The 72,089-nt window shown below is 40.6% G+C and overlaps 2 protein-coding genes and 2 long non-coding RNA genes across 8 annotated transcripts; 2 read left to right on the forward strand and 2 right to left on the reverse strand.

Annotated features, from left to right (window-relative positions):
• Window positions 1–451: 451 nt before the first annotated feature.
• On the forward strand, window positions 452–7,217 carry LOC114567339 (uncharacterized). The gene is made up of 3 exons (XR_003694150.1): window positions 452–489; window positions 5,266–5,431; window positions 6,702–7,217. It is a non-coding gene; the product is annotated as an uncharacterized LOC114567339 (long non-coding RNA).
• An 8,570-nt stretch (window positions 7,218–15,787) lies between these two features.
• Window positions 15,788–20,082, forward strand: LOC114567333 (uncharacterized). The gene is made up of 7 exons (XM_028596402.1): window positions 15,788–16,004; window positions 16,509–16,598; window positions 17,939–18,183; window positions 18,470–18,660; window positions 18,759–18,852; window positions 18,933–19,120; window positions 19,890–20,082. Exons 4-7 carry the CDS (start codon window positions 18,519–18,521, stop codon window positions 20,075–20,077), a joined length of 612 nt encoding a protein of 203 aa, XP_028452203.1. The 5' UTR covers window positions 15,788–16,004; window positions 16,509–16,598; window positions 17,939–18,183; window positions 18,470–18,518; the 3' UTR covers window positions 20,078–20,082.
• Window positions 20,083–23,761: 3,679 nt separating this feature from the next.
• Window positions 23,762–56,067, reverse strand: LOC114566376 (uncharacterized). 5 transcript variants are annotated; one of them, XM_028594778.1, is made up of 9 exons: window positions 53,735–53,825; window positions 53,311–53,407; window positions 48,526–48,544; window positions 48,396–48,443; window positions 48,183–48,295; window positions 47,784–47,829; window positions 47,598–47,689; window positions 47,406–47,516; window positions 46,739–46,873 (listed from the first exon to the last, which is right to left on the reverse strand). In XM_028594778.1, the coding sequence occupies exons 1-9, from the start codon at window positions 53,739–53,741 to the stop codon at window positions 46,864–46,866; spliced, it is 543 nt and encodes a 180-aa protein (XP_028450579.1). In that variant the 5' UTR covers window positions 53,742–53,825; the 3' UTR covers window positions 46,739–46,863. The 5 variants fall into 5 exon arrangements, with proteins under 5 accessions (XP_028450576.1, XP_028450577.1, XP_028450578.1 ...); XM_028594775.1 differs by lacking the exons at window positions 46,739–46,873; window positions 47,406–47,516; window positions 47,598–47,689; ... (2 more) ...; window positions 48,396–48,443; window positions 48,526–48,544 and adding exons at window positions 23,762–25,009; window positions 37,994–38,103; window positions 38,207–38,360; ... (1 more) ...; window positions 54,026–54,313; window positions 55,826–56,067 and having other exon boundaries at window positions 53,735–53,895; XM_028594776.1 differs by lacking the exons at window positions 46,739–46,873; window positions 47,406–47,516; window positions 47,598–47,689; ... (2 more) ...; window positions 48,396–48,443; window positions 48,526–48,544 and adding exons at window positions 32,397–34,181; window positions 37,994–38,103; window positions 38,207–38,360; ... (1 more) ...; window positions 54,026–54,313; window positions 55,826–56,066 and having other exon boundaries at window positions 53,735–53,895.
• LOC114566377 (uncharacterized) lies at window positions 45,652–46,674 on the reverse strand. The gene is made up of 3 exons (XR_003694055.1): window positions 46,598–46,674; window positions 46,236–46,423; window positions 45,652–45,964 (listed from the first exon to the last, which is right to left on the reverse strand). It is a non-coding gene; the product is annotated as an uncharacterized LOC114566377 (long non-coding RNA).
• Window positions 56,068–72,089: the final 16,022 nt, after the last annotated feature.

Here is a 72,089-nt window from a genome sequence, read left to right on the forward strand (position 1 = left end):
AAATAATGATATTACAGCACCATCTCCATAATGTTGCAGATTACAGGACTTTACTGTTAATCGCAGTGCATCTCGGGATAATAAAGAAAAAAAGCGGCAATTACTCTTTGAATTTGAACATATTTATTTTTCTGACCAGTCTATTTTAAGACATGCAGCACATTTCGCTGTTGCTACTCTTTCCAAATTATGCTTTAAGGGAAAATATATGTGATTAGCAGCTAATAATTAGTGAGAAAATATTTAGCATATAACAGGACTATATCTTACGGCAAAGAGTGTCTATTATTTGTGTGTGTGTGTGTGTGTGTGTGTGTGTGTGTGTGTGTGTGAGGAGGGGGAAGGACACAAGAGATCCGTGACACTTTTTCTCACGGTGACTTTTTCTCATGGACTCGGTTGGTGATGCGCAGTCTCTGAGAAGGAAAGCGCATGGACAGTAGCAGCTCCAGCAAGAGGACGCGATTCAGCGGATTTTTCAACATTTATGTAAGTTTCAAAATCTTTTTGTTTGCCTTGAAATGTTATTAGTATAGTTTTATCGATTTATTTTTTGTCATAAATGGCAGCAGATCATGGTTCAAAAACCCCAATGAATAAGCTAGGCAGAGATGGAGTGACCCTGCCCGGAGGAAGCCCGGGGCCCCCGTCTGGAGCCAGGCCCAGACGGCGGGGCTCGTCGGGCGAGCGCCTGGTGGCGGGTTTGCCACGGAGCCCGGCCGGGCACAGCCCGAACAAGCTACGTGGCTCCCATCTCTCCAGCCCATGGGCCCACCACCTGTGGGAGGAACCGTTGGGGTCGGGTGCGATGCCACATGGGTGGCAGTGAAGGTCAGGGGCCTCGACGGACCAGACCCGGGCAGCAGACGCTGGCTCTGGGGACGTGGAACGTCACCTCTCTGTGGGGGAAGGAGCCGGAACTGGTGCGGGAGGTGGAGCGCTACCGGTTAGATTTGGTGGGGCTTACCTCTACGCACAGTCTTGGTTCTGGAACCATACTCCTGGATAGGGGTTGGACTCTTTTCTTCTCCGGAGTTGCCCAGGGTGTGAGGCGCCGGGCGGGTGTGGGGATACTCACAAGCCACAACAAGAGAGGGTCGCCTCCCTACGCCTGCGGGTTGTGGGGGGGAAAACTCTGACTGTTGTTTGTGCATATGCACCAAACAGGAGTTTGGAGTATTCAGCCTTCTTGGAGACCTTGACTGGAGTCCTGCATGGGGCTCCAGTGGGGGACTCCATTGTTCTGCTGGGGGACTTAAACGCGCACGTGGGCAATGATGGAGACACCTGGAGAGGCGTGATTGGGAGGAACGGCCTCCCTGATCTAAACCAGAGTGGTTGTTTGTTGTTGGACTTCTGTGCTAGTCATGGATTGTCTATAACGAACACCATGTTCGAACATAGGGATGCTCATAAGTGTACCTGGTACCAGAGCACCCTAGGCCGAAGGTCAATGATCAATTTCATAATCGTTTCATCTGATCTGAGGCCGTATGTTTTGGACACTCGGGTGAAGAGAGGGGCAGAGCTGTCAACCGATCACCATCTGGTGGTGAGTTGGGTCAGAGGGTGGGGGAAGACTCTGGACAGACCTGGTAAGCCCAAACGTGTAGTGCGGGTAAATTGGGAACGTCTGGAGGAGGCCCCTGTCCGACAGACTTTCAACTCACACCTCCGGTGGAGCTTTTCGTGCATCCCTGTGGAGGCTGGGGGCATTGAACCCGAGTGGACAATGTTCAAAGTTTCCATTGCTGAAGCTGCGGCGAGGAGCTGTGGTCTTAGGGTCTTAGGTGCTTCAAGGGGCGGTAACCCACAAACACCGTGGTGGACACCGGTGGTCAGGGAAGCCGTCCGACTGAAGGAGTCTTTCCGGGATATGTTATCCCAGAGGACTCCGGAGGCGGTTGCAGGGTACCGAAGGGCCTGAAGGGCTGCAGCCTCTGCCGTGAAAGAGGCAAAGCAGCGGGTGTGGGAGAAGAAGCGGGGAACCATCCAAGCTGTGTACAGTAAGGATGGGACACTGTTGACCTCAACTGAAGAGGTAATAGGGCGGTGGAAGGAGCACTTTGAGGAACTCCTGAATCCGACTAATACGCCCTCTATGTTAGAGGCAGAGCTGGAGGATAATGGGGGATTGTCGTCGATTTCCCAGGCGGAAGTCACTGATGTAGTCAAACAACTACACAGTGGCAAAGCCCCGGGGATTGATGAGATCCGTCCAGAAATGCTCAAGGCTCTGGGTGTGGAGGGGCTGTCCTGGTTGACACGCCTCTTCAACATTGCGTGGAAGTCTGGGACGGTGCCAAAGGAGTGGCAGACTGGGGTGGTGGTTCCCCTTTTTAAAAAGGGGGACCAGAGGGTGTGTGCCAATTATAGGGGTATCACACTTCTCAGCCTCCCTGGTAAAGTCTACTCCAAGGTGCTGGAAAGGAGGGTTCGGCCGATAGTCGAACCTCGGGTTGAGGAGGAACAATGCGGATTCCGTCCTGGTCGTGGAACAACGGACCAGCTCTTCACTCTCGCAAGGATCCAGGAGGGAGCCTGGGAGTATGCCCAACCGGTCTACATGTGTTTTGTGGATTTGGAGAAGGCGTATGACCGGGTCCCCAGGGAGATACTGTGGGAGGTGCTGCGGGAGTATGGGGTGAGGGGGTCTCTACTCATCCAATCTCTGTATGACCAAAGTGAGAGCTGTGTCCGGGTTCTCGGTAGTAAGTCGGACTCGTTTCAGGTGAGGGTTGGCCTCCGCCAGGGCTGCGCTTTGTCACCAATCCTGTTTGTAATATTTATGGACAGGATATCGAGGCGTAGTCGGGGTGGGGAGGGGTTGCAGTTTGGTGGGCTGGGGATCTCATCGCTGCTCTTTGCAGATGATGTGGTCCTGATGGCATCATCAGCCTGCGACCTTCAGCACTCACTGGATCGGTTCGCAACCGAGTGTGAAGCGGTTGAGATGAGGATCAGCACCTCTAAATCTGAGGCCATGGTTCTCAGCAGGAAACCGATGGAATGCCTTCTCCAGGTAGGGAATGAGTCCTTACCCCAAGTGAAGGAGTTCAAGTACCTTGGGGTTTTGTTCGCGAGTGAGGGGACAATGGAGCGGGAGATTGGTCGGAGAATGGCTGGCGTCTCCCTTAGAGATAGGGTGAGAAGCTCAGTCATCCGTGAGGAGCTCGGAGGAGAGCCGCTGCTCCTTTGCGTCGAAAGGAGCCAGTTGAGGTGTTTCGGGCATCTGGTAAGGATGCCCCCTGGGCGCCTCCCTAGGGAGGTGTTCCAGGCACGTCCAGCTGGGAGGAGGCCTCGGGGAAGACCCAGGACTAGGTGGAGGGATTATATCTCCAACCTGGCCTGGGAACGCCTCGGGATTGCCCTGCTGGAGCTGCTCCCCCCGCGACCCGACACCGGATAAGCGGACGAAGATGGATGGATGGATGGATGGCACCAGATCACTCAGTAACATTAACGTTAAGCTAGCTAGCTAGCTAGTAAAGTTAAGCATCAGTTGATGTTGTTAGCTAATGTTAGCTGACAGGTCACGGTCACTAACATTACCACTAACACAATTAGTTAGCTAGCTACCGTTAGAAGTACAGACATTTTGGAGCGCGTTCTTTAAAAATAAAACAGAAAAATCCTCAACCTTGCTGAATCTCATATTTGCTCTTTTTTTCTTCTTAAACTGAAGTTACTGTAACCTTACAGGCTTTTTTGTGGTCTCATATTTACTTGTGTTTTCTCCTAAAACTATAACTTTAGCTAGATAACAGACTTTTGTGCAAAAGAAGCGAGCGTTATAATATTGACCTAGCTATTTTCAAACAGTTGCATTGTCAATTTTGTGGCTTCTTATTTGTATTTTTTTTTTACTTTACATTGTTTTTAATGAACATTGTTTAGTCCTATTTGCTTGGGTTTACTTCTAAAACTATAACTTTAGATAATTGGACTTTTTTGTGCAAACGAAGATATAATATTGACGTGTTAGCTATCTATCTATTTTCAAACGGTTTTATTGTCAGTTGTGTGGCTTCATAAGTGTATTTTTCAAGAACACTTTTGGCGGACTTTTTTTTTTTGTTAACAAACATTTGAAACGGTTCTATTGTAAACTGGGTGGCTTCATATTTGCTCCTTTTCCCATCTAAAACTAACTTTAGTTAACAGACCTTTTTCTTCTTTTTTTAGCTAATGAACATTTCAAAATGTTCCTTTGTCAGCTTTGTGGTCATGACTGTGACACAAAATTTGCATTTGTTCGACATATGAAAATTCACAGAAATGTCCCTAACCTATCCTTTAGATGTGCCCTACCTAATTGTAAGCGTACATTCAGAAACATAACTGTTTTCAAAACTCTGTATATAGAGATCACCCAGATAAAAATAAGAGGCCATCTGGTAACGTTAATGCTACAAGTCATTTTGTCGGCCATGAAACAATACTGTCTTGTCATATGGATTTTTGCATCGTCAAGTGTGACAATATTTCAAATTTGTTCTCTCATTTAAAGAGCCATATTAAAGAAGGCAAGTCAGTTTCTTGTCCACATACAAACTGTGATAAAATATTCTCTGTGGTGTCTACATTTTCATGTTATAATGTTAATGTTACTGTTGACGTTCAAACAGGCCTGCGTGTGTGTTTTGAGAAATATCTTTATACGGCAAGGCTATATTATATTAAGTGTGATATTGGATGTGAAAAGAAGGAAATGGTTCTAAAATTGTACTTTAGATGTGTGTGAATTTCCCACACCAGGAGTAAATTATAGTTCTATTGTATAGCGATCGATTATCTCTTCAAAAAATGTTCTATTAAAGACAAGATAGAAAATACATATTTGTGTGTTCTGTAAAGTGGTTAGAAAAAATGAAATCGGAATTGGCTAAAATCTGTATCGGCTGGCCTAACTCAGAGAAAATCGGAAAGCAGAATCGGCCTAGAAAGTTGTAATCAGTGCATCTCTAATTTAGATAGCCACATCAATAAAAAACAGGGTTTTCTGCAGTGCATTATAGTAAAGGCTGTCATCACCTAACAAACCATGGGCTATAGGGGAAAATACACTGACGGAAAGTCATCAGGGTTAGTATTTGTTGGGTAAAGCCACAATGCCATAGATAAAACTAATATTTTGTTTACCCATACGTATGAAGACATACAATCAAATTGTGTGGATATGTAAATAAATTCAGATCAAATTAATTTATGTACAGTGAAATCATATTGTTGCCATTTCTATTAACTATTCATATTTTTTTTCAGGTCCAACTTCGCTGACTGATCAGCGGTGGTTTGTGAGCGTGGAGGGCCAGGTTGTCAGTGAGGGAGTGTCCTTTGTGCTGGGGCTTGCTGTTCTAATGTCAACTTTCTACAACTTTAACCTGCAATACCAGGACAATGCTGCATGCTCATTGGAGTTCATTCAGAGGTAGGAGATTTCCCACACATATTACACACCTGGATGGACTTTTTATTGATTAAGTGCTCCGAGATTAGAATTTCAGTAGCTAAAGCTGATGTACTACAAGCATATACATTTACTAAAATGTAAAAAATAATAAAAATACTTAGGGGTTTGACATCTTTCCGCGACACTAAATCTGGATTGGGTGAAACCAGACCAAAACCATAGGTCTGCTTGTGCGCAGCTCATTTGGTGTACAATGTGCTGCACACAATAGGCTGCTTTACCGTAAGTACCTATCGTCACCCGTCACGCTGTAGCGGCAGCCCTGTAACTATATGCACAACCGGCGCAACGTCATAGGAAGTCTCTGAACAGATTCACGCCCACTTTTAGGGGAAAATGATCCCGCGTTCCCCATAGACGACAACAGCGTAACGGAAATGTAAATCACTCCAAACTTTTACTTTAAACAAACCGTTTTGAATTAATAACTATGCTGAAAGGTTGCGGAGTAGTTTGTTGTACCAACAACACATCCAAAAACTCTGGTCTTCGATTTGTCCTCTTGCCATGTCCTAAAGTAGATCCTGATAGATTTGGCTTTGGCTCCAGGCTATAGACCGGACAGGCTCCAGGCTATGGGCCAGACCAGCGGCGATCAAACTTAGTTTATTAAGGTATCGTGAATGCTCAGGTTCAGGCAAGGTCACAATATAAACATTAGACGTGTATAAAACAAACCATCTGTTTAACAAGAAATAAATCCACACACATTTGTCAAAATTATGATCCAAACACACGTCAAATTGCATTGACTTCTATGGGACCGTCCGTTTTCTATCCCCCAAAAGGGGGCGCGGCCTTGAGTTTTAGCGAAGTACCCGTATGTGCCGGTTGTGCGTATACCGTCAAGCAGCATTGTTACATTTTGTGACATTTCAAAATAAAATATTTTTCCTCATTAAAGTTTTCTAAAATAATACTATAAAAACACAGCTCTTATGTTCATGAAATGTTCTCCACAAATACAGGATGAAAAAAGTCAACTTATAATATAATAATTGTATTAAGCTTTAAAATATTTTTTTCCTTTGGAATGTGTACTTATACATTGGTATAAATAATACACTGTTTTTAAACTTGTTTAGTAGCTGAATACTACTTACTATAATACTAAAAAAATACAAATTAAGCTGTAGCTCCTTTAACACTGAAAGTCTATATGTTCTCACACAAAATTAACCGTTTCTTCACTAACCTAAAGCATTTGTGTTGTTACGTTGTCATTTAGAATCTGCATGGGGATTAATCCTGAGAGAGGATCAAAGGCATACAGTGGACAGGCACCCAGCAGAAAAACTGGAAAGATGGTCCAGAAGAAACCATCAACAGTGAACCCGCATGTCTGCACCCTAATCAGGAAGCTCAACGACTTCAAGTGGGACTTTGTTTGATCTTTTCTCATAGTATTATATTGTTTAAGCGCAGATACCATTTGTCGATCATCAATGAACAATATATGCCGATAAAGGGCCAATACTTATTTTGTGTTGTTTAGTTTAGTTATATACAGCAGTTTCCCTGTTTGTAGTGTATTGGGATTGTGACTGGCATAATAGTGTGTGACTCCATGGAGCTCAACAGTGACTTCTCACTTTTTTACGGTGGTTCGGGAACTTCTTTTTCCCCAGTTCAAGTGTTTCATTGACGTTTCAAAAATTGCTGATATATAGAGTTTATAGAGTTTTAACCCTGGAACTGAGCCAACCAGCTACAAGATGAGTTACTAGTTTTGGTGATTATAAAACATTTGATTCGGCACAAAAAACATTTTTAAAACAATACTTGGTTGCAATACTGTGTAGAGAAACTATCATAGATGTTCAATGGTAGAGGCTTGCTCTAGCAATTTGCAATTTTGTGGATACGGTAAACATGTCTATGGTAACAGCGAGTTGGACTAATCAGAGACATTGCTGTTATGCTTAGGATTGTGGGTAGTGTAATTTTTCTCCATAGGATCGCAAATAAAACATGTTTTTCTTAATGCAAGTTTGATTTCATATGGACCTCTTGCTTTTACAACCTTGTAGCTCGGGGTCAGTCTGCCTCAGATGATTTAGATCGAAAATGATAGACACATTTTCCATTGCACGTAGACGAGTGCCTTTGTTTTTTTCTTGTGGTGCGTATGTTCAACGTCACAAACACACCGCAAAATGGGTGTTAACTTTTTCTGCTACGGCTTTGATACAGTTCACAAAACTGCAAACTCTGATGTACGTATACTCACATGATATTTACAGTATAAATAAAGAGTTAATTAGATTTTGAATCTTGCCTTTTTTTCATTGTTATTTAGGACTGATTATTTTTCTGCAGTCTTCCCTAAGGTAGAGTTTAAAGCTGCAATATTCTGAGATTTTTATAATAGGATTTCTTTATGCTGCCAACACAAGTGTATAAATGTAAAACAAATTCAATAATATGTTTATTTACAGTAATTTAAAAAAACATGAACATATTTTTAGATTTACAGTGTAATATTGGCAAAGCAGCTGCCAGTAAAATACAGTAAATTAAAATAATACAGTAAGAAACTGTATGTCTATTTACAGTAAAGCACCTTAAATTTAAAATACAGTATGCCTACTGTAAATAAACAGTAGTTTACTGGTGAAGCTGCTGCCAGTATATTACTGTAAATTTAAATACAGTTAGTAACTGTATACTTGTTTACAGTTAAGTACTGTAGTTTTAAAATACAGTATGCTTACTGTAAATAAACAGTAGTTTACTGGCAAAGCTGCTGCCAGTATATTACTGTAAATTCATGTAATGAGGGTGCTAGTGAGTGTGTTCCAAGATTTAAGTTATTTTGCTGTATTTGTGAAAAAAGAGGTGATTTCACAGATTTCTTTTTCCCCACCTGGTCCACTAGACCAATTGACTAATTAAAGAAACATGACTTATTTTTCCGTGTAAATATGTTTGGATAGTTAATCCTACACTGTGTGGCACTAACATTGATTAAAAAAAAATGAAGTCATGTTATTTGAAATTTATTTTAGAGTTCCATCCCTTACTGATGGGCATAGCAACAGTCACTATGGGAGTGGAGTTTAGCAAACAGTCAAAGTGTGACATCACTTCCTGTTGGAACACTCTTTATCTAACATCTTCCCTTTATCTAAGATTCCATGTGACATCATTTTCTGATGAAACATTTGTGCTTTGATCTAAGATTCCATGTACATATGCTGCATTCCAGACACGACTTCAAGTCACAACTCACGAGTTGGTAGCATTCCAGGCAAAGTCACCACAAACCCTTCTAGCTAGCGGCTACCTTACGTTGACATTAGCTATCTAGTTTACTTTACGTTGCCTATTTATTTCTACTTATCACTGTTTATAAACTGCGTCTGTACAGCCTCAACGGGGGTCACCATTGTTGTTTATGTGTGTGTGACGTCAAAAACTGTAACTGGGAGTACAACGATCTGGTACGAGTTCACGGGTAGTAAGTTACGGGTTTGACTGCCGTTCCAGGGCACTTTCACTGGTAGAAGGTTGTGAAAACACAAGTTACAGGTTGCCTAGAACGCAGCAATAATTTCTTACATGGACAACAGACACCGAGCAGAGGAGCATTTTGATCTTTACTGATTCAATTTCAGATTTGTTAACGAATAGTTTGTCCAATCATTCGTCCTATCACCTCAAGAATCAGTTAGTTATCACCAGAACTCACGGCACACACTCAGTGTTTAGTAGCTACATCTGTCTTCAACAAGAATAGTTTTTACTTACAAAACTAAATATAATGGATATCTTAGAAAGGCACATTGGGAAAATCAAGGCAGAATTTCAGAAGCTCGATAGCGACAAACAGTTTTATAAGAAAAGCACTGAGCAACTCTTGAAGAATAGCTCTCAATTAAACATTATCACCAATGACAAAGATTTGCTGATTTGCAGGAGCCATCAAGTTCTAAAACTAGAGATTGAAACCCTAAAGAAAACCATTGAGGAAGAACAAAACAAGAATGCTCTCCTCCAGGCAGAAAAACAGGATCTCAAAGAGAACTTGCCGTTGAAAAACGTCACGGAAGAGATCCAAAGATTGAAGAAAATAATTCTTGATGAGCTTGAGAAGAATACTGTCCTCCAGGTAGAAAAACAAGATCTCAAAGTGAACTTGCACGTCACGGAGGAAGACATCAAAAACAACGATGCAGGACTTGTTTTTAAATGCAATCAAGCTCTCAGAGAAGAGATCAAAAGAATAATTGAAACAATATTTGAGGATGAACGTTACAGGCATGCTGTCCTGGCAGAAAAAGAAAATATGAAAGAGCATGTCCAGGTGATAAACGGTCCCATGGAAGCTCTCTGGGAAGAGAATCAAAGCTTAAAGAAAATAATTGAGGATGAGCGTAAGAACAACGCTGTCATCCGGTAGAAAAACGACGACCTGAATGTAAACTATGGTAATCTTCAGCGAGCACTGGGTTACCTCAGGTTTGAATACCGCTATCTCCAGGAAAAAAACAAAGACCAGCCAGAAAACAAGGACGCTCTCCTGGTAGGAAGCGAGGTCATGGACCACATCAACCTTGAGGTAGAACTTGGCCATGTTCTGTGCAATAATAAGCAGCTTACGGTAGAAAAAGAGGATCTCAAGGTACAACTCTATGATATGGCGTTAAATCGCGAGAACTCTGTGCATGAATGCCATCTCCTCCGGGCCCAAAACGGGTATCTCCAGGCAACAATCGAGAAACTCCAGGAAGACATACTCCAGAGCACCAACAAGGCCCTACAGTCAAAGATCAAGAAACTGGAGGCAACAAATAAAGACCTCCAGAAAGACAGGGACATGCTCCAAGGAGACAACAATACCCTACAGTCAAAAATCAAGAAACTGGAGGCAACAAATAAAGACATCCAGGAAGACAGGGACATGCTCCAAAGAGACAACAATACCCTACAGGCAAACATTAAGGAACTGGAGGCAACAGACAAAGACATCTATGAAAAAAAGGCCATACGCCAAAAAAACAACAATGACGTAGAGTCCAAAATCACGGAAGCAAACATGGAACCCCAAGAAAATGATGGACTCCTGATGAATGAAAACCTACTCCAGGAAAACGTAAAAGGAAAAACCAAAGCCTTCGAAGAGAAGGGAATAAAAAGGGTAAAAGACCTTCCCAGGCAGGTCTGTTATGGAGAAATCAAACCGAAAAATACTTCTGCTTGGAAGACATGTAAGAGTATCTTAAAGCATGAATTTAAAAAGAACTCCAAAAGCAAAGGCACCTCCAAAAGTAATGACATTGACTTGAAGCAGGGGGAGTCCGATGATGAGTTAAGTGGTAAAATGATCACCCCTAGCTCCAAAATGATCTCCAAAAGCAGAGGCAATCTCCAAATTAATGACATCAGACATGAACAGTTAGATGATGAGATAAATGTTAAAATTATCACCCATAGATCTAGAAAGAACTCCAAAATCAGAGGCAATCCCCAAAGTAATGACATCGGACATGAACAGTTAGATGATGAATTAAATGTTAAAATGATCACCCATAGATCTAAAAAGAACTCCAAAAGCAGAGGCAATTCCCAAAGTAGTGACATTGACCTGAAGCAGGGGGAGTCCGTTGATGAGTTAAATGTTAAAATGATCACCCATAGATCCAAAACGAACTCAAAAAGCAGAGGCAATCCCAAAAGTAATGACATTGAACATGAACAGTCTGATAAGTTAAATGGTAAAATGATCACCTATAGCTCCAAAAAGATCTCCAAAAGCAAAGGCGTTCCCCAAAGTAATGACATTGAACATGAACTGTCAGATGATGAGTTTAATGGTATAATTAGCACCCATAGATCCAAAAAGATCCCAAAAATCAAATGCGAGGCTCACAGTGATGGCATCAACATGAAGCAGGGGAAGTCAGATGATAAGTTGGCGACTACCTGTGACAACGAACATCAACCAGATTGTTCTGGTTAGGGTTTGAAGGCCAAACGCAAACATAAACACTGATATTAGTTCATACTTAGACATTCTGGCGTGCTGCCAGAAAATGTATTATATTTGACTTCATTAACCATTATCAGTCAAAACGTTAAAGTTCATAGGTCTACTTAAATAAATTGAATAAATAAAAGGTGTTTAATGATATGGTATGTGATATACCATATAATGCTACATCAAAGACGTCTCCATTTAAATAACCCCAGTAGAAGAACAGCTACAGAACTAGCTACATAAAATGATCTTTCTCTGCTGAGTTTGCATATTTTAGCCTCGGAATCTCCCCAGGTTTGTGTGGGTTTACTCCGGGTGCTCCGGTTTCCTCCCACCATGCGTGGTCACGGAAAGCTTGTATCATGTGGACGCGCCGACAGTGTTGTTGTCATTACTTAGAATTCCTCATGTGGGCGACAGAAACTACGCAATATAGCTTTAAAACCATGTCAAATGAGTAGGCTAATGTGTTAAGTGGCTATACGTTTTCTTAATGAGAATCAGAAGATTTATTGTGATTGTGCAAAATGAACAATGACATTTTTAGCAGCAGTTCACCCAGTATTATAAATCTAAATCTAAAAGTAAATTATTAAAAGAAGAAATAAATTTGAAAGAAATATACAAAATGTATATACACAGAGAATTTGAAAGAAATATATACACAACAATAGAAAGAAATATACACACTAAAAGTACTGGTTATTGGTTATTGCACATGGTCCATATGTGAAGGTGTGATTGTGATTGCGGGGGGGGGAAGGGGGGTGAGGGTGAGGGTGGGCGTGTGTGTGTGTGGGGGGGGGATTGTTCTGGTTAGGGTTTGAAGGCCAAACGCAAACATAAACGCTGATATTGGTTCATACTTAGACCTTCTGGCGTGCTGCCAGAAAATGTATTATATTTGACTTCATTAACCATTATCAGTCAAAACGTTAAAGTTCATAGGTCTACTTAAATAAATTGAATAAATAAAAGGTGTTTAATGATATGGTATGTGATATACCATATAATGCTACATCAAAGAAGTCTCCATCTAAATAACCCCAGTAGAAGAACAGCTACAGAACTAGCTACATAAAATGATCTTTCTCTGCTGAGTTTGCATATTTTAGCCTCGGAATCTCCCCAGGTTTGTGTGGGTTTACTCCGGGTGCTCCGGTTTCCTCCGACCATGCGTGGTCACGGAAGGCTTGTATCATGTGGACGCGCCGACAGTGTTGTTGTCATTACTTAGAATTCCTCATGTGGGCGACAGAAACTACGCAATATAGCTTTAAAACCATGTCAAATGAGTAGGCTAATGTGTTAAGTGGCTATACGTTTTCTTAATGAGAATCAGAAGATTTATTGTGATTGTGCAAAATGAACAATGACATTTTTAGCAGCAGTTCACCCAGTATTATAAATCTAAATCTAAAAGTAAATTATTAAAAAAATAAATAAATTTGAAAGAAATATACAAAATGTATATACACACAGAATTTGAAAGAAATATATACACAACAATAGAAAGAAATATACACACTAAAAGTACTGGTTATTGGTTATTCCACATGGTCCGTATGTGAAGGTGTGATTGTGATTATGGGGGAGGGGGGGGAAGGGAGTGAGTGTGGGGGTGGGTGTGGGGGTGGTGGTGTGTGTGTGTGTGTGTGTGGGGGGGGATTGTTCTGGTTAGGGTTTGAAGGCCAAACGCAAACATAAACGCTGATATTGGTTCATACTTAGACCTTCTGGCGTGCTGCCAGAAAATGTATTATATTAGTAGATCAGTATTTTCAGTAGAATTTTTAAAGATTTTACTCATGTTTCACATTTTGAATATGAGAACAATGTAAACATTTGAATAAATGTTTTCCTGATAGATAAATAAGATAAAATCTAAATATGCTAGTAAAAATTACATTTACAAGAGGAGGGAAAAAAGGCAAAAACAACCACATAAATTAAACCACAACACATCAACACGGACAAGACAGTTGTCCTGCACCATTTGTTGTTGAATAATGAAGCGAGGCCATTTGGTTCATTAATAAGTTATGCTATGATATAAAATAACCTTGGGCCAAGCATGGGCTCCAAAGATAACATACAGGAACTCGAGGTTGAACTTGATTGTGCTTTTACTACAGTAAACATAAGAGGTGTATCTAACTGATAATCCCAAATTGAGTTGATAATTGTGAATTGAGTTTCCATTTTTCACATCAGTACCTTTTGTGTGTGTGTGTGTGTGTGTGTGTGTGTGTCTCCTTTTATGCTTGTATAACGATTAAAGTGTTGAAAATGTATATAAATTCTGAGAAAGAAAGTGAAGTAAATCAAAGACTCTAGCTCTAGTCAAAGACCACCATTGTCGAGTCCAAGACCAGGACTAGTTGACGTCCCAAGTCCATTGCGGTTTGAGTCCTAGTGTGGGAAATAAAGTTTTTTTAGACTGTTAAAACTTATGTTAGTCTGAGGGATTTTAACTGAGAGACAGAAGATCAAAGTGCACTATTATCAAAGGGTCATGTTTTCCATAGTCTTGCATTGCCCGACCTTCCTGCACAGCGCTGTGGAGAAGGGTCTGGCTAGTCCACACAGTATACCGGATGGGAGAAAAATGTGCTCTGGTTTATTGGCATTTCTTTAAACCAATCACAATCGTCTTGGCTAGCGCTAAACGCCGGACGGAGCTACGGTGCCTCTGCAAAATAGCCTCGGGAAGGAACTTGTTTTGGAACATGTGTACGTTCTAAGGTTGTTTTAGTCGTGCAACAGTAAACTCCGATTGGACAGATAGTCTAGCTAGCTGTCTGGATTTACCCTGCTGGGATCTGAGGACCATAGTCCTCAGAAATCCACCGGAGTTTAGCATTCCAACACAAAGTAGGAGGAAGGTAACGGACACACGGCAGAAAAGAGTAAAATCTGGCGGAATTTCCCGAGGCAACCAAACAATCCCATAAGTGGAACGTCGTGGACTGTTTGTATGTTTTCCATACATAGTCAGGGTCAAGGGGGGGCAGTATCTTTTAACACAACAAAGGGATGTGTGAAGTACATTAACATGACTTGTGATTTCAGGAAGAACTCAGGAAATGTACGTTGAGGACAGCGGACTATTGTCCTTTTGGTGGCTTAAAGATTGTATATTAACACAGATACTCTGGAGGGACGGGAGAAAACATTGGCGTATTCTCCCGCGCGCACGTAGCAAAGGTTTAGATTCAACACCCCGAGCGACTCTACACTTTTTCAGAGAACAAGAAGGAGAATTTCTACTACACTAGTCAAGACAGTGTCCAAGTGAGAGGCAGTGGAGGTAGCTACTAATTACACTTTCTCTTTATAGGCAGTAGCGTGCTGGACCTTCAGATGACTGCCACACCACAGAGACAGGAGAAAGAACCCTGTAGGGCTGTCCTCGACTAAAGAAATTCTTAGTCGACTAACAATTATAATGATTTTGTCGACTAATCGATTAGTTGATGAAATCGACAGAGCTGTGCGCTTTGAGAGGTGGTTAAGACTAGAAAAGCACAATATAAATGTAGTTAATTAACCATCTGTAAAACTGAGTTTCTCCACAATTAATCCTACATAAGCACCACTATAAATCTTGTGTTTACCAGAAATGTGCTCATAAGTTTCTTGGAAATGAGTGATTAAGCATGAATAAGCATAAAAAAATGACTGATCAACTAAAGAAATGTTAGTCGAATAAGACCAAAACTACCGATTAGTCGACTAATCGACTAAGATGTGGCAGCCCTAGAAGAAACTACACACGGAACTGCTGCGTGATGATTATCACCAAAACCTGGCTGAACCCCCTCCCTCATCCCGGACGCCGCTGTGCAGCTAGCAGGCCGAGCTAGCTACCGGCAGGATCAAGACAAGGTAGGCGACAGTACAAACTTTGAATTTAAACGGTTTCTTCGCAATGTCTGAGTTGAAAACGCATCTTGTTGTCACGTAGGGGCCTGTTCATGTTGCACAGACATTTGAATTGTATTTTGTGTCTGCTAACAGGCACAAAGGCACTCTTTAGAACAGTGGTTCCCAACCTTTTTTTCCTTGTCGCCCCCCCTATACAGTACAGTACTCAGAGACATCTAGCTATCAAAATCCGTGTACCTTCCGTTCATTCGTTTTTCGTAGTGAAACCAAAGAGAAAAAAACGAGAAACCACTTGTTTTTTCGTTTTCCGTTTTTAAAACAAAAATGGAAAAAACGGATAGGTTTCTCGTTTTTTTTATTTTCCGATTCTCCACCTAAATGAAAAATATAAATTTTGGATAAGGGGACCTGACAAAAATTCAAATACAAATAAGAAATACGCCAATTCCCTGAAATGTCTGTGATTGGTGATGATGATGATGATGTAGCTCGCTACAGTTATTTTCTCCCCAGAAACAATCAAATCTCGTTGTTGATTGGGTCCTTAAATTATGTCGTCAACATTTCGGATAACGGTCATTTGAGCTGTCAAGTCTGATGTAAGATACCTGAAGAAGAGGGCAGCATCAATTTCCCACTCTAGCTACTCCTCTGTTTGATAAGGTAAGTGCCCTATTAGAAGCAAAATGGAAATTAAACTGATAAATTACAGTAGCTAGTTGAGTTTACGTGAATCTAATTTGACCAATTCATTTAGCTACGTTGAAAGTAGAAAATACATTAAGTGATAGAAGTAGCTAGCTAGACTAGCTAGCTTTCAGTTGACACCGAACTGTAGCGATGATGGCTTGTAGTGTAGTTAAGTAAAAGTTGATGTGAAGACTGTTTTTTTTCATAAACTTGCTATATTACAGCAGCTGGATTGTCCTCAGGCGCGCTCTAACGCCAAACCATCAGTCACAGGTTAAGCTACTAATTTCTATACTTAAATTATGGTGCGCTTGTATTTGAGATGGATGCGGTTACTGGGGCACACTCATCACAGGAGCGCTCAATTAGTCATAAGAGTAAATTTGCAGCCAAAAGTTTTGTCCTCAACAGCTAAAATGTTTGTAATCTACAGCTGTGTGGGCTACTTTATTTTATAAAATGTATGTCTTTATGCAGATGTCGGCGTTTGTCCTTTTCAACGGCAGCAAGAGGGTCACTCTAAGACCAGAAGACATGATGACTTTGAAATTAAGCGTCATTTTTCAGGTATATATTTAAAAATGGCATTAATGTGCGTCAGGTAAGTGAATATACAATTGCTTATTTTTTGCTTTTTTATACCTTACCTTACCTTATTCAGCAGTGAAACACAATTTACATTGTTAAAGTGACTGATCTTCCGTTTTTTGAACCTCTTACTGTATTGAATGAGTGTTAGTCATTAAGGCGAGACACGGCAGGCAAAAACATTTGATGAGATTTTGGGCTATTTGTCTTCTATAACATGTTGTCTTTCAGACTTGTGGTGAAAAAGTCCAAAATACACATTTAGATCTTTATTTTACTACACTTCGTCTGTTCGGTAGATTTCTCCTAAATTCAACAAAAGTTGGCGTTCTAAATCATCGCGCTGCTCCGCGATCGCTGTCTGCACCCTGTCATCACATATACTGTTGGAAACAGATATTTTGGAAAGCTCTCTCTCTCTCTCTCTCTCCTCTACAACGCTGTCGGATCCAAATATGGTAATTTCCTTTTTATCAGCAACCAATCGTGAAAGTAAAAGGGGGCTTTAACTCTAAAAGCGCAATCTCGTTGGCTGATGCCAATTTCTGACAATGTGATTCGTTCAGAATCGTCACGTGACGTGCTCTGACATTTCCGCTGTAGCTCAAAATATCGAAAGAATTGCGTCGAAAACGGTCGAAAATCACCTCACAGAACACGAAAGCAGTTGTCATTAGCAAGAAGACACAGGGGATTACACACTAAGACAGCAGATGATGAAATGCCTTCACATAGTACGTTGATGTGTAACCTGTCCTTCGGAAAACAGGAGTGTTCAGACAGCGAAGGCAGTCTCTCTCTCTCTCTCTCTCTCTCTCTCTCTCTCTCTCTCTCTCTCTCTCTCTCTCTCTCTCTCTCTCTCTCTAAGCAGTTTACATAAATTCATAGCCTACATGTCATATATTAAGTATATAAGTGTCACTGATCTCGATACAAGACACTATATTACAAAAAAAACAGTTACAGTTTTTGTGTAATAAACAAAATAAAATTTTACCCTATTCACCTGTAGTGTCTCACCTTAAGGTAAATTATGAATTATGTCTAAAACACACTTTTAGATTTGTGAAAGCTTTATTGTATTTGTGAAAATGCAATAAAGGGAAATTTTACTGTCGTTTGCATATGTAGACCACATTAGACCCAATGTAAATTAATAAAAGTGTAAATTTCCCCTTAACTGCCGAATCAGAAGCTGCAAATCGGATGCCAACTTCAGCGTTGTGTGTCTGTGTGTGTGTGTGTGTGTTTGTGTGTGTGTGTGTCTGTGTGTGTGTGTGTGTGTGTGACGGATCTTTATCTCTCCCTCAAACATACAGGTCAAAAACGAGAGTATATATCTCACAGATGATGCCAATGTAGCAATATTTCCAGAAGAAAATGGGACCTTCTTTTGCTTGGACCTCTAAGATCGGGGGCACTATGAAGTGCATGGAGACCGCACTCAACAGGACTCAACTCCTGCCGTAGACCCTCCTGCCCCATCTGCCCACTTTTCTTTCCAGCGCCCACATGCTGCCAGTGCTGCCTCCTCGAGTAGGCCAGTGACCAAGGCGTTCCAAAGGTGATCAAAGAAAACTTATTATTTTTCACTAACCTATTTAAATGTATCAAACCCACAGTTAAACCAAAAACTATTAGACCCTCCCATGAAAAGTATTTTTTTGTTTGTTAAAGTAAAACTCACACACTGTGAAAGATTTTAAAATAAATCAAGCCAACCAGAACAATTCCAATAGGTCAACTGTAGTAAGATGTTTCTAAACAGTTAAAATAGAGAGGTAGCCTACAGAAAATAGCCATACAGTATGATATTTTTGTTGTTGTTAAAAGCTATCATCTATGTTCAGGAATGTCTTCATTGGTGAAATTCTGGAGGGGAAGTTGGAGACCAGTAAAATGGTGAAGGTCCGCTTTGGCGAATTTGAGGCATGTGTGCCATCCATTCTGGCCAAGGTCAGGGAGGCCCTTGGAGAGCAAGAACCCATGATTCTGACGGACAACCAAGGAAACAAGATCCTTGATACAGAGGGCACCAGGGGTGAATATGAATCCATTCAAATAATTTACCTACACCTACAATTGTTTTTGAAGATGTTAATTCCTATCACGTTATGGTATTTGTCATTGTCGTTGCAGGATCATCATTCTGGAAACAAAACTCCAGGAAGGAGTTTGCCGTGCTGGAGAATCAGTTGGGTCATCTACAGGCCAACAAGAGGAAGAGGCTGAGGTAACTGGACCATACTGATCATTTTATGTGTGTAGCGAAAGGCCCCAAAGAAGGCAACAAAAACTAAAACTGTGTTTCAGTCGGCGCGACGATACTGCCTCTGTGGTTGCCGAGATAGAGGAGGTGGTTGAGGCAGCCCAGGAGTTGAAGGAGGTGACGAAGGTCATCAAGGAATTGAGTGGGGCGTCTGCGCGGTCAACTATCCTGGTGCTGGCCGAACCAGAGGTGACAACCATAAGGGCGGCATTTGGTTGTCTCATCTGCAATGGTTGGTGAAGTTTTTGTGCCTTTCTCACTCATTAAATTAATTGCAGTGTCAGGGAATGAGATATATGATTCAAATGTTGGACTCCCAACAATCAGTATACAGTTCCACTTGGAAGATTGTGAACACCTTGGAATTATTTGGTTTTCTGGAAAAATGAGTCCCTAAATGTGATCTTATTTTCTTCTAACTCACCAGTATGACCAAACACAATGTGCTGAAGCCAAGGTTATAATAATATTCCCTGGCACACATCACTTAACACATTTAGCACTTACTGCAGCGTCTTGTGTAGACTGTTTACATATTTGTGCCCATATGTACATTTTATGTACCGGTGTTATTGTTGAATACATATTTCTAAAATTGTATGATGTTTTTATTGAGTAATTATTACACAATACTTTTTCTGACCTTTTGGAATCTTGCCCCTGACAAATAACCCACATTACAAAAAAGACTAAAACTAATAAAAACTAAACTAAAACTAAGCATTTATGAATGTTATGGGAGGTTACTCAACAAAGAGATTAAAGACAAGAAACTCTTTTTGCGTGATTAGTTTGAGCATGTTGCATTTGTCAATACTTGTGACTTTGAGGAAGATCAGATTATATTTCATGACCAATTTATGCAGAAAACCAAATAAATCAGGGGTTCACAACTTCTGAGTGCTACTGTACCACCCCACAAATAGCACACAACATTTTGAGTGTATGCTAAAAGTAACCTAGCCAAAAAAATTAAACTAATTATTCAATGTATTTCACAGGTCTTGCTGTTAGACCAGTGTTCGCCACATGCTGCAGGAGCATTATAGGGTGCCAAAGGTGCGTTCATGTGTGGACAAGAGAACGACCTTCATGTCTAAAGTGTCGGGCAGATGATGTGGAGAGCTGCAGCCATGAGGTAGCAGGGCTGACAGAGGCATTGGCCCTATTTGAAAAACTGTTTCAATAAATTCATTCCTGTTCTTGTCAAATTTGCTTTTTTTTTGTCTAATTTGCATTAAATGTAATGTTTTCACAAAAGCATTCTGCTTCTCTTTGATTTGGTGAAAAATTAAGTTTAAGATAACAATTGCAATATGGAGAGTATGATTATAAAATGTTAGGAATATGTAGTATAAAAGAAGATATGTCATAGTATTGCATTAAAACCAGCAGGGATGCTGACATTAAGCACACACACGGGACAAATAACAGGTTCTATGTACTTAATTGTGGCGAGACATAAGGTAATTGAAACCGATCCGCTTAGGTTAAACAAAACATGCATTTATTAATTTCATGCAAACCTATTTGTTGCATTGATGAGGCACAACAGTGCGTCTTGAAAAAGACTGGGGTCATTGTTGACCGCTCTGTCAAAGAGGACTGTTATGTCTGGATAATCTTGCAAGAACACCTGCTCTGCCTGCTGTCGGTCTTCTTCTGAGGAGAAGGGGTCCGTCCCAAAGGCTGACACCCAAGTCAGAGAGGCTCCTAACTCGTCCTCATACATTCTTGCAGCCTCTGCATCACTGGGTAGGAGCTCCATTGAAATCCTTTGTGGACAACCACCAGCTGCAAGCATGTTTGGTATTCCTCTGCCTAAAAGAATTTTCAGTTTCATGTGGGTAAAGAATCTTCAGTTTTACACACAATCAAGTGCTCCAAATCAATAGTGATTGCAAGTGTCATACCTGGTATTCTGTGAGCATTCCAGGACTGCACTGCTCTCTCAAGTCCAATTTGGCTCACTTGACACGTGAGGTTGGAGACACAGTATTTGGTGTTGTTGTCCTGCATGTCAAGACTGTCCATGTCAACTAGGTCGACCAGGGCTCTTTTTAATGGGTAGTTCACCCTGGTGTTCACTTCGGGCCAAATTCTTTCCACACGGAGATTTTGTTTAAACACAAGTGAAGCTGTGAGCCTGTGAGAGTATTATGATGTCTTTTTTCCCCCTTTTCTTATAAGAAAAATACCTTTGATGATGTTGTTTGTTTGTATGGTAGCCTATTGGTGTTGAATCGGTGCTGGGACAGTTTCTCTTGAACGTAAAGAGACAAGAAGAATTCCCTTCCGTGGTCCACTCTGATTTGGTCCCACATACCATTGCTGGCAACAGCTGCTCTGTAATATAAGAACATTCACATTGAAATAACCGATGGAGCCTTTCCATGCACATATTAATCCACACATTCAAATTTTAACACATATACAAAAATTTTGTTCAACTTAAACGTGTTTATTGTCATGTGAAATTAGCGCAATTTAAAGTAGCTTCCTATGTAGTGAACTACTGTGGTATCTGGCCATATAAGGTTAAAGTCTGTATAAAGCTCAAATATGCTGAGAAATCATGAGCACTGTGTTAGGGATGTAAGTTCAATGATTTTCCTCTCAGCAGAGTGATGTGTTGAAGATGATGTCCTATTTGATTCTGTGATTTGGTGGCTGAGTGAGATTAATGATTTTATGAGTAGTGTTGGAGCCCCCCAAAAAGAGACTCTGACCTCAAAAGAGACTCAGACCTTTACTTGCCAACTCACAACTGTTTACTTTATCTAACATGTTACCTAAACGTACCCCTTATAAACCATGTTCTTGCTGCAGCAAGTCAGAGTGCATATTGGCTTTGTCTCTCCGGATTCTGTGGGACTCTTCATTGATGCTGATTTCTTGGATGTGAATAAACTTTTATAATCAAGAAACAGTGTCGGCGGATTCCTCTCCACACAGCAACGCAGCATCGCTACACCACACTACTTTTGCTGTGTTTGTGTAACTTGCCTTGCTACATTTGACTGGGTGGTAGCTTTTGTTAAGTGAAGCTTTATTTATGGCAGAGTAATAGCTCACTACAATTTCCAGTAGCTTGCCTACCACTGCATTTACCTGTACACTTCATCGTAAATGACCAGGTTGTTCTTCACTGGCATTGTAACATTGGCTACAATTTTGCTGCTGAAGCCATCGACAGCCAAGACATGAGTTACACCAAACATCCCCAACTTCTCATTCTGGTCCATGTGAAGCTTATGGCCCATGTATTCAGCATGATAAGGAATAGGGTTTAGATTGCGTGCTCCCTAAAACAAAGAACATGCACATTTTACTAAAATAGGCCTAATCATGAAAATACTTTGCAAGCACATGGCATGTCTGGTTCTGTGCAATTTGCATATACTTAGTATTGATCAAATATAGCATAGGATATCATATGAATTACAGTTGATAATGACCTTTTGTTAAAACTGTTTTGTCAATGACTTTTTGTCTATATTAATCTTACCTGACAACGCAAGATATTGTATGGCTGATGCACCTCCCTAAGTATTCTCCCAACACGTCCTTCGCCTGCGTTGATGCCCAGAGTTGACAGGTATCCGGTCATAAATTTTCGGCCATAAGACGGGCCTGTGAGGGTTGGGGTAGGAGAGTTAGGGTATATTAAGGCTTCACAATGATTGTGTGCATGTGTGTGACAGGGACAAGGAGGGTAGTTCCATCTTATTTTTATGTAATTTATAGTATACACAGTAATTCATTATTTGGGGAAAACATGTTTTATTTTTTTAACAACTATTAAGTTACAGGATTTACTTTAAAGCTAAATCACTTAATGGGATGAGGCCAAAGAGACATCTTACATGTTTCAGCAATAAACTCAGATTTCTCAGATCACAGCAGAAAACATCTGACGCACAACAGCCTAGAGCTGGGAGTCTTCATGTCTCCCTTTGCATTGAGTGAACCAGCTGTGTCAACTAACATCAGAGTTTGAGTAAAAGACAAAGCCAACGTGTTTACAACTTATCACCAGAAGCATTGGAGTTTGTCGAGATCAGCTGGGAGGAATCCAAGCTGATTGTAGATGACTAGCTGCTAAGGTAAACAAATCTGGTAGCTTGCTGTCCCGTTACGGTTTGGGAAGTGTCTGACCATTTTGGGATCCTACCCATTGACATTTATGGATCCTACGCTATCGGTTGCCAGGGGCAACAGTTTCAGAGCAACACATTGCACACGGCTCATCACGGCGTTTAAACGGAGAAATTACAAGAAAATTAAGAAGAAATGATTATTATTCTAAGTGTGTGACAACATTATGGGATGGATCCCTACAGAGACAGACCTTTAGTTAAAGAGTAAGATCCTTTTAGTTTAACATGAAACAGCCCCGAAATCACCATCACCAAACTCCACCAGACTCCATGTAAATAATCAGGACTTTTATCATCGTAAAACACACTTCATTCAAAATTGACAGAAATATACTGGCTCTATACACGCTATCCTTGCTAGCCCACTGTCACTGGTAATGTTGGTTTAGCTGCTAACAGTTGTGATAACTAGCTACACTAAATAGTTAAAATACAAACGTACCTGGTTAATGGCAGATAACACCTCGCATCCCAAGCTCTCGTCTGAGACGAAGTTTCTCCTTCGCAGATTGTGATCTGAACAAAACCTTCTCACCGTCATTAATGAGCACCTTGGAGCACCAACTCGCTGTAGTGCAGTGACAATTTCAGAGTGGGTTTTCCCACTTTCAAAAAGTTCAATGATGAACTCTGTATATGCCTGAAGAGCCATTTTACCGGTCCTTCCATTCAGTTTGATAAAGATAAAGGTCTTCTCGCTCCTGCTGTCATTATTAAACACAAGGTTGTTTGTCTCCTTATGGCGTGGGAGGACGTGGAAATAAAAGCCGAGGGTTGAATTTTAATGCGGTGCTTTTTTATTTTGGGCATGTGCATAACTTAGACACTTAAGGACCAAGATGGCTGAAGACGAGAGACTCTTCCAGGGTTTGTATGTTTTTGTTGTCTGGTAATGAAGGGTGACACGAGGCTGGTGCAATTTTAAAGATGCCACGCAAGCAATTTTAAAAAACACTTTAAACACTCCTTTTAAAAAAACAGGATTGGTTAAAAAGCCATTTAAAAAAGGACCCGGATATTAAAAGCAGGTTTAAAGAACCACTGGACAGGATGGTTGGCAGGAGTATAAAACTCAATTCAATTTAAAAGAATAAAAGTTTTTTTTAAAGACATTAAAGGAGCCACTGGAAAGGAAGGTCAGCAGGAGTTCCATTAATTTAAAATGGTTCCCCCCCTCATCCACCCCAGTCCGTGCATGGACAAATTAAAAGAAATACCCCAGTGTTACAGTATGACAATGAATTTTAAATAAAGACAAATAATTAAATAATACAGTGTTAATTTATTCACATTAGAAATATTTTGGAATTATAACAACAACCATACAAAGCCGTCATAAAAAAAGTGCTTAGGATTAGGGTCAGCTTTTGATAAAAGCCAATAGATAATGTAATGGCGCAATAGAGAAATGGATGGAGATGTACATTTCTTACTTGCAAGGCAGGGTCTGATTTGGTAATATCCCTTACATGTCATAAAAGCAATAACTCAGCAGAATGAAACTTGTTTCGTATCTCTCCGAAGGCTGCTATTGTCCAGCTACAGTATGAACACAGCAATAACACATTATCTGTGCTTGGAGGCGTTCCTCATAATTGAGATTATTTCCTGAATCCAGCACAAAGCGAGAATCGTTAAGATATGTTTTATTAATGAGCGTGTAAAAGTTAAAGCCACACAAAGTCCCTGGGTGCACAAAAAAAAAATGGAAATTGAATTTGTGTTTGCAGTGAACTTGTACTTGTGAAGCCACACTGAAAAAAATTACCATCAGTGTGTGAACACTGCAGTAAATGCTTTATCCAAATGAATTATTAAAAGGCAGATCCAGGTGACGCAGTTTGCTGGTTACACTGCAATACAGAAGCAGCCTTAGTAACCAAACATCCATCATCTTTTTCCAGGACTGTAGTAGTGCAGAACTGGAGGTCCTGTTGATTTTACAGCACTTCTGCATTGTGCTGAAACGGCAAATAATGACAGGGAGGTTTTATCAAAGTCTTTTTTTTTTTTTTTTTGAAGTGTGACCAACAACTGGGATGTTAAAGGGAAGATAGTGAAGCAACAGCAGAAGAGGCTGAAGAACCTCAATCATTAATGACCTTTGCGCAAAGCAGTGACAACACTTCTATTACATATTCTTTACATTTAAACCCTGTCCACATTACATGTATTATTGAATATGTTTTAGTCTATAATTCAAATTAGGATGCATCTTACTCAAATGCAAGGCATGTGAGATATGATCGAAATAGTCCAACTTTGGGATATGTCTTAAATTTCCCCAGGACTAATCAAAAAATGCACCTAGCGTGGCATGATGTTTGGAAGCCGTTTGCAGCTATTGGCCATATTCGGACACCTCCGGTCAGACGCCGTTTCTAGTCTTTCTTTGCGGTGCTTTTCCTAAGCGGCATGATTTCCACCTATTATGACATCTATTGTGTTGTACATTACTATTTTTTTGGATTTTATTGTTATTGCTTTTATTGAGCCGGAACATGTAAACAATGAATTTCACCACACATTGTACTGAGTATGATTGTGTATGTGACAAATAAAATTTGACTACTGGATGGATTACCATAACATTTGGTACGGACATTCATGGTCCCCAGATCATTGTTGATCATCGTTGGTTTCAACAGGAATCAAAACTGAGAGAGGTAAAGTTCCCAAACTGTTAGTTGAACATGCACCCACATAAAAGTTCCAAGATTTAAGTTATTTTGCTGTATTTGTGAAAAAAGAGGTGATTTCACAGATTTTCTTTTCCCCACCTGGTCCACTAGACCAATTGACTAATTAAAGAAACATGACTTATTTTTCCGTGTAAATATGTTTGGATAGTTAATCCTACACTGTGTGGGACTAACATTGATTTAAAAAAAATGAAGTCATGTTATTTGAAATTTATTTTAGAGTTCCATCCCTTACTGATGGGCATAGCAACAGTCACTATGGGGGCGGAGTTTAGCAAACAGTCAAAGTGTGACATCACTTCCTGTTGGAACACTCTTTATCCAAGATCTTTCCTTTATCTAAGATTCCATGTGACATCATTTTCTGATGAAATATTTGTGCTTTGATCTAAGATTCCATGTACATATGCTGCATTCCAGACACGACTTCAAGTCACAACTCACAAGTTGGTAGCATTCCAGGCAAAGTCACCAAAAACCCTTCTAGCTAGCGGCTACCTTACGTTGACATTAGCTATTTAGTTTACTTTACGTTGCCTATTTATTTCTATTTATCACGGTTTATAAACTGCGTCTGTTCAGCCTCAACGGGGGGTCACCATTGTTGTTTATGTGTGTGTGACGTCAAAAACTGTAACTGGGAGTACAACGATCTGGTACGAGTTCACGGGTAGTAAGTTACGGGTTTGACTGCCGTTCCAGGGCACTTTCACTGGTAGAAGGTTGTGAAAACACAAGTTACAGGTTGCCTAGAACGCAGCAATAATTTCTTACATGGACAACAGACACCGAGCAGAGGAGCATTTTGATCTTTACTGATTCAATTTCAGATTTCTTAACGAATAGTTTGTCCAATCATTCGTCCTATCACCTCAAGAATCAGTTAGTTATCACCAGAACTCACGGCACACACTCAGTGTTTAGTAGCTACATCTGTCTTCAACAAGAATAGTTTTTACTTAAAAAACTAAATATAATGGATATCTTAGAAAGGCACATTGGGAAAATCAAGGCAGAATTTCAGAAGCTCGATAGCGACAAACAGTTTTATAAGAAAAGCAGTGAGCAACTCTTGAAGAATAGCTCTCAATTAAACATTATCACCAATGACAAAGATTTGCTGATTTGCAGGAGCCATCAAGTTCTAAAACTAGAGATTGAAACCCTAAAGAAAACCATTGAGGAAGAACAAAACAAGAATGCTCTCCTCCAGGCAGAAAAACAGGATCTCAAAGAGAACTTGCCATTGAACAACGTCACGGAAGAGATCCAAAGATTGAAGAAAATAATTCTTGATGAGCTTGAGAAGAATACTGTCCTCCAGGTAGAAAAACAAGATCTCAAAGTGAACTTGCACGTCACGGAGGAAGACATCAAAAACAACGATGCAGGACTCGTTTTTAAATGTAATCAAGCTCTCAGAGAAGAGATCAAAAGAATAATCGAAACAATATTTGAGGATGAACGTTACAGGCATGCTGTCCTGGCAGAAAAAGAAAATATGAAAGAGCATGTCCAGGTGATAAACGGTCCCATGGAAGCTTTCTGGGAAGAGAATCAAAGCTTAAAGAAAATAATTGAGGATGAGCGTAAGAACAACGCTGTCATCCGGGTAGAAAACGACGACCTGAATGTAAACTATGGTAATCTTCAGCGAGCACTGGGTTACCTCAGGTTTGAATACCGCTATCTCCAGGAAAAAAACAAAGACCAGCCAGAAAACAAGGACGCTCTCCTGGTAGGAAGCGAGGTCATGGACCACATCAACCTTGAGGTAGAACTCGGCCATGTTCTGTGCAATAATAAGCAGCTTACGGTAGAAAAAGAGGATCTCAAGGTACAACTCTATGATATGGCGTTGAACCGCGAGAACTCGGTGCATGAATGCCATCTCCTCCGGACCCAAAACGGGTATCTCCAGGCAACAATCAAGAAACTCCAGGAAGACATACTCCAGAGCACCAACAAGGCCCTACAGTCAAAGATCAAGAAACTGGAGGCAACAAATAAAGACATCCAGAAAGACAGGGACATGCTCCAAGGAGACAACAATACCCTACAGTCAAAAATCAAGAAACTGGAGGCAACAAATAAAGACATCCAGGAAGACAGGGACATGCTCCAAAGAGACAACAATACCCTACAGGCAAAAATTAAGGAACTGAAGGCAACAGACAAAGACATCTATGAAGAAAAGGCCATACGCCAAAAAAACAACAATGACGTAGAGTCCAAAATCACGGAAGCAAACATGGAACCCCAAGAAAATGATGGACTCCTGATGAATGAAAACCTACTCCAGGAAAACGTAAAAGGAAAAACCAAAGCCTTCGAAGAGAAGGGAATAAAAAGGGTAAAAGACCTTCCCAGGCAGGTCTGTTATGGAGAAATCAAACCGAAAAATACTTCTGCTTGGAAGACATGTAAGAGTATCTTAAAGCATGAATTTAAAAAGAACTCCAAAAGCAAAGGCACCTCCAAAAGTAATGACATTGACTTGAAGCAGGGGGAGTCCGATGATGAGTTAAATGGTAAAATGATCACCCCTAGCTCCAAAAAGATCTCCAAAAGCAGAGGCAATCTCCAAATTAATGACATCAGACATGAACAGTTAGATGATGAGATAAATGTTAAAATTATCACCCATAGATCTAGAAAGAACTCCAAAAGCAGAGGCAATCCCCAAAGTAATGACATTGGACATGATCAGTTAGATGATGAATTAAATGTTAAAATGATCACCCATAGATCTAAAAAGAAAGCAGGGGAAGTCAGATGATAAGTTGGCGACTACCTGTGACAACGAACATCAACCAGATTGTTCTGGTTCGGGTTTGAAGGCCGAACGCAAACATAAACACTGATATTAGTTCATACTTAGACATTCTGGCGTGCTGCCAGAAAATGTATTATATTTGACTTCATTAACCATTATCAGTCAAAACGTTAAAGTTCATAGGTCTACTTAAATAAATTGAATAAATAAAAGGTGTTTAATTATATGGTATGTGATATACCATATAATGCTACATCAAAGACGTCTCCATCTAAATAACCCCAGTAGAAGAACAGCTACAGAACTAGCTACATAAAATGATCTTTCTCTGCTGAGTTTGCATATTTTAGCCTCGGAATCTCCCCAGGTTTGTGTGGGTTTACACCGGGTGCTCCGGTTTCCTCCCACCATGCGTGGTCACGGAAGGCTTGTATCATGTGGACGCGCCGACAGTATTGTTGTCATTACTTAGAATTCCTCATGTGGGCGACAGAAACTACGCAATATAGCTTTAAAACCATGTCAAATGAGTAGGCTAATGTGTTAAGTGGCTATACGTTTTCTTAATGAGAATCAGAAGATTTATTGTGATTGTGCAAAATGAACAATGACATTTTAGCAGCAGTTCACCCAGTATTATAAATCTAAATCTAAAAGTAAATTATTAAAAAAATGGGTGAGGGTGGGGGTGTGTGTGTGTGTGTGGAGGGGGGGGGGATTGTTCTGGTTAGGGTTTGAAGGCCAAACGCAAACATAAACGCTGATATTGGTTCATACTTAGACCTTCTAGCGTGCTGCCAGAAAATGTATTATATTTGACTTCATTAACCATTATCAGTCAAAACGTTAAAGTTCATAGGTCTACTTAAATAAATTGAATAAATAAAAGGTGTTTAATGATATGGTATGTGATATACCATATAATGCTACATCAAAGAAGTCTCCATCTAAATAACCCCAGTAGAAGAACAGCTAAAAAGAAAATATGAAAGAGCATGTCCAGGTGATAAGACTCGTTTTTAAATGCAATCAAGCTCTCAGAGAAGAGATCAAAAGAATAATCGAAACAATATTTGAGGATGAACGTTACAGGCATGCTGTCCTGGCAGAAAAAGAAAATATGAAAGAGCATGTCCAGGTGATAAACGGTCCCATGGAAGCTCTCTGGGAAGAGAATCAAAGCTTAAAGAAAATAATTGAGGATGAGCGTAAGAACAACGCTGTCATCCGGGTAAAAAACGACGACCTGAATGTAAACTATGGTAATCTTCAGCGAGCACTGGGTTACCTCAGGTTTGAATACCGCTATCTCCAGGAAAAAAACAAAGACCAGCCAGAAAACAAGGACGCTCTCCTGGTAGGAAGCGAGGTCATGGACCACATCAACCTTGAGGTAGAACTCGGCCATGTTCTGTGCGATAATAACGGTAGAAAAAGAGGATCTCAAGGTACAACTCTATGATATGGCGTTAAACCGCGAGAACTCTGTGCATGAATGCCATCTCCTCCGGGCCCAAAACGGGTATCTCCAGGCAACAATCGAGAAACTCCAGGAAGACATACTCCAGAGCACCAACAAGGCCCTACAGTCAAAGATCAAGAAACTGGAGGCAACAAATAAAGACATCCAGAAAGACAGGGACATGCTCCAAGGAGACAACAATACCCTACAGTCAAAAATCAAGAAACTGGAGGCAACAAATAAAGACATCCAGGAAGACAGGGACATGCTCCAAAGAGACAACAATACCCTACAGGCAAACATTAAGGAACTGGAGGCAACAGACAAAGACATCTATGAAGAAAAGGCCATACTCCAAAAAAACAACAATGACCTAGAGTCCAAAATCACGGAAGCAAACATGGAACCCCAAGAAAATGATGGACTACTGATGAATGAAAACCTACTCCAGGAAAACGTAAAAGCAAAAACCAAAGCCTTCGAAGAGAAGGGAATAAAAAGGGTAAAAGACCTTCCCAGGCAGGTCTGTTATGGGGAAATCAAACCGAAAAATACTTCTGCTTGGAAGACATGTAAGAGTATCTTAAAGCATGAATTTAAAAAGAACACCAAAAGCAAAGGCACCTCCAAAAGTAATGACATTGACTTGAAGCAGGGGGAGTCCGATGATGAGTTAAATGGTAAAATGATCACCCCTAGCTCCAAAATGATCTCCAAAAGCAGAGGCAATCTCCAAATTAATGACATCAGACATGAACAGTTAGATGATGAGATAAATGTTAAAATGATCACCCATAGATCTAAAAAGAACTCCAAAAGCAGAGGCAATTCCCAAAGTAGTGACATTGACCTGAAGCAGGGGGAGTCCATTGATGAGTTAAATGTTAAAATGATCACCCATAGATCCAAAACGAACTCAAAAAGCAGAGGCAATCTCAAAAGTAATGACATTGAACATGAACAGTCTGATAAGTTAAATGGTAAAATGATCACCAATAGCTCCAAAAAGATCTCCAAAAGCAAAGGCGGTCCCCAAAGTAATGACATCGAACATGAACTGTCAGATGATGAGTTTAATGGTATAATTAGCACCCATAGATCCAAAAAGATCCCAAAAATCAAAGGCGAGGCTCACAGTGATGGCATCAACATGAAGCAGGGGAAGTCAGATGATAAGTTGGCGACTACCTGTGACAACGAACATCAACCAGATTGTTCTGGTTAGGGTTTGAAGGCCAAACGCAAACATAAACACTGATATTAGTTCATACTTAGACATTCTGGCGTGCTGCCAGAAAATGTATTACATTTGACTTCATTAACCATTATCAGTCAAAACGTTAAAGTTCATAGGTCTACTTAAATAAATAAAAGGTGTTTAACCCCTTGATGCCTGAATTTATTTACAATTATATAAAAAAATGTAATATGTGTGTTTCTGGCTCCAAGCTGATGCTAAATTAAATTGAGATTGTTAATTTGTCCATAGCATATAGAATAGATATAAATTTAGGTATGATGCAAATTAGCGACAACAGGCATTTATGGTAAAATCTTTTACAAAATGGTCAAATTAATAAAACACATTTTCCCATCTCAGATAGGTAGATTTTATTCAGCAAGAAAGAAAAATACTACTCCTACTACTCCCTAACATTGAAAGTAGTTTTTATACATTCCATGTTAAATTCTGTTTAACTCTTTCCTTGTTTCTCCAGTGCATAAGTGAACAAGAAAACACACTATAATAAGAATGACACTCTGTCAGTTTAACTCTGTCCTTGTTTCTTTAGCGCATAGTGAACAAGAAAACACACTATAATAAGAATAACACTCTGTCAGTTTAACTCTGTCCTTGTTTCTCCAGTGCATAGTGAACAAGAAAACACACTATAATAAGAATAAAACTCTGTCAGTTTAACTCTGTCCTTGTTTCTCCAGTGCATAGTGTACAAAAAAACACACTATAATAAGAATAAAACTCTTTCAGTTTAACTCAGTCCTTGTTTCTCCAGTGCATAGTGAACAAGAAAACACACTATAATAAGAATAACACTCTTTCAGTTTAACTCAGTCCTTGTTTCTCCAGTGCATAGTGAACAAAAGAACACACTATAATATGTAAATTAACAGGTCTGGAGAGAGGGTGGATTGCCTAATGTGCTTATTGTGAGATTGATTTGTTTAGCAGATACATGAAACAGTTAGTGTGCATGAGTCACTTGGGCAGGGTTTCTCAAACTTTACTGGCCTGCTTTTAGATTTCAAAGTTCTCAGGATACAAACAATTACTGAACTTTTCATCTGTCATGTGAAACTGGGTCATGTGTAAAGTGACCATGTCACTTGAAGTGTCTTTGCGTGAAACAGTCTTACTTGTGGAATTCACGAAAGCAGCCCTTGTTTTTGTTGAGGCACAGGTGAATGGTGCACTTTGCACATTTAATTACAGTCTGGCCCTTGCAATGTGGGAGTTTGCAGCGTTGTCGCTCACTTTCAACCACTGGCCAGTGACCCACACCATCTGAACGGACTTCCTGTGTTGGCATAACCGTAGCTGGACCTTGATGTTTCTTCTTCTCAAGCTCCCTTTCAACATCCATTGAAGGCCGCCCCCTCTTCTTCTTTGACAGATCCTTCCCTTGCATGCAGAGTGCCTGTGCAATAGATGTTCTGAAAGCAAGCAAATCCTTCTGCTTCTTTCTTGGGACTGTCAGTGACTCGCAATCCCGCCGATACAACAACCAGCTGTTGACAATGACCATGTCCACAAAGTGAAAAAATAGTCTATGGTAGTACTTTTTTGACCTTATGTGGATGCGGTAATATGCAATCAGTGCATCAAGAGCATCAACGCCGCCCATGAACTTGGTGTACAGGCTGATGATACTTGGGCATTCCACAGTCACTTTCTGTTTCAGATTTTTACCCCATCTTTCAATGTTGGAAACAGGCTGTGCACTGGCAAAAGTGCTTGCAACGATCACCCCTCTGTTGTCAAACCATTTGACTGCTCTTATTTCCACATTGTCAACAACAACCTGTTGCTCTTCAAGTGTGCCTCTTCCCTTCTTCTTCATTTCTGCGTCTGCACTGAAACTGCACCCTCGCAGGCGACACTGCCGTACAGTCCCAAGAGCTGGTATCCCATTGTTTGAAAGAGCAACAAACAAATCCAAGGAGGAAAACCAGTTGTCAAAGTACACCAGATGATTGACAGCACCATGGATAACTTGTGCAAGCTTTAGCACAATGTTTCCACTTGCCCCAATGTCTGGTAGTCCTGGTACAGGCTCAATTTTCCCTGTAAAGATGTCAAATGAATGCACCAGGCCTGTTGTGTCACAAAGCACAAAGATCTTGTATCCCCATTTGTATGGCTTATTGGGGATATATTGCTTGAGACTCGATTTTCCTTTGAATGGCACCATTTGTTCATCAATCGATAACATTTGGTCTTGAGGGAGAGCCTGAAATTTGGGGAGGAGTGAATCAATAAGAGGCCTGACTTTGAAAAGTTTATCACTGTTGTTGGGTGCCATGTTGTCATTGAAATGAAGGAAATGTTTTATTTCTTCCCATCTGTCTCGGGACATCACATCAGCAACATGCGGTACTCGACATGCACTGGACCAGTACATTCTTGACCTTGGTAAATGGAAAACACTCATGTACACTACAGTGCCAATAAACTGCTCCAGTTCATTCTTATCCAATTTGAGAGCACCATTTGGATTTTGTTGTGTGCAATAAAGATTGCTTTGTTCCACAATAGTATCCAAAAGATCAGAATCAACAAAGTCTCTGAAGTATTGAATGGGCAGTCTGATTGCATCAGCATCTGGAAGAGCACCTTGCCAAACTGGAATGTCTTTTGCAGACTTATTTTGCTTCACTGTCTTCCATACTACCTTTTGTCTTTTTGTAGTGGTAGCTGATTTCCCTCTTCCCCGCAGTAGCACTGGTGGTAGGATGTACATCATGATTTCCTTCGGAGTCTTCATCATTGTTGCTGTTGTCAGTACTCTCACCATCGCTGCTTTCATCGTTGCTTTCATCAACTGGTGTAGGAGTGTAGTCTTCATCACTATCCCCACTGTCACTGAGACAGCTGTCATCACTTTCGGCTGATGGAATCCTGATTTTAAGTCCACCTGGTCGCTTCCCATAGAACGTTGTTGTATTCATTATATCTGTGTTAAAGGACAGGAATTGCTTTTATATCCTGGGTGAGGGGGGGGGGTGTGTGTGTGTGTGTGTGGGGGGGGGGGGGGGGATTGTTCTGGTTAGGGTTTGAAGGCCAAACGCAAACATAAACGCTGATATTGGTTCATACTTAGACCTTCTGGCGTGCTGCCAGAAAATGTATTATATTTGACTTCATTAACCATTATCAGTCAAAACGTTAAAGTTCATAGGTCTACTTAAATAAATTGAATAAATAAAAGGTGTTTAATGATATGGTATGTGATATACCATATAATGCTACATCAAAGAAGTCTCCATCTAAATAACCCCAGTAGAAGAACAGCTACACTCTAAGAAGTGATGTGTGAAAAATTGAGATAGAGCTCTTCAGTGCTAAAATTTGACATAATGTCAAGAGGCCTAACATCTGCAACATCATCTACATTGATCATTTCAAAGTCTTTTGTTTTTTGCACAACATATGCATAGAAATGCTCGTCAAAGTACTTAACTTCAAGTACTCTAATGAGGAAGAAGAATACCCCTCCCTGTGGTAAAACATGAATGATCTCTCCAAATAAGTGCTCCCCGTGATGCTGTGTCTTTAATGGCAGAACCGATTCAGTCCTGTACGTGTGGCCATTTACAGTCAGCGAATGTGTAACATAAATGATGCTACTCATTGTAAAATCAGTGTGCAGGGCTGATTTAAGTCCCTCCAGTATAACAGCAGCTTTCTTTAAAGCACCAATGTTCACAGGAAAGGCATTGTCTACATTGTATTTTTTACAAAACGGGTCACCAAGCTTGAAATTGTACATTTGTTGAACCTAGGGCTGGGCGATATGGACCAAAAGTCATATCCCGATATATTTTGGCTGAATATCGATATACGATATATATCCCGATATTTTTTTCCGCAAAGTGAGAGCAAATGTTCAGTCAAAGCCAAAATCAAATATGACCTGTCACAAGTAGTTTCATAGAAACAGTTGCAAAATCAAATAAATAATAAACCGGTTTCTTCACCTGGTTCATGATTAAATGCTCAGCTGTTCAAATAACAATAAAATGTAAACCTAAATACTGTATAACAGGAGTACCTTTATTGAAATCAAAGCTCCATATTTGTGATTCGTTCCAAAGGTCAATTAAGCTTTTGATATTAATATAATCTACTTTGTTCAAAATGTAATGCCTCATGCCTGTAAGCCTAGGTTTATAGTCCCATTCTTCCACTTGATACTGCTTCCACTTGAGTAAACTAAAAGATGAACTATCGACTACAAAACAAAGAAACTAATTAATGTGTTAATACAAAGAATATTTATTATGATCGGTTCACAGATCTGAGTCCAAACGGAAACTTCACCCTTCTGAACTAAGAGTTTCTGCTTCAAGGTGAAGTTTAAAACAGACTGAAATGTCCAGGCTCATTCCTCCACTATTTATTTCTGTATGTATTTATGCGTTACATGTCATTTTAACGGGCACTGAGCTCCAGATCCTGCAGCCGCAGACGGTCTCTGTTGCCCCGCTGTAGCTTCTCTCCGTCCGCCTGCCGCCGGCAAACTTAGTGGAACTTTCCACCGATATCGACATACAGGTCGTCCTGGACTACGTGTAAGATCCTACCGATCACCACTCTGTCTTTGGCTGGTCCGATCTGGATCAGCGGGGACCGGCGCAGCAGCGAGGCAAAGCTGTGTTTTTCCCGGGGGAAGAGACGCTGCGGCCGGCCACGGAGCTCTCCGCCTCCCGCTGCCGCCGGAGCTCAGATTGCTGGTCGAAGGCGGCATACATAAATCATAAAACACATTGTCACCTGTTAAATGTTATTCATTGCTGTTTGTTCTTTTCATTTCCTCTATCGAACATAATTAAGCAGTACAAAAGTCCGGCATCTTTAGCGTTGATCTGAATGCTTCGGACCCCTGTTCCAAGATGGCGGCGGTTTTGACGTATGTTTAGAACCTCAAGGCGACATCTGTGTATATATCTATGGGAGCAAGGATCACATTTGAACTATATCGATATATGCGATATGGTCTAATTCCATATCTCATTTAAAAATATATCGATATATTTTTTATATCGATATATCGCCCAGCCCTAGTTGAACCTGATGTTTATAAGCAAGAGTTTTGGCAATATTTTTGAAATTGCATACCACATGCGCTTGCCTTTTCATTGGATTATGCTTTGACTCAAATCTCATACACCACAAGTGAGAAAGAGGTCCAAACAAACACAGCATTCTTGGATAGTGTATCATAAAATGGTGCTTCGGAATTAGATTTCGGCAAAACAACTTCTTGTAAAGCGTATGGTGATCTACGATGAGCTGTTTAAGAAACACAGCAAGCCCAACACTGACAACAGGTGCAAAGATAATGCTGCAGATTTCCCTCAACAAAATGAACAGATGCCAAAACTGGTCTTCCTTATTAATGAAATCTCCCACTAAAAATGGTAAAACTTGCAAGAGACACCACATTTGGGAGGCAGTTTGCCTGACAGCATTTTCAGAAGATCTCAAATTGATAATGGCACTTGGTTTGTTTTTCTCATTCATGTAACCATAGTCAAAACCAGCAATCCTTTGATTAAGTTGCTCTAATGCGAAAAGCTTCTCTTCATAAATGAAGTGGCGCAACAACAGCTTCACTTCCAAAGGAGCCACACCCTCCAGAACATCATGCATTATGTCATATATGTACTGTTTTGATTCAATTTAATGCTTTTAAGAACTCAAGATATTCAATAACCAAATTTGAATAATCCATTTTTTCTTATTTAAGCATAGCAGGTAAGTATAAAGTAAGTACGTATGTGGTCCTGTGCAGCGGTAGATTTTATGTAGGAATATGGTTATTAGAGTGAGTTAGGCTAATCTAAATTTTGCTAACAGGTAAGTGCAAGTATAAAGTCTGTATTAGGTTCAGTGGTAGGTTTAAAGATTTTACATTAAAGAAAAGATTACCCCTGCACACTTAACTCCAAGCCACATACGTTTTATGACATTGTTGTCAATAAACTTAAATGGCTTTTTCCACACTGCTTACTGATAGCCTTGCACCTACATAATGTGCATATAACTCTCCTTAAAGGAACACGGCAACTCATTGGGACTTCACCGTAACCCCCGGAGTTAGACGAGTCGATACATACCCTTCTCATCTCCGTGCGTGCTGTAATGCTGTCTGACGTCCCCAGTGGCATCAGGCCAGAACATAACATGCAGGTAACTGGTTCCACCTAGCCTACTGCTCCAAATAAGTGACAAAATAACGCCAACATGTTCCTATTTACATGTTGTGATTTGTAGAGTCACAGCATGTACAAAAAACAACGTAACATGAGACACAGTCGTCTTCTAACCCTAAACAAACCGGAACTATGTTCATTCTGCTGCTTGGGCGGAGTGATTTGCTTTGCACCAAGCAGCAGAATGAACATAGTTCCCGGTTTGTTTAGGGTTAAAAGACGACTGTGTCTCATGTTACGTTATGTGAGCAGTAGGCTAGGTGGAACCAGTTACCTGCATGTTATGTTCTGGCCTGATGCCGCTGGGGACGTCCGACAGCGTTACAGCACGCACGGAGATGAGAAGGGTCTGTATGGACTTGGGTTACGGTGAATAAGATAAAGTCCCAATAAGTTGGTGTGTTCCTTTAAACAAATTTAAATCAGAAATGTGGACTATAATGACTTTTAAGGCCTAATATTCATAAAATTGAATTTAAGACAATTTAAGGACGTGCAGACACCCTGTCGAGGATTATCAACATTAACTCAAGATTCCCATCAAACATACCGGCACAAAATCAACGAGTTGTGTAATCGCAGACTTGACGCTACAGCGGCTTGCTGCAATTGGTGGAAGGAGATGAGTAAGGACGACCAACATAATGTAGCACTTCTCATCTGCAAACAAGAATCGGGGTGGGTGTGGTTGGGGAAGAAGAGAGGTAAACATAAGCATATTAAATAATTTTGTGGAAAAATTGAAGAAATGTAATAAAAATACCATCAGTTTGGTCTTCCATTCCTTCAACAAGAGATGCAACATCACCCTTCTCCCTGGCGGCAACAGCTTTCAGCTTCGGCATGATGCTGGCCTCCCACCGCCTTAGGAACAGGTCCCCCTTTCCTTGATGCATTTTACCAAACTCTGTATCAAGCTGGGTGGTTGCAGTGGACAGAGACACATAATATATAAGCCTCTTCAATTTATAATTACTTGTTTATAATTGCTTTTAATCTACATGTACACATAAGTTTGATTGCTGCATTCCGGTTTAAGCAAGGGGTACAAAAAGACACCTACCAGTGTTGGTATATCCAAGAAGCGTGGATACTCTTGCAAGATTTCCTCCATGGTGGGTGAATGTTTGGATATCCACGATCTGCGCCAGGTGAATGTTTTCTGCATCGCTGATTTGATTGAGGACATGTTTTCTGCAGAAGGCCTCAGCCTTTTCATCAGTTTGATGAACTCTCTGACTTCGCTGCCGTCCCCTTCATCCTGCACAGAACTTGACATCTCTTCAACATCTCGGCACCTCTTGTGTCTACTGTAACGCCGCTGGCCTTCCTCTAGCTTCCGGCGGATATTGCGAAGTCTCATCTCCAAAAACCCAGAGTGTGATGCTGGATCGAAGAAATGCTCCTGAGATTTAAGAGGGGAAAAAGACATATCAAATAATTTTCGGACCGGAATGGAAATTTCAAAACAGAAAATACTGGCTTTAGCATTGTTGTCAGAAAAGAAAGTATTTCAACTTAGCATGTTTCTTTAATGATTTAACCCATTTGTCCCGGATGCTGCGCACCAAAACATTACATCTACCGCCGGTTACTGCGTTGCGCAACTCTGAACCTCCTGCCGGCTGCTGCGTGGCGCAGCATTTGGTATTCGTCATCCTTTTCATTGGTTCAAATACACATGAGGTGGGTCTTGTTGATTTTTTTAAAGACCACGTGACCACCCAAATGTATTGTGGTTGGCTGAAAGTCACGTCAGTCAATCATACATACACGTGCATTTGTTTTTGAGCGAGCGAGTTTGTTTTTGAGCGAGCGGGAAAATGGCTACGGCAGAGGAGGATTTTGACAGCGAGGGCAGTGACATTGAGTTGGAAGATAGTGAGGAGTTTGAGAGGGAGGAGGATGGTGTTAATGAAAACATGCAAGATGATCCGTTGGATAGAGCACAGGAGTGGGATGTGTGGGACACAGAAGGAGAGGAGGAGGATAACTTTCACGGATTCCACGTAGACTGGAGAACCGAGGATTATCAGCCGCGCAAGGCGAAGCAGTTCACCCGCAAACCGGGGGTGAAACAGACGATCCCCGTGGACGCTAGCCCCCTGGATGTCTTTTCGCGTATTTTCACCGATGATCTTTGGGACATGTTGGTGACTGAAACTAATCGGTACGCTGAACAGACGCGCAGTCAGACCCCCACCAATTCGAAGTGGAACCCTGTCTCCAAAACGGAGATGAAGACATTTGTCGGGCTGTGTCTCTCGCCCGGTATTTTGAAGCTGCCAGCACGCAGGGATTTCTGGAGGCAGACTAAATGGCTGTACCAGACCAACGTCCCCAAGGCCATGGCAAGGGACCGTTTCGACATGATCTGGAGGTAATGATTTGTGTGGTGTTATACTGAGTTTGTCACAGTTCAGTGTTGATCTTTGGTGTGTGTGTGTGTGTGTGTGTGTGTGTGTGTGTGTGTGTGTGTGTGTGTGTGCATATGCTCGATACAGGTTTTGTATGCATTTTATTCTGTATAACTGAACATTTTATGTCACTCTTGTACGAAGCACATTGTGTTACATTAATTATAAATAAAGTTTGATTGAGTTTTGATTTCTTGTGCTCTCTTTCTTCCTGGTTGATAATGATAATAAATAAATACAATAATGTTATATATATATATATATATATATATATATATATATATATATATACTTATAAATACAATAATGGCATTATGAATAAATAACAAATACTATAAATATACACAAATAACTTAGTACATATAAATAAATACAATACTGGCATAATGAATAAATAGCATAATAAATAATATAATTATGGCTAATGAATAAATAAATATAAATACTATAAATATACATCAATAGCAATACAAATAAATGAATAAATACAATGATGGCAATAAATGTTAGGCTTAAATTAATCTTATCATATGCATTTTAAGATATCTCCATCTCCAAGATAATACTGATCCTGTCGTGGACAAAACGGACAAGCTCTGGAAGATCCGGCAGTGGATGGACCTCCTCCTGGTTAGATTCCAGGCACTCTATGAAGTCAATGGCTTCGTGACCGTAGATGAGTCCATGGTGAAGTACAAGGGACGCCTGGGCTTCCGGCAGTACCTCCCCATGAAGCCGGTGAAGTGGGGTATAAAGGTGTGGGTCATGGCCGAGAGCAAAAGCGGGCTACGTCACCAATTTTTTCAGGTGTATACGGGGGCCATTCAGGGTAAGGCAGAGAAAGATCTGGCTCACCGGATAGTGTCAGACCTGGTGACCCCTTATTACGGGTCCAACCTTTCGGTATATATGGACAACTTTTACACCAGTGTGAAGTTGATGGTGGACCTCAAGGTCAGGGGGGTGCAAGCGTGTGGAACGGTGCGTGCCAACAGGAAGGACCTCCCCAAAAATGAGCAGCTGACAAAGAAGGCTGAGTTGAACAAACATCAGTTTAATGTGGCGCAGCGGGATGACTTGACCTTCTGCGTCTGGCAAGACACCAAGGCAGTGATGGTCCTCTCAAACTACCACGACCCGACAGCTCATGGGTTAGTGAGGAGGAAGTCCAACGGTCCAACGGTCAACGCCAGACGGAGGTTCGGGTGCCAGCATGTCTTGCTGACTATCAACAACACATGAAGGGAGTTGATCTTCTGGACCAGATGGTGGGCTACTACCAGATCCATCATCGATCTACGAAGTGGTGGAGGAGGCTCTTCTTTTACCTCATTACGGTGGCGTGCTACAATGCCTTTGTGGCTGCCAGGTCTGCGGGAGGAGCCGAGTGGAAGTATAGGAGGGGCGGCTACAAGGATTGGCTGGAGGATCTGACCCAGGAGCTGATCGTCCCTGTCACTGCAAGAAGTGCTCCCAATGTTCTCCCCACCAGCCCAACTGGAGCTTCTGCTGAGCATGACCTAGTTCAGCTCAACAATAAGAGGAAGACCTGCAGGGAGTGTTCACTGAAGCACTGCAACACCAACGTGCGTCCTGGATCAACGCTGATGGGGTGCAAGCAGTGTAACCTTCCTCTGCACCGCGAGTGCTTCATGCACCATGTCCTTCTCCATAAATAATTTGATCTGACTGTGTCTGTCTGTGTGTCTGTCTGTCTGTCTGTCTGTCTGTCTGTCTGTCTGTGTGTGTGTGTGTGTGTGTGTGTGTGTGTGTGTGTGTGTGTGTGTGTGTGTGTGTGTGTGTGTGTGTGTGTGTGTGTGTGTGTGTGTGTGTGTGTGTGTATGTGAGTCAGTGTGTGAGAGTCAGTCAATCAGTGTGTCTGTCAGAAAACAGGACTTTCACCCCGGAGACCGGGGATCGCGTCCCACGTGTTGCAGTTCCTTTGTCGGCGTGTGACGGTTCCTTTCCCCGTTCTTTTTTTTTCCTAACCCCAACCGTCTCGTTATTGTGGCGTTTCATTTCCCCGTTGTTGTGTGCCCCAGTATGGAGCTAGATTTGTGTCTTTATTACATGAGAGAAAGTAAATGATCTGAGAGAAAAAAAAACTACTGATAGCAAAAAAGCATTTTATGAGAGAAAAACAAAAAATACTGATAGCAAAAAAGCATTTTATGAGAGAAAAACAAATATTTGAGAGAAAAAGTTTTCATACCAATAGCAAAAAATAATAATATATGAGACTAAAAAAAGTTTTGAGAGAAAGTATTTTTTCATACAACATAAAAAAATATAAAAAAATCTCTCTCAAAATACTTTTTCAAACTCTCAAATATATATTTTTTGCTATCAGTGTGAAAACATTTTCTCTCAAAAAAAAATGTGTTTCTCTCAAAACGTTTTTCTTCTCGTTCTCAAGACCTAAGTCTTTGCTCTCGATGCAATGTCTTGCTCTCGTGTCAGGATTTTGCTCTCGCTGTGAAAATAATGTCATGGGCGGGGCCACGTTCCTATTGGCCAGTCGGGTGAGCACCGTCTTGTCTTGGGAGTCGAACTGAATCATTACACCATTGTCGATTCAACGGCCATGGATTAGTGATGATCATGCACAATTTATCTGGAGGGTGGCGGTAGTGCGCTAAGTTAGTCCGCATCCGCTGTTAAACAAGCAACTGAAGAAGAGTAGAAGAACGGCCATAGATGCGCTTGCCTTAGTTGAGTGTGGAGACTCCAATGTTTGGGTAAGATGATGACACACACAACTCAATGGGTAGCTGGCTGGGCAAGTTCAGCATCACTGAAGATTAAATCACGTTAAATAGGCTATCCTAAATATAAGCTAGTTTGCCATTACTGATGTGTTTGTCAGATTGACATGGACAAAGAATAGCACTCATATTCATGAATGTGTATTATATTATTAGCATGCTAATCGCTAGTACAGCTAATCGCTAATTAGCCATCATGCTAGGTAAACTTGCAAACTCACCTGGTCTTTACTATTTGTTAAATCAAATGCCAATTGAATATGTTGATTTAGATAGTTTCACTCCTTATTTAATGAGTAGTGAGCTAGCTCGTTTCTACCTTTGCACTTGCTAGCCTCAAAGCACCTGAAGAGTAACTGCTTGTTCATCATATACAACCTCAGTTTTACTCCATGGACACAGAATAAACTATTTTGTTTTAAGGGCAATATGATACTGTCTACTTCATAGACTTCAAAGACAATGCAATCAATTCATTAGAAACACCTGTGGGTCCTCAAAATGGCAGTTCTGGGATTAAATGGTACCCATAAATACAGGAAATGTACATGTTTGTGTAAAATAAAAAGTTACTGTCATTGTAATGTGCATTCTTGCTTCTTTTTATTTCCACCATGGAAAATCACTGCAGTGACCGCACACAACCTCCGGTAAGTAATTGCAAAGTTTATTTCAGTGCTGTTGCCACACAATATGTTTTTGAGGTGTCCTTACATGCAGAATCCCTTTCAGTCTTATGGCCATGAAACCGAGAATGTGCAACACCTTCCTAAAGTTCAGGTACGAGGCCCTCTTTACCCAAATGTTGAATTATCTGTAGCCTATCTGCACTTCATCTCCTGGTTGATTTTTTTTTTTTCTTCTATTTTCCCTCTTACAGGTATCAATTAGGTTGCAGCTATTAATAAGGGCCAGGGATAGACTGGCTGCTGTAATCAGTCGGGAGCCCATTGATTTCGAATATCTTCACTTCATCACCTGTCAGGAACTGCAGTTTTTACGGGCAGGGGCAGCTTATATGGATATTCCTCAATGTGTTATAGTTGGCTTTGAGCAGCTCAATGAGGTGATCAAGGCTCTGCTTTCCAACAGTCCTGTCACCCCTTTAGTTGACAATGTAGCTGTAGTCGAGTGGAATGGAAGTGTGGGGCAACCTAGATTGAGTATCGGTAGGGGGATGTTATTGAAAGTCTTTTAAGCACCAACCTACCTTTGACCACTCTGGCTAATGCTCATGGCATTTCAAGATCCACCCTGTGTAGGAGGATGAGAGAGTATGGTCTCTCAGTCAGACGCAGCTACTCTGACATTCCCGATTTTGTCTTTGACAGGAAGGCAAGTATGACAGTAAATTCATGATGCATCAAACGTTATATACTCGAATATGGCCAGATTCCACAGGGGAGTTGTGAATTTGCATAGCATGGTCTTAACCTTTACATACTGTTCAGGGTCCAATTTGACCAATTTTAACATTGAGAGCTGTACAAACACATATCTGCTCGGTGGACTTTTAGAGCCAGACTCCATGTAAATAAGAGAGACTTTGACCTGTATTCATAACAAAAAATTCAAAAATCACCATTAAAGCATGTTACTGTATTATTTATATTCTAGCAGAGTTAATTAATCAACTATTAATTAATGACTGATGGGGAATTTGATGTGAATTGGGGCAGAGAAAGAACATGATCAGTATGTGAGGGTTAATCTATTGTGTTTTTCGTTGTCTTGTTTTTTTAAGACACCCACAATGCTTTTTTTTAAAACTTTGATTCTCCAATGTTAACTAACGAGAAAAAATTCACCATCACATCATCAAAACATCACACCATGAGGATTTTTTGGAAATCTATGTATTCTTGGTGATTTACAGTTCAATGTATTAGCATCCAGATATGCTTCTGTTCGATTGGGAAGTCTTTTATTATTCCTAGACTTATGGTCTTTTGATAGATTTTAAAGATCATTATAGTTGTCCTCAGAAATTCATGTAAAAGGACATTTTCTGTTTTCAAGGACTATAAACCACAATGTTACTACACATTTTTGCCTTTGTCTGTAAAACCATACTTCTCTTACCATACATATCTCTTAATAGGGAAAATGGATAAATATGTATATAATAAACTGTTTGGACCACTGGCCATCCTTGTGTTTTCTGGAGGGAAGGAGTCCATCATTCTGACTAAAGAATACAATATATGACAATACTTTCTTTCAGATTTATTCCTTATGCTTGCGTTACTACTTTCCATGTTCACCATTTACCATGCATAATGGATATATCCTAATTTTCCACAGATAAGCGTTAAGGTTTTTTCAGTAATTTTTGCCAACGGCATGTGTGATGCGAAATAAATCTTTAATTTCTATATTCAGCTTTTCTGAATATACTGAAATGAACTAGTCTATTAAATGATTAACACAATACTTTTATATACATTTACGTAAACTAATTCTAAACTGTACCTCAGAAACCCTGACTGAGACGTCCGTTGTGAGCAGGTGGGTCAATGGAGAATTAAGTTAATACATGGGGTAATAGGCTATTTGCACCAGTTAATCAATTGAAACTGCATTCCCCTCAAGTTTTGATTGAGTAGGCTATTTGTATTGGCTATTGATAAAAGGTAATACATGATTTCTAGGTGTGGTGCCATTCAATTACATGGATTTGTGTGCTATTGCAATAACTAAACAGACACAATAATTCCTGATTGACGCGTCAAGGTCAACCTGCTAACTTGTCCTGCCATCTTGTAGCGGTTCAGTTACTGCAATAGTACATACACGTCCATACAGCATAAGAGCTCAGCCCTATTCTAAATAGAAAAAGTAATGCTTTTTAGCTTTATTTGTTGTCGACAGTGCAAATGCTGGATGGTTGGTAAATATTATTCTTCATACATTGTGTCCATAATAGGCTATGTGCAATATTATAGTAATAACAATAAAAGTAATAATGCACACAGTGGGTAAGATCACCAACTATCAGTTTATTACCAGAATTTGTCACAAAAAAAAACACTTGTGGGCTGGAGCCTCCTTGCACAGCTGATTGACATGCTAGTGCGGAGAAAGAGATCCTTACAAAAGATCATACAGTTGATTCAACATGTCCTAGAAACAGTTAACACAAACTGAACATTCTGACAATTTTTCATATTATGGCCACCATTACCCTATCACTATAGAGCAGGCATTGGAGGTCTCTTACACGGAGACTGCTTTATCCCATTGTTGCTTGTGTAAGGAGTTGCTGTGTGGATATGGCCCTTAGGTCCTCTTGTAGTTGTTGGAACCCCACATCACCGTCATCACCAACTTTGCTGCATCCTTGGAGATGGATGGAAGATGAAGAGAGAGACAAAGGGTGACAAGAATTTAGGTGATGTTAGCGGCCACATCTTCAATCAGTAATGCCAGCAAAACTGTCCTGTTAGGTAATGATAGCTCCTGTATGATTGATTTAATTTAAGTGTCATGCTTCAAAAAGCCCAGCTGATGTAGGCTTACAACAAACTTTAAATCCAAAGAAGTCAAATTGTGTTAAATAATACGACAGAAACAAATGCTACGTTTTGTAAACCGCTTATCCAGCACTTACAAAAGGAATGAGACCAATTGAAGAGCATGCATATAGATATCCCGCCCAAGAGAAGAGGACTCTGCAGTGGAGTTAATATCTTGTAAGGCCGCAATAGCCTCAGCTGACAAGGGGCATGCAGTTTCTGGTACTATGACTCCATGTTCTGGATCAGCACCACAAGCTTCCTGGTCATGCAAGTGTTCGATCTGTAATAGAAAATGAATGAAAAGTCAAACAAAATACTATTATAACAATTTTCTTCTAATGTACTGTGAGATTGAATATTCATACTATGTTAGGTCGTAGTTATCTAGATCCTTTATGTACATATAACCCACTTTAAAACTAATGTATTGCATGCTGCAATGTTTGGGACAAACCTCAGACAGATCTGGCTCTTGCACCGGTACTTGCATCCTCCCAATTCTCCAAAGCTGATTAGGGGTCAGGTTTGCTTTGGTCCTCAAGGGTGACAATTCCATGTCTCTACAAAGTTTTGAAGGTCTGCTTGTAGGCGTGGAATGAAAACGTACCCAAGACAGAAGAGGTGAACAACATTTGAGAGGTCTACAAACCCCTCTTCCTCCAAGGTGTGAAGCATGTTGTAGTACTGAGATGTTACAGCGTTTCACACATCTCTCCATAGTCATTCCACTCTGCAAATTTGTTACATGGTAAAGTGGTCAATTGCACTGAGAAAAAAAATACTAGTATTTACAAAATTATATTAGCCTGGCTACAAAAGTTAGAATCCAATTGACTGACGGTTGGTCTAGTGTAAGGAAAGTGTCTTTTCCACTCTGAAGTTTAATAAACAGCGGCATCAATTGTAATGATTAGTCAATCGATGCCAAGGGCAGAAGTAATGCTTTTGTCAAAACGGTAGTCTGGACTAGTATCAGCTTTGGTGCCTGTGGCTTCTTGTCTATTCCGCTAGATATCAGTCTACTTCAGGTAATACCTCTCAAACGATATCTGTAGAGCAGTTCTTCATGCCTGAAAAAAAAACAGACAAGGCTCCCCCTAGGATGTATATGTAATACCCCGTAGTTTGGGGACTTGCAATCAGGTTACTATCAGGTGTCAAACATAATCAAGCTAATTGTTGGGATGGATGTAGCTCACTGTAGGTAGGATACAATGTGAACCCTGGATTGAGAGGAAAGTAATAACATAGACCATCTTCACCTTTGGTTGTGCACACTTTTCCCAGCTATAAAGCTGCCACGACCTGTTCCTCGCACAGTGAACATGGATCTTGCTATCTCCACATTTTCTACGCCTTGGTCACCGCGTACTCTGAATGACAGAGAGCATTGTGAGATTAATTTGAAAGCAATACTATTTGAAACTGGAAGGAGGGAGAAGGTCCTTACTTACCTTGATGGCCATCCACGTTTCTGCACACTCTCCATGAAAAACCTCAAACCAGTCTCTGCCTTATTATTCCCAGCCGCATTGAGGTACAAAACCTGATTGAGGATAGGAATTAAAAATGTTAGATTCCAAGCAAAACTAAAAATGTAAACCAGTAGTTCAATTTAAAAATTGTAAAGCCAACTGTACCTTCCGGGAAAAGCCATCGATGATTCCAAACACCACTATGTTGTACCTTAAAATTATCAGATTGGATATTATCTCTGGAACAGGCAACCATTGATAAGAAATGTGCAATTTGCTTATATCCACTGTAACATATTATTTGAACATCACCCCATCCAACCCATCATTAACCTAACTACAATGTTTTCTCCATCCATAGACCAATGTGTGGCGCAGCACCAAAGAATCAACATAAAGGGCCACAAATTGATTCCGCTTTTTCTTTCCCCAACACTATTTTTTAAATATAAATATTATTCCATTCATTCCTCTTGGTGAGTAATTCTCAACATGAAACTTAAAAGACAGGTCTTCCTCCAACATAAAAAAATGTTTTTAGTTGTCTTCTCTTAAAGAACTTACTGCAGTTCCTGACAGGTGATGAAGTGAAGATATTCGAAATCAATGGGCTCCCGACTGATTACAGCAGCCAGTCTATCCCTGGCCCTTATTAATAGCTGCAACCTAATTGATACCTGTAAGAGGGAAAATAGAAAAAAAAAAAAAAATCAACCAGGAGATGAAGTGCAGATAGGCTACAGATAATTCAACATTTGGGTAAAGAGGGCCTCGTACCTGAACTTTAGGAAGGTGTTGCACATTCTCGGTTTCATGGCCATAAGACTGAAAGGGATTCTGCATGTAAGGACACCTCAAAAACATATTGTGTGGCAACAGCACTGAAATAAACTTTGCAATTACTTACCGGAGGTTGTGTGCGGTCACTGCAGTGATTTTCCATGGTGGAAATAAAAAGAAGCAAGAATGCACATTACAATGACAGTAACTTTTTATTTTACACAAACATGTACATTTCCTGTATTTATGGGTACCATTTAGTCCCAGAACTGCCATTTTGAGGACCCACAGGTGTTTCTAATGAATTGATTGCATTGTCTTTGAAGTCTATGAAGTAGACAGTATCATATTGCCCTTAAAACAAAATAGTTTATTCTGTGTCCATGGAGTAAAACTGAGGTTGTATATGATGAACAAGCAGTTACTCTTCAGGTGCTTTGAGGCTAGCAAGTGCAAAGGTAGAAACGAGCTAGCTCACTACTCATTAAATAAGGAGTGAAACTATCTAAATCAACATATTCAATTGGCATTTGATTTAACAAATAGTAAAGACCAGGTGAGTTTGCAAGTTTACCTAGCATGATGGCTAATTAGCGATTAGCTGTACTAGCGATTAGCATGCTAATAATATAATACACATTCATGAATATGAGTGCTATTCTTTGTCCATGTCAATCTGACAAACACATCAGTAATGGCAAACTAGCTTATATTTAGGATAGCCTATTTAACGTGATTTAATCTTCAGTGATGCTGAACTTGCCCAGCCAGCTACCCATTGAGTTGTGTGTGTCATCATCTTACCCAAACATTGGAGTCTCCACACTCAACTAAGGCAAGCGCATCTATGGCCGTTCTTCTACTCTTCTTCAGTTGCTTGTTTAACAGCGGATGCGGACTAACTTAGCGCACTACCGCCACCCTCCAGATAAATTGTGCATGATCATCACTAATCCATGGCCGTTGAATCGACAATGGTGTAATGATTCAGTTCGACTCCCAAGACAAGACGGTGCTCACCCGACTGGCCAATAGGAACGTGGCCCGCCCATGACATTATTTTCACAGCGAGAGCAAAATCTGACACGAGAGCAAGACATTGCATCGAGAGCAAAGACTTAGGTCTTGAGAACGAGAAGAAAAACGTTTTGAGAGAAACACATTTTTTTTTTTGAGAGATAATGTTTTCACACTGATAGCAAAAAAATATATATTTGAGAGTTTGAAAAAAATATTTTTTGAGAGAATTTTTTATATTTTTTATGTTGTATGAAAAAATACTTTCTCTCAAAACTTTTTTTAGTCTCATATATTATTATTTTTTGCTATTGGTATGAAAACTTTTTCTCTCAAATATTTGTTTTTCTCTCATAAAATGCTTTTTTGCTATCAGTATTTTTTGTTTTTCTCTCATAAAATGCTTTTTTGCTATCAGTAGTTTTTTTTTCTCTCAGATCATTTACTTTCTCTCATGTAATAAAGACACAAATCTAGCTCCATACCCCAGCGGCCGGGGATCGTCTGTCTGTGAAGATAATGCTGTTCAACAAGCCAAAGAGGAGAGATGTGAGCCATGGAGCTCAGAGACTGAGACTGTTCCCAGTTCCACCTCAGGACTTTTAACCCTCTCTCTCATAACAAGATGCCTTGTTCAGTGTGTTGGCATGTTATTTTTATATATTTTATATAATCGATTTCTATTTTTTTTCTTCCCCATCTGTTTTTGAGAATCTTTTGAAAAATGTGTTTGTATGTTAGTGCTAAGGGAGCATGTTTTAATAAAACCTGTGATTCTTACCATTACAATGTATTTTATTTCATGTTTCTATGTGCTACAGAGGCTTAGATAATAAGATTTTGGTAGACGTTGACAATTCTTAATATTTTTTCAGAAAACCCTCAGGAGATAAGGATATTTATCCCAGAATAACATAGGTTTTTATAGGCGTTTTTACCAGGCGTTTTAGGAGTAAATGGGTTAAAGGAATTCGCCACCGTTTGATGAAATAGGGTTATTCACCGTCTCCTCTATATTTAAATGCATTTTTGTCTCAGTGCATGCATTGTCTTAGTCCAGCAGCACCGCTGCTAGCTTAGCTTAGCGTAATGAATGGAATCTATTGTGACCGTGTAGCATGTCGCGAGTAAAAGTGACCCCAACAACAACATAAACAAAACCTCATTACTTCTTGTGGCCTGCATGTTCAAATAAAAATAGCAATGCAGATTAAGACTGGATGATTTCCTAGGCAGATATTGACTGGGACTATATTTGGTGGAAGTAGACTACAGTCGAAGCACTGCTCCTCGGGCACAGAGATATCGGCAGCTCACAGGGCTCTGCGGCCGGCGTCAAGTCACTGTTTCTGGGTTAGTGGACGGGCAGTGGCCCGCAGAGCTCAGTCAGGGCAGCGGCGTTTGGTTGTCCACTAACCCAGAAACAGTGACTTTACGCCGGCCGCAGAGCCCTGTGCGCTGCCGATATCTCTGTGCAGCCTAAAACGGTAATCGAGCAGCAGAAAGAAAGTTTGGAGTGAGAGAGAAACTTGTGAGGGACTGGAGAAAAGGTGACTCTTACTGCAATGAAGAAAACAAAGAAAGCTAATCGGCTTATCGCGATTCAATGTGCTTGTCACGGTGCAGTTACAGTGGGGGAAATAAGTATTTGACCCCTTGCTGATTTTGCAGGTTTGCCCACTTACAAAGAATGCAAAAATCTACAATTTTAATCATATGTACATTCTAACAGTGAAAGACAGAATCCCAAAGAAAATTCCAGAAAATCACATCATATGAATTTATTAAAATTGATAACCATCTGATGAGGAAAAACAAGTATTTGACCCCCTGGACAAACAGCAAGTATTCTGGCTCCTACAAGCCAGTTAGTCTTTCTTTAAGACACAGCCCCAATCCGAACCAATTATCTACATCAAATAAACCTGCCTCACCTCGTTACCTGTATAAAAGACACCTGTCAACACCCAAACAACCAGCATCCAACATCACCACCATGGGCAAGACCAAAGAGCTTTCTACGGACATCAGGGACAAGATTGTTGATCTGCACAAGGCTGGGATGGGCTACAAGAGAATCGGAAAGCAACTTGAGAGAAAAGATCAACTGTCGGTGCAGTTATCAGGAAATGGAAGAAGCACCACACCACCGCCAACCTCCCTCGGTCTGGGCCTCCACACAAGATCTTGCCTCGTGGGGTGTCCCTGATCATGCGAACGGTGAGGAATCATCCCAAAACCCAAGGGGGAACTGATGAATCAACTGAAGGAAGCTGGGACCACAGTTACAAAAGAAACGGTTGGTAACACACTACGCCGTCATGGATTGAAATCCTGCAGCGCACGCAAGGTCCCCCTGCTCAAGAAGAAACATGTACAGGCCCGCATGAAGATCGCCATTCACCACCTGGACGACTCAGAAGAGGCCTTGAAGAAGGTGATGTGGTCAGATGAGACCAAAATAGAACTTTTTGGCCTCAACTCAACTCGTCGTGTTTGGAGGGCAAAGAACACCGAGTACAACCCAAAGAACACCATCCCCACCGTCAAGCATGGTGGTGGCAACATCATGCTTTGGGGGTGCTTTTCAGCCAAGGGGACGGGACAACTCCATCGTATTGAGGGGAGGATGGACGGGGCCATGTATCGTGGAATTCTGGACCGACATCTCCTTCCCTCAGTGAGAGAGCTGAAGATGGGTCGAGGATGGGTGTTTCAGCACGACAACGACCCTAAGCACACCGCCAAAGCAACAAAAGAGTGGCAGAAGAAGAAGCACATCAAGGTTCTGGAGTGGCCTAGCCAGTCTCCAGACCTGAATCCGATTGAAAATCTTTGGAGGGAGCTTAAAATTCGAGTTGCCAGGCGACAACCTCGGAACCTGAATGATTTGGAGGCTGTCTGCAGGGAGGAGTGGGCCAACATCCCTGCCGAAATGTGCACAAACCTTGTCACCAACTATAAAAACCGTTTGACATCTGTGCTGGCCAATAATGGCTTTTCTACAAAATATTAACATGCTGTTTGTCCAGGGGGTCAAATACTTGTTTTTCCTCATCAGATGGTTATCAATTTTAATAAATTCATATGATGTGATTTTCTGGAATTTTCTTTGGGATTCTGTCTTTCACTGTTAGAATGTACATATGATTAAAATTGTAGATTTTTGCATTCTTTGTAAGTGGGCAAACCTGCAAAATCAGCAAGGGGTCAAATACTTATTTCCCCCACTGTACGTCTCTTGCAGTTACATTGTTCTATGTGCTATTGTATAGTTGAATAACTGTTAATGTGTTACGTTAACATAACGGACACCTACCGTATTCAGCCTGTTGTTCTGTGTGCTATTGTGTAGTTGACAGATGAAAAAAGGCTGTTTTTGGTCTTGGATTTTGTGAAATTAATTTCTAAATATATGCGACTTATAGTCCAGTGCGACTTATATATGTTTTTTTCCTCTTCATGATGCATTTTTTGACTGATGCGACTTATACTCCGGAGCGACTTATAGTCTGGAAAATACTGTACATATTGCTCCTTTAAATAATTATTACAGTTACAGAATATCATTGAATGGAAGTAGAACTGGTCATCCAATGTGTTTTATACCAGCCTAAGAGAGGAAATTACACTGTTAGACGTAGCCAAAAAAAGTATCTCCCACACTATCGTTTTAAAATATAGTAAGCCACAAAGTATCTCTGGGTTTTACATTCAGGACTAAGTAGATTTCTGCCTTACCTTAAAATGTAGTTGGATAAAATCATAATAAAAAAACTGGGTGAAAGTTTTAATTAAAAAAAAACATTCTGATTATTTCCCTGTTTCAATATTTAAGCATTGCACACCCATAGCTAGCTCTACCCACTTTTCAACTAAGCAACTTTATACTCACAAAGCCTCCTCCTCTGCCATCAATTTGGACTTTAAGCGATGGGAAGATGGTGATGATGTTCTTTGCAAGAACCACCTTTTCAATAGTGGACGGATAACTAGTAGAACAAACAAACAAACAGACAACAACTCATGAGACCTTTTTTCTCTTCTTTTAAAAATGACATGACAAGTCCTTACTGTCAAATGTGTGATGAAAAAGCAATTGTTAACAAAAAATGTGCCCTGTATCAAGCAAATGAGAATGTCTGTATACTTTATCCCCCCATTGTAATTTATACACTTACAACATTCACAATTACATTCAATGCACATATGCTGTACATTTTTAAAATAGTCCAATCATGACAAGTGGGCTTATTCGTATAACCATTCTTATAAGATACAAAAATAATATATAGTTCATGTTCATATACTGTACTTACAATCCATGCTTCTCCACTAAGTCAGAGATGCAAACTTTAATGAGTTTAATTCGGGTCTTCTCTGTAACAATGGCCTTAGTTTGGAGTTCATCAAATATTTCTGGAACTTTCATTTCAAGCAGAGGCCTCAGACCAGCCTGCTGATCTGGCTCCTGTGTAGGCTGAACAGATAATTAAGAGCAGAGCAGAAAGTTAAGACTCTCTGTCTTCTCTGTAGTCTGTCTGACTCCTCTGAAACACAATTTGACTAGCTATACACATGATCCAAAATAAATTATGGTAAAAATGTACCTGCGTTTGACAGACTTCTCTTGGGACAGTTTGAAGATGGGATGCTTCTGAAAAGTGCACTTGGAATCTGTCAAGGTTACTTATCTGCACACTACTGTCAACATCAGTAAACTCTTGGAAATCTGTGTTAAATTTTAAAATCCGGTCAAGGACAAATCCCAATTCACTTGTTTTTTCCAGAAGCTCTGTTGTGCTTTGGACACTGTAAATTTTTCTTTTCAATTCATTTCCATTCTTAAAAGTAGTTGCAAGAACTTTCACAGATTCCTGCGGCCCATGTCTCCCTTCCTGCAAACATGAAAAAAAATTAAAGTACAAATGTAATTCCTTGTGATATTGATAATTGTACTAATTGCAAAGTCAAATGTGATTAAATATCCCCATCCAACACAACGCTGAAGTTAACACCCAGATTCGCAGCCTCTGATTCGCCATTTAAGGGAAATGTAACTTACATACCTGAGCTTCCACTCCACAGTTTTCTGCACTGCACCTCTTAGGATACTGTTGTGATATCATGTTAGACATTTTAGGTAAACCATTAAAGCTGAAACCCATTTCACATTTGTGAAAGCTTTATTGTATTTATGAAAATGAAAAAACTGAGATTTCACTGCTTTTATCACATTGCCCATATTGGACCAGGTCCAGAATCAAAACCATTATAGTGCCGATTTGACAAGTCTAGGTATAGTGGACCTGGTCCAATATGGACAGGTGAAAAAAGCTGTGAAATTGGACTAGTCAGACCCTCATTCACTCTCTCTCACACACACACACACACACACACACACACACACACACACACACAAAGACACAGATGCACACACACACAAAGAGACAGATGCACGCGCGCGCGCACACACACACACACACACACACATACACGTTAAATATGGTCTAACGTTACTTGTGTGGGGGCGGGCAGTAACCTCCCCCTTTAATTTTCATAAATAAACAGCTTTAATGCTTTACTTAAAATTTCTAACACGATTTCACAACAGTAAGAGGAGCAGAAAAGCGAGGAGCGGTCTTGAGATCGGAGGCTACAAATCTCTCACCGTCTAATTATTGACGTTTTTCGACTGTTGGTACTCCGATCCCAGTTTACCAGATTTCATGCCGACTTAACAGAAGCAAAGCACTGTCTTACTTAAATGTCTCAAAATTAGTTATACATGGTGTCATTTTTGGTAATTAACCGGGTAAAAATAAACTTCAAAATCCCAATGGAAGTTTGGTATCGCCAGTCATTAGACGGCCCCTGAATAAGACTAACGTTAAGCATCGACGTTTATCTTTTATGATTTAACGTTAGTTGGCAGATTATATAGCTACATGGCAAATTTACCTTTACATTTTGGTTCGATGACAAGTCTCCAGCTTTAGCTATATTCCCAGTTGAGATTTCTGTACCATTTAAGGCAAAAATAAAACCGATATGAGAGCCAAGTATGAAGGCTCCGGTAACGTTCAGGAATAACGGGTAATAACGTTAACGTTCGGTAACCGTCAGTTAACTTCCAGCAACCGACCTAAGACGTTAAATACTGTGTCTACAGATTATTAAAGTTACAGCACGGACATTTTGATTTTAAATTAATGTACGATAGTTGCGGCTAGCTAGCTAATGTGATATTAACTAATGCTAGCTAGCTAGATCTAACGGCTCTAAATACTTTAAACCCTGACATTGCCAGCTAACTCAAAAAACATCGTATTTGTCAGATGATCACCAACTTCCAGACGCTTCGAAAACGTCGAGATATTTGCATTACGTTAAGATGAAATAGTGCTTACCGTGGAGTTTGGAGTCTCCATCCTAACCCTTCTCGTTGGAGAGGACTGTGACAGTTTTCTTTAGCGACTCACTGTGGCGCGAATATGGATGACCGCGAAAAAAGGATGACGCTGTTGCTGGGCAGAATTCAGATTCACTGTCCAACACATCAACTGTGTTAAGCCTTTTTACACATTATTTACACATGTTTTACACTCTTATGTAGAAATCCACACACAATGTGTTAAATGTGTAACAACACATTTTTGTGTGTCATTTTTTAACACATCTCTTCTAAGAGTGTGGCAGAAAAAGAAAATATGAAAGAGCATGTCCAGGTGATAAACGGTCCCATGGAAGCTCTCTGGGAAGAGAATCAAAGCTTAAAGAAAATAATTGAGGATGAGCGTAAGAACAACGCTGTCATCCGGGTAGAAAACGACGACCTGAATGTAAACTATGGTAATCTTCAGCGAGCACTGGGTTACCTCAGGTTTGAATACCGCTATCTCCAGGAAAAAAACAAAGACCAGCCAGAAAACAAGGACGCTCTCCTGGTAGGAAGCGAGGTCATGGACCACATCAACCTTAAGGTAGAACTCGGCCATGTTCTGTGCGATAATAAGCAGCTTACGGTAGAAAAAGAGGATCTCAAGGTACAACTCTATGATATGGCGTTAAACCGCGAGAACTCTGTGCATGAATGCCATCTCCTCCGGGCCCAAAACGGGTATCTCCAGGCAACAATCGAGAAACTCCAGGAAGACATACTCCAGAGCACCAACAAGGCCCTACAGTCAAAGATCAAGAAACTGGAGGCAACAAATAAAGACATCCAGAAAGACAGGGACATGCTCCAAGGAGACAACAATACCCTACAGTAGAAAATCAAGAAACTGGAGGCAACAAATAAAGACATCCAGGAAGACAGGGACATGCTCCAAAGAGACAACAATACCCTACAGGCAAACATTAAGGAACTGGAGGCAACAGACAAAGACATCTATGAAGAAAAGGCCATACTTCAAAAAAACAACAATGACTTAGAGTCCAAAATCACGGAAGCAAACATGGAACCCCAAGAAAATGATGGACTCCTGATGAATGAAAACCTACTCCAGGAAAACGTAAAACGAAAAACCAAAACCTTCGAAGAGAAGGGAATAAAAAGGGTAAAAGACCTTCCCAGGCAGGTCTGTTATGGAGAAATCAAACCGAAAAATAGTTCTGCTTGGAAGACATGTAAGAGTATCTTAAAGCATGAATTTAAAAAGAACTCCAAAAGCAAAGGCACCTCCAAAAGTAATGACATTGAACATGAACAGTCTGATAAGTTAAATGGTAAAATGATCACCTATAACTCCAAAAAGATCTCCAAAGGCAAAGGCGTTCCCCAAAGTAATGACATTGAACATGAACTGTCAGATGATGAGTTTAATGGTATAATTAGCACCCATAGATCCAAAAAGATCCCAAAAATCAAAGGCGAGGCTCACAGTGATGGCATCAACATGAAGCAGGGGAAGTCAGATGATAAGTTGGCGACTACCTGTGACAACGAACATCAACCAGATTGTTCTGGTTAGGGTTTGAAGGCCAAACGCAAACATAAACACTGATATTAGTTCATACTTAGACCTTCTGGCGTGCTGCCAGAAAATGTATTATATTTGACTTCATTAACCATTATCAGTCAGAACGTTAAAGTTCATAGGTCTACTTAAATAAATTGAATAAATAAAAGGTGTTTAATGATATGGTATGTGATATACCATATAATGCTACATCAAAGAAGTCTCCATCTAAATAACCCCAGTAGAAGAACAGCTACAGAACTAGCTACATAAAATGATCTTTCTCTGCTGAGTTTGCATATTTTAGCCTCGGAATCTCCCCAGGTTTGTGTGGGTTTACTCCGGGTGCTCCGGTTTCCTCCGACCATGCGTGGTCACGGAAGGCTTGTATCATGTGGACGCGCCGACAGTGTTGTTGTCATTACTTAGAATTCCTCATGTGGGCGACAGAAACTACGCAATATAGCTTTAAAACCATGTCAAATGAGTAGGCTAATGTGTTAAGTGGCTATACGTTTTCTTAATGAGAATCAGAAGATTTATTGTGATTGTGCAAAATGAACAATGACATTTTTAGCAGCAGTTCACCCAGTATTATAAATCTAAATCTAAAAGTAAATTATTAAAAAAAGAAATAAATTTGAAAGAAATATACAAAATGTATATACACAGAGAATTTGAAAGAAATATATACACAACAATAGAAAGAAATATACACACTAAAAGTACTGGTTATTGGTTATTGCACATGGTCCGTATGTGAAGGTGTGATTGTGATTGCGGGGGGGGGCGGTGAGGGTGGTGGTGGGTGGGGGTGTGTGTGGGGGTGGTGGGGGGGGAGGGGGGATGGTGCTAGTGAGTGTGTTCCAAGATTTAAGTTATTTTGCTGTATTTGTGAAAAAAGAGGTGATTTCACAGATTTTTTTTTCCCCACCTGGTCCACTAGACCAATTGACTAATTAAAGAAACATGACTTATTTTTCCGTGTAAATATGTTTGGATAGTTAATCCTACACTGTGTGGCACTAACATTGATTTAAAAAAAATGAAGTCATGTTATTTGAAATTTATTTTAGAGTTCCATCCCTTACTGATGGGCATAGCAACAGTCACTATGGGAGTGGAGTTTAGCAAACAGTCAAAGTATGACATCACTTCCTGTTGGAACACTCTTTATCTAAGATCTTCCCTTTATCTAAGATTCCATGTGACATCATTTTCTGATGAAACATTTGTGCTTTGATCTAAGATTCCATGTACATATGCTGCGTTCCAAACACGACTTCAAGTCACAACTCACGAGTTGGTAGCATTCCAGGCAAAGTCACCACAAACCCTTCTAGCTAGCGGCTACCTTACGTTGACATTAGCTATCTAGGTTACTTTACGTTGCCTATTTATTTCTATTTATCACTGTTTATAAACGGCGTCTGTTCAGCCTCAACGGGGGTCACCATTGTTGTTTATGTGTGTGTGACGTCAAAAACTGTAACTGGGAGTACAACGATCTGGTACGAGTTCACGGGTAGTAAGTTACGGGTTTGACTGCCGTTCCAGGGCACTTTCACTGGTAGAAGGTTGTGAAAACACAAGTTACAGGTTGCCTAGAACGCAGCAATAATTTCTTACATGGACAACAGACACCGAGCAGAGGAGCATTTTGATCTTTACTGATTCAATTTCAAATTTGTTAACGAATAGTTTGTCCAATCATTCGTCCTATCACCTCAAGAATCAGTTAGTTATCACCAGAACTCACGGTACACACTCAGTGTTTAGTAGCTACATCTGTCTTCAACAAGAATAGTTTTTACTTACAAAACTAAATATAATGGATATCTTAGAAAGGCACATTGGGAAAATCAAGGCAGAATTTCAGAAGCTCGATAGCGACAAACAGTTTTATAAGAAAAGCACTGAGCAACTCTTGAAGAATAGCTCTCAATTAAACATTATCACCAATGACAAAGATTTGCTGATTTGCAGGAGCCATCAAGTTCTAAAACTAGAGATTGAAACCCTAAAGAAAACCATTGAGGAAGAACAAAACAAGAATGCTCTCCTCCAGGCAGAAAAACAGGATCTCAAAGAGAACTTGCCGTTGAAAAACGTCACGGAAGAGATCCAAAGATTGAAGAAAATAATTCTTGATGAGCTTGAGAAGAATACTGTCCTCCAGGTAGAAAAACAGGATCTCAAAGTGAACTTGCACGTCACGGAGGAAGACATCAAAAACAACGATGCAGGACTCGTTTTTAAATGCAATCAAGCTCTCAGAGAAGAGATCAAAAGAATAATCGAAACAATATTTGAGGATGAACGTTACAGGCATGCTGTCCTGGCAGAAAAAGAAAATATGAAAGAGCATGTCCAGGTGATAAACGGTCCCATGGAAGCTCTCTGGGAAGAGAATCAAAGCTTAAAGAAAATAATTGAGGATGAGCGTAAGAACAACGCTGTCATCCGGGTAGAAAACGACGACCTGAATGTAAACTATGGTAATCTTCAGCGAGCACTGGGTTACCTCAGGTTTGAATACCGCTATCTCCAGGAAAAAAACAAAGACCAGCCAGAAAACAAGGACGCTCTCCTGGTAGGAAGCGAGGTCATGGACCACATCAACCTTGAGGTAGAACTCGGCCATGTTCTGTGCAATAATAAGCAGCTTACGGTAGAAAAAGAGGATCTCAAGGTACAACTCTATGATATGGCGTTAAACCGCGAGAACTCTGTGCATGAATGCCATCTCCTCCGGGCCCAAAACGGGTATCTCCAGGCAACAATCGAGAAACTCCAGGAAGACATACTCCAGAGCACCAACAAGGCCCTACAGTCAAAGATCAAGAAACTGGAGGCAACAAATAAAGACATCAAGAAAGACAGGGACATGCTCCAAGGAGACAACAATACCCTACAGTCAAAAATCAAGAAACTGGAGGCAACAAATAAAGACATCCAGGAAGACAGGGACATGCTCCAAAGAGACAACAATACCCTACAGGCAAACATTAAGGAACTGGAGGCAACAGACAAAGACATCTATGAAGAAAAGGCCATACCCCAAAAAAACAACAATGACTTAGAGTCCAAAATCACGGAAGCAAACATGGAACCCCAAGAAAATGATGGACTCCTGATGAATGAAAACCTACTCCAGGAAAACGTAAAAGCAAAAACCAAAGCCTTCGAAGAGAAGGGAATAAAAAGGGTAAAAGACCTTCCCAGGCAGGTCTGTTATGGAGAAATCAAACCGAAAAATACTTCTGCTTGGAAGACATGTAAGAGTATCTTAAAGCATGAATTTAAAAAGAACACCAAAAGCAAAGGCACCTCCAAAAGTAATGACATTGACTTGAAGCAGGGGGAGTCCGATGATGAGTTAAATGGTAAAATGATCACCCCTAGCTCCAAAAAGATCTCCAAAAGCAGAGGCAATCTCCAAATTCATGACATCAGACATGAACAGTTAGATGATGAGATAAATGTTAAAATTATTACCCATAGATCTAGAAAGAACTCCAAAAGCAGAGGCAATCCCCAAAGTAATGACATCGGACATGAACAGTTAGATGATGAATTAAATGTTAAAATGATCACCCATAGATCTAAAAAGAACTCCAAAAGCAGAGGCAATTCCCAAAGTAATGACATTGACCTGAAGCAGGGGGAGTCCGTTGATGAGTTAAATGTTAAAATGTTCACCCATAGATCCAAAACGAACTCAAAAAGCAGAGGCAATCCCAAAAGTAATGACATTGAACATGAACAGTCTGATAAGTTAAATGGTAAAATGATCACCTATAGCTCCAAAAAGATCTCCAAAAGCAAAGGCGTTCCCCAAAGTAATGACATTGAACATGAACTGTCAGATGATGAGTTTAATGGTATAATTAGCACCCATAGATCCAAAAAGATCCCAAAAATCAAAGGCGAGGCTCACAGTGATGGCATCAACATGAAGCAGGGGAAGTCAGATGATAAGTTGGCGACTACCTGTGACAACGAACATCAACCAGATTGTTCTGGTTCGGGTTTGAAGGCCAAACGCAAACATAAACACTGATATTAGTTCATACTTAGACATTCTGGCGTGCTGCCAGAAAATGTATTATATTTGACTTCATTAACCATTATCAGTCAGAACGTTAAAGTTCATAGGTCTACTTAAATAAATTGAATAAATAAAGGGTGTTTAATGATATGGTATGTGATATACCATATAATGCTACATCAAAGAAGTCTCCATCTAACTAACCCCAGTAGAAGAACAGCTACAGAACTAGCTACATAAAATGATCTTTCTCTGCTGAGTTTGCATATTTTAGCCTCGGAATCTCCCCAGGTTTGTGTGGGTTTACTCCGGGTGCTCCGGTTTCCTCCGACCATGCGTGGTCACGGAAGGCTTGTATCATGTGGACGCGCCGACAGTGTTGTTGTCATTACTTAGAATTCCTCATGTGGGCGACAGAAACTACGCAATATAGCTTTAAAACCATGTCAAATGAGTAGGCTAATGTATTAAGTGGCTATACGTTTTCTTAATGAGAATCAGAAGATTTATTGTGATTGTGCAAAATGAACAATGACATTTTTAGCAGCAGTTCACCCAGTATTATAAATCTAAATCTAAAAGTAAATTATTAAAAAAATAAATAAATTTGAAAGAAATATACAAAATGTATATACACACAGAATTTGAAAGAAATATATACACAACAATAGAAAGAAATATACACACTAAAAGTACTGGTTATTGGTTATTGCACATGGTCCGTATGTGAAGGTGTGATTGTGATTGCGGGGGTGAGGGTGGGGGTGGGTGAGGGTGGGGGTGTGTGTGTGTGGGGGGGGGATTGTTCTGGTTAGGGTTTGAAGGCCAAACGCAAACATAAACGCTGATATTGGTTCATACTTAGACCTTCTGGCGTGCTGCCAGAAAATGTATTATATTTGACTTCATTAACCATTATCAGTCAAAACGTTAAAGTTCATAGGTCTACTTAAATAAATTGAATAAATAAAAGGTGTTTAAAGATATGGTATGTGATGTGGGGGGGGGCGAGTGAGTGTGTTCAGTGTGGTGATGGCTTGTGGTGTTTGTCCTGGTCTTGATTGACCTGTAGTACCTGCCAGAGGGCAGCAGGTCAAACAGGGGGTAGGCAGATGTGAGCAGTCTGTGATGATTGCCTTAGCTCTTTTTAGGCAGCGGTGTTCTTCCGTTCTGCCTCAGTGCAGTGGGAGAACCACACCGTGATGCAGTACGTCAGGATGCACTCGATGGTGGAGCGGTAGAAGGTCACTAGCAGCTCCTTGCCGAGGAAGTGCAGGCGTTGCTGTGCCTTTTTAATGACAGCTGTGGTTTTTGCCATCCAGGAGAGGTTGGCAGAGATCATGGTGCCAAGGAAGGTGAAGACAGTCTTTGATGTGACCCAAGACCAGCCGTTCCAGGCACTTGGTGATGATGGGTGTTAGGGCCACTGGGCGGTAGTTGTTAAGGCTGTCTGTATTGTATTTTTTGGGTAAAGGGATGATGGTGGCTGACTTCAGACAGGCTGGGATGGTAGCCTGTGTCAGGGAGAGGTTGAAAATGTTGGTGAAGACTTGTGAAAGCTGGTCAGCACAGGCCCTGAGTACTTTCGCAAGAACACCTTTGGGTCCTGCTTCTTTCCTGGGGTTCACCCTTTGACATTCCCTATTTATTACACTTTACATGCTGGTAAAATTTTGGCAGGATAGACTTTAAGTTTGCCTGATTAAAATCACCCGTAATAATGTGTACGCCTTCGGGGTGAGACTTCTGCAGTTTGTTAATACTGTTTGACAACAGCGAGAGAGCAGTGCTAACGTTAGCATCAGGCGGTATGTACACAGCCGTGAATAGCACGGTTAGCTCTCTGGGCAAGAAAAATGGGTGGCATTTAACAGAAATGGACTCAAGGTCCGGTGAATAGTGTTATCTGTAGACTATTTATCGTGCACATAAATACACAGACCACCTCCTCAGTTCTTACCGGAGTCTTAGTTTCGGTCATAGCGGTACATAGTGCGCCCAGCTAACTGCACGGCTGCGTCAGGAATCCGCGGATATTATTGAAATGCAGCAGTCACGGACGTAGCGATTTCCTTCGATGAATAGATTCAACTCGTCCGTTTTGTTGGCCAGGGATCTTGCATTGGTAAGGATCATACTCGGAAGAGGAGGATTGTGGGGATCTTTCCTCAGCCTCGCTAGGAGGCCGGACCGGTCTTCGCCGCCTGCCGGCACCGACAACAAACCATGGAGCACCCACTGGTCTCGCTATCTCAGTTGGGATGTTGTAGGAGTGGCGAGACTCAACTGTAATTTCCAGCTGTAAGTTAAGTCCAATGTCCAGTAGCTCCTGTCGACTATAGCAGTGTGGAAGAGAACAGAAAACAGAAATAACACTTGGATCAAAGAGCGTACGAACGCGGCGCCATCCAAGAGACTAAGGAATTTAAGGGAAACTTTGAAGATTTTCAACCAGCTTTATGTCAATGCACAGGAGGACAGTACATGCAGATGAACGTAACCCATCTTCCCAGCTGTGCACAGAGCTCCCCCTTCCCCTTAAAGCAACACTATGTAACTTTTCCTGCTTCGGTCCCCCTACAGGTTGTCTCATTGGTACTACAGCTTGCACTTCTGTCCCGAAGCGGGAAAAGTTACAGTGTAGTTATAGTGTTGCTTTAAGCTGACTAAACTCTGTTGGTCAGCCTGAGATGAAACGTCCTGACGGAATGCAAAACGTGTGGACTGATGGATGAATAACAAAAAATAATTTTCTTCATAATCATCTCTTACCCTAAAGTTTTTAACCCCAACCTATCCCTAACTACGGAGGGGGGCGCCAAGCATTTTAACAGGAGGGAAACACTATTCGACAGGGGAACAGACTTCGACACAACACCGGCACATCATTTTAACACATTACATGACACAACCACATAATGCGCTGTTGAGAGGTCATAGTAATTCACGTATTTCTGTGAGATCAGACTGGCTAAACATTAGCAAGTTAGATTTGTCATAGAGAGGTAAAGTCCCTCCCCTTTCCGTTTAGACTCCATGGGACCTTATTTCGGAAAAAATATGTATGGTGGTGAATGGGGAAAGACTCGAATTCAAATTCATGGATTTCTTTTCAGTAGATCAGTATTTTCAGTAGAAGTTTTAAAGATTTTACTCATGTTTCACATTTTGAATATGAGAACAATGTAAACATTTTAATAAATGTTTTCCTGATAGATAAATAAGATAAAATCTAAATATGCTAGTAAAAATTACATCAACAAGAGGAGGGAAAAAAGGCAAAAACAACCACATAAATTAAAAATGCAGTTGTTGCCTTTTTCTTTAATTAAAAATTCATTGTCCCCAGTGAGGGCTTTTACAGGATTCTTACGGGACACTAAAACCACAACACATCAACACAGACAAGACAGTTGTCCGGCACCATTTGTTGTTGAATAATGAAGCGAGGCCATTTGGTTCATTAATAAGTCATGCTATGATATAAAATAACCTTGGGCCAAGCAAGGGCTCCAAAGAGAACATACAGGAACTCGAGGTTGAACTTGATTGTGCTTTTACTACAGTAAACATAAGAGGTGTATCTATAATTGTGAATTGAGTTTCCATTTTTCACATCAGTACCTTTTGTGTGTGTGTGTGTGTGTGTGTGTGTGTGTGTGTGTGTGTGTGTGTGTGTGTGTGTGTGTGTGTGTTGGCTTGTTTATCTATATTCGTGGGGTCCAAAAACCGAGTCCAGTATACTTATGGGGTCCCGACAGCTTTGTGGGGCCAAAATGCTGGACCCCACAACATTAAAGGGCTGTTTGAGGGTTAAGACTTTAGAGTTTTAGGATTAGGGATAGAATTAGGTTATGGTTAGGGTGGGGGTAAGGGTTAAGGTTAGGCATTTAGTTGTGATGGTTAAGGTTAGGGTAAGGGACTAGGGAATGCATTATGTCAATGACGGGTCCCCACAAAGAGTGCCACAAACCTGTGTGTGTGTGTGTGTGTGTGTGTGTGTGTGTGTGTGTGTGTGTGTGTGTGTGTTTGTGTATAATTACACATCCAATTTAGTTTCATACATTTTTACAGCTAGTCTTTAAGTAACTCATAACTTTCCCTTTAGAGAAGCATACTGATACATTAACAAAACCTTTCAAATGTTTTTTATGTTGCCAGCAATGCATGGTCACATCTTGAAATCACCCACCTACAGCTTATAGCCTGCTGATGTTATACTCATTGAGTACATTTACATGCACACTAATATACCACTATTATTCCGAATATGACCATATTTCAGTTTTGATACAGCTCATGTAAACAGCATTTTCCTGTCGGATATTCCAACAAAAGCCTTTTTTCCGAATATAGCATTTTCCAACTATTAATCGGGTTTTAGAGGCATTCTTTGGACATGTATACAGCGCATTCGGAATACGCGTCTCAATCTAGGTTTTTATCACACGGTCCAATAAGTCCACCACCGCTACTTCGAAGTTTGAAATTTGTTTTTATTTTGAACAGCTATATGTAAACAGTAATATTAGTGGAATATTCACTTTCATCAGCCATGTAAACAGCTTAGTCGGAAAAGCGTCATTTTCGGAATAAGGGCAAACACCTTAATATTATGTGCATTTAAAAGCGTAGTCCTTGAAACCTATGCCCTCAAATTTGAGACAAGATAAAAAAGTTTTTTTTAATAATTCTGTAGACGTTGATATTGCCACTGTGGCTGAATGGATTATTACCATTCAAATGCATTTGAAACATCCATCTCTCTTAATTTGTTTGCAATGCGAGGATAGCCCTTACCAATTTCACAAGTTTAGTTTATTTCAAGAAAATAGGACCCTGGGAGCATTGGTCCCTGGGAACACAGGGCCCCCCTTTCGTAGAGCTGAGGGGAGGTGAGTCAGGTGATCAATATTCATCATGCGTTTATCTCTATCAATGACCCCTTTCACATACAAGTAGCCGTGTGATCCATTGTTGTGGTAATTCGAGGTACAATTTTGATAGCTGTTTTACTGTAAGGTGACTGAGAATGTTGCTTAAGCAAATCATGCAATAGCCTCACACAGCTAAGCTTACAGCTAACTTGGTTAGCACTAATAAGAGCTTAAATAAAGCACACACTGTGTGTGTACAAAAAAATAATCATAGTAGGTGCACTAGAGACTTCCGCCCGGCACACTTCCTGGGGGCTTGATGAAGAGTAGTTTAGTTTGAAGTCACGTCTGAGAAAGTGAACCGCACCTACAACTTGAGTCTTGTTTTTTTTATGCCACTGTTCCGTTCACAACACAAAGACTGGAGAATCAGCCACAGAATACCAATGGAGCTCCGGGGGTGATTTGTTTGCTGGTTTGGGAAAGCCTCGCTTCAAGGCTCTTTGTGAAGGATGAATTAACATACATTGTACGCTGCACATTGAGACACCCAGAGACAAAATACCCAGCCATTCAGCTTGGCTGAGGCTTTTTTTTTTTTTGGCAACTTTGCCTTGTTCTCTCTCTCTCTCTCTCTCTCTCTCTCTCTCTCTCTCTCTCTCTCTCTCTCTCTCTCCCTTCTGCCACCATTGCTACACTTTGCGAGTGGCTGTCTGCTAACCGTACAGTGACAAGGTAGATGATGCTTTCCCATAGGGGACTTGCTTTGACAATGCAGTTACTCTACTGTAGGCTACTTAAAATACCCTGTAAGCCAAACAGGGCATAATCATCTCTCACCAACAATATTACACCTGACTGACTGCATCATGGATCCATCTGTGTAGGTGTCTAGCCTTTATCAAGCTTCCCTAGCTTTATCATATTTACAACCAGTGTTTCTCCATCTTTTTTTTTTTTTTTTTTCATATTCCCGGTTCCGGCTGCAGGAAGGAGATTACTGTGCAAGGCTTTGCCCTAAATATTGCCTTCACCCCTCTGGAGACCAACTTCCAGGAGATCTGGAAGTCTGTCAAAATGCTTTCAGGGTCCCCAGGCGCTTTGACCTACTTGTTCCTCTTGCAAGGCAAACTGTGGAGACGTGCAGAAACAGAAAATAGTTCACAGCTACAAAGCATCCAATCATTACCTCCAGCACTCGCATCAAAAGGCTGCCGAAAAATGAGTTGCCCAAAATCAAGTTAAGGCCACGCGCAACACATTGGTGTAAAACGTGCTCTAGGTTACAAAAACCAACCTTTGTTACCAGCTTTTCCATTCTGCTCTTTTGTTTTTGAGAATGAGATAAAGGATACATGTTCATTTAGATTTGATATAAGATAATACCAGGAGACAAGGATCTGCAAATTCACATCACATAAGGCTTTGTTGCTGTTTTGGCATCTTTTTTATTTGCCAATAAGCCAATTTCTGACATTTTGCAAATCAACACTCATTACAAAAGCATGAAATATGTGTTGCTTTTGCCACTTTTATTGAGGTGATCTCAGAACGTAACTGGAACACAAATCCAAGATGAATAAGTGCTGATTAGAGTCTAAGATGATCAATAAAGGCACTTTAATATACAGCTCCACAACAAGGAAAAACAACTGCAGTATCATTTTTTTTTTTTTTCTCCACTAAAGTTTGCACAACTTCCAGAAAAAAAAAAAAGCTAAACTGCTCACACCCAGCCTTACTTACAAATGGCTGTGATTGGGGACGAAATGTAAAGGTCATATTTCAAACTTTGAAAGGCCACAGCTGCTGCACCCTTGGGTCTCATTGTGATGAAGCTCGGAGGGATGATGAGTCTTGTTGCAGACTGGCTTGAGCAAGGCCTGCAGTATACAGATAAAAACCATGAAAACACATTAATTTACGTAAAAAACCCTGCCTGTATAAAAAATAAATTCATGTAAGCATAATACCCATAGACAGTGGTCTTTGCATTAGCAAGATTATAGAAATAAAGTAATTGTAGTTTGCTATTACTGTATAATGGACAAAGTACTTAAGACAAGGCTCTTAACGAGCAGGTTTTCCCAGCCAGTTTACATTTTAGCTTTGTCACAGTGCTGGAGAGGAAAGATTTCAAAATATGGTTGACTGCTTCAGAGGCGGTTATTTCATTTCGTCACTTCTTGGCTGAGGTGCTCGTCTTACTTACATAAAACAACATTGGTTTGCTTTTTTTTGTGCTCATATTATGCTCATTTTCAGGTTCATAATTGTATTTAGAGGTTGTACCAGAATAGGTTTATGTGGTTTAATTTTCAGAAAACACCATATTTTTGTTGTACTGCACATTGCTGCAGCTCCTCTTTTCACCCTGTGTGTTGAGCTCTCTGTATTAGCTACAAAGTGAGGCATCGCACTTCTGTTCCATCTTTGTTGGGAGTTGCACATGCACAGTACCTAGGTAAGGACTACTAGCCAGTCAGAAGCAGAGTAAGAGGGTGTGCCCCGACAGTACCTAGGTAAGGACTACTAGCCAGTCAGAAGCAGAGTAAGAGGGCGTGCCCTGACAGTACCTAGGTAAGGACTACTAGCCAGTCAGAAGCAGAGTAAGAGGGTGTGCCCCGACAGTACCTAGGTAAGCACTACTAGCCAGTCAGAAGCAGAGTATGAGGGCGTGCCTCGCTAGCAGCTAGGCGAGCATTATAACGTGTGGTACAAAGTGACCACGTTGGTCTCTGAAGTAAAGGCTGGACTACAATAGAGCTGTTTGGAGCAGTTTGTGAACAGTGTTTTCTGTTGGAGATGGTAAGTCCCTTTGGGGGGGACTTTAGGCTTTCTCACTTTGTAAACATATAACAAAAAAGATATATAACACAATAAAGGAAAGGGAAAAAGCCAAAAAGCATAATATGAGCACTTTAATCAATATAGTGCCTTATAGAGGTGCTAATGTGCACGCTATCGTGGCCTTACAACTGTTAGAGCGAGACACTTGGATTTTAATATTGTTTTCCAATTATGGAGTTGCCACGGCCACGTGACGCGTAGCCACAAGCAATATTTAGTAAAGGTTAGTCTCACGTTGTGTGGCTCACCCTCAGCATTTCATCTAAATGTCACACCTTTCAAAAGGAGGAAGAGTAGCACTTAATGGTTCCTCGGGGGGATCTCTCAATGTCAAAACATTTAATTGCGTCGCAAGTTTTGATGGTGGTCTTGTGCTTATTTAAATCAGTGGCTATGAGATTTTTTTTTTTTACCTCTTTTCACAATCCTTTTGTAGACACACGTAGGCAGAAATTGCAGGGGGTTGGAGGGTCAGGAGTTACCCCATCTGAGGATTGTACCCCCCTAAAAATATAATTTAAAACCATGATGTGTATTGATAATAATATGACATATATCTAAAATAATTGTGTAAAAACAATACTAATGCAAACGGGGCAAAAATATGCGTCGTAAGTTTTAGAAACATTTCAAGTCCCCCCTCCCTTGCCTCATAGTGGTTTGGTCCGCCTTTACGTCCAAGGGGGTAAGCGAGCATCTGCAAAGCGTACCTACTATGGAGACATTTTGATGCTAACAAGAACTCACGCGCCGTTAGCACTCCATTGACTGCCATTAATTTTAACGTCACTTTGACAGCGAATAACTTTACATCTGAAGCGTTTAAAGACTATTTGTCCGTTGTTTATTTCTAAAGAAAAACGACAATGTATAAAAGGCTCCATTACCTTGTAGCTCACGTTACGGCTCCGTAGCAGTTTTTGTAAAAATAAGCCAACGATTGTGTCATAACCACGAGACTTGCTGTTGCACAGTAGAGGAATTACCGTATAGTACAGGAGAAGCTTGCAGGCAGTTTCGACTTACATAGCTGTTTAAGTTTAATTACTAATGTTAACTAGCATTTTAGTTAGCAATAATTAGCTTGTGCCTATGTTATCTCCTTACATATACCTACGCTCTCCATCTCTGCAAGATTGGGAATGATTGAGATTTCACTCGGCACAGCTACCAGAAGACTTCACACTTTCAGACAGGTTGCTCACGTCACATCTACGTCTTCAAGCTCAGTTCAGCTCAGCTCAGCTCCTTCCTCCACAGCGCTGTGGAGGAAGGATGGAGGGGGGGGGGCTCCTGCTCTCAGACCAGAGACCCCCTCAGTCCCATATAAATACACTCTCAGATATCTTGCTTCAAGCCATGTCTCTCTCTCTCTCTCTCTCTCTCTCTCTCTTGCTCTCTCGGGCGCCGGCGGGAGGAGAGTAGAACAGAGGGAGGGAGGGGGGTTGAGTGCCAAATAAGCTGCCCTCTCTCTTCTCCCAGGCACATCTCAGTCTGTGAGCACCGGAGCACAGCGTGCGCTCCGGAGCGCATTCTCGACATGTACACCTGTAAGCCCTGTTCATTCAGTCATTCAGGGACGCAGCGTTCATGTGCGAGTGGCAGCCACGCCGTTGAGACGTTAACGGCAGCACAGAGGCTCCTAAATCTGTCTCGATGAAATCATCTGAGCTGGGAGGCAGAGGCAGCAGAGGAGAAGGCGACATGCGGAGAAGTGGATGCTGAGCTCCTCCACTCTACAATTAAGGTCTGGACCCTTTTCTCTCCTTTTATCGGTCAGCCTTTTGAAATATGGACAGGAGGTACATGCTTTCTGTGTATGGATGTTTTTTTTTTCTGGGTCATTTTGACTAAGACAGGCTACAACGGAGATGAGTTTGTCAGACCCTTCCCCCCCCCCCCATCTATCTGGCTGAATTACTGAGAACTTTCATGTTGATAAAAGTCATTTCGACTGTTGCTAATCTTCAGATCAGAGTGCAGATTTGTTAAGGACCTGTGCTTATATTTCTTGGTTTCTTTGTTGTGTCACGCAATTGGTGAAATACTGTCACTACTGTAACATTAAACATCCGGTTAAAAAGACTACTATGATCTGTGTTTTGTGTAGTCACTGTCAGACTTTAATTTTCCGGGACGTGTCATCCTTGGCTCTGCTCAGCACGTCTGAACTTGGCATCTTTTAATTAGACTTTGGATGATCTTCAAGAGGTCTTTATTTATTTACTTTTTTTTGGCATCTTGCTGCCAAACTGTCTGGAGTGAACTGTGGATTATTTCACACTGCTTTCCACAAAAATACTGACACTAATGAACTTGAATACATATGGCTTACATTTATTTAGAGAATAATAAAATAGAATAGAAATGTATTGAGCATGGCATTGGTCTTGGTCTCACCCTTAAAAACAGCACAATTATTTTTTGTTTAAAATCATCAGCAGTACTAATGCTAATATAGATCTCCCAACATGGGGATATTCTAGTGATGTCGCTTCAGAGTATTGACAAGCACTCACAAATGTGTTGCAAATCAATTGCTAGCCAGAAATACCATCTTTACAAAATGCGGCCAGGGTGACATGTCACACACTTTGCAGTTTTGGAAACTGACTTTTGCATCCTTGATTCAGACCTTAGCAGCAGCATGAATTGTTGTAACCACTTCTTTGGTTTGCAAAGTTGAATCCAGTGTGATGCCTTGTCGGTCCAAAAGCCATGGTTTAACTCTTTAAGCTATTCTCTAAATGATCCTCGAGTCTCCCTGTTCACTTACACAGGGATGCATGAGTTCACATGGAGTAAAATAAAACACTCAGACTAGACCAGAGAGACTAACTAGAAGTAGATTATTTTTTTCATTGAAATGTGCAAAAAGTGAAAGGGTTTTTCACACTTTACAAGCAGTTCGGAAAGTAAGAGAATTCCTGAC

This window comes from Perca flavescens, chromosome 13 (assembly GCF_004354835.1).
Source record: "Perca flavescens isolate YP-PL-M2 chromosome 13, PFLA_1.0, whole genome shotgun sequence".
Lineage (NCBI taxonomy): Eukaryota > Metazoa > Chordata > Actinopteri > Perciformes > Percidae > Perca > Perca flavescens.

What these genes read in the sequence shown, in the direction of transcription:
- LOC114567333 (XM_028596402.1), top strand. Translation starts at nt 18,519, where the DNA reads ATGGTGAAGGTCCGCTTTGGCGAATTTGAGGCATGTGTGCCATCCATT. An exon ending in AACAAGAGGAAGAGGCTGAG is followed by an intron (nt 18,853 to 18,932) that starts GTAACTGGACCA and finishes ACTGTGTTTCAG; the next exon opens with TCGGCGCGACGATACTGCCT. An exon ending in TGGTTGTCTCATCTGCAATG is followed by an intron (nt 19,121 to 19,889) that starts GTTGGTGAAGTT and finishes TGTATTTCACAG; the next exon opens with GTCTTGCTGTTAGACCAGTG.
- LOC114566376 (XM_028594774.1), bottom strand. Translation starts at nt 55,846, where the DNA reads ATGGAGACTCCAAACTCCACG. An exon ending in ATGGCAGAGGAGGAGGCTTT is followed by an intron (nt 38,849 to 53,310) that starts GTGAGTATAAAG and finishes CTTAAATCTCAG; the next exon opens with GAGCATTTCTTCGATCCAGC. An exon ending in TCTTGGATATACCAACACTG is followed by an intron (nt 38,361 to 38,506) that starts GTAGGTGTCTTT and finishes GCAACCACCCAG; the next exon opens with CTTGATACAGAGTTTGGTAA.